The following is a 72,089-nucleotide window of genomic DNA, read 5'->3' on the forward strand; positions in this document are numbered from 1 at the left end:
TGATTTCCTTGTGCAGACCCTGAGAGTGGCAAGTATTAAAATAACATACTGGTCAAAATAATGGCTGTTGGGCGCTTCATTTTCCTCCCTGAAGAAACGGGGAGAACGGAAAAAAAGAGTCTTTCTTTTCTGTCCTTCCCATGTGACCTCCACAGAAAGCAACACAGGTGTGTCCCACTGGCCTCCTGAAAGGTTTTCCAGAAAACCATATTGTTTTCCATTTTGATAAGCTAGGCTAGGAAGACCCTGAGGTCAATTAATTGAAATCTACTCAAGTCCCTCTGAAGGAGGAAATGTGTGCCCACTGTCGCCTCCAAAGTTAATGTCTTTCTAATGAGGTCTGCTGCAACTTTCCACCACATGCAACAGTCAAACAAAGGTAAAGACCAAACCGTGAAAAGTTAGCAAATCGTCTGAATTCTCTCCATTTAAACAGAGAGAGACTCGAGATTCTACTAATCTACATACATTTATATGTATGGCATATAAACACACAGACACACATGGACACACGCACATGGACATGAACACTCAGAATGCATGGTCTAATACCCAGGCCATTCAGGGGAAGTATTTGATTGCTTCGGTCAGAACATCAACTCAGAGTCCCAGACTTCTAATTCTGAAAGCAAACCTGGACAACAGAGCTACCAGACTTGTGAGATGTAAGTCCACACGTTAAGCAAGAGGGACAATTCCAGTCACCACCACACCCAGGAAAAAGTGAAATGGCTACTTGGAGTTCCTGGTACTTGAGAGGGATCCATAGGCCCACCCTTCGGGTTATTTGTGCTCCCTGGATCTTTCTGTGGAGCTTCTTGCCCCTGGCTCTGCCTTATAGGTAGAGCTTGTGAGATTCCCCAGTCTTGCCCAACACCACAGGGTGTTATTATTATTGCCTGCATCGCACAAGGTTCACTTCCTTCGTCTCAGCATCGCGCAATTACAGGGATTCCTTGGATGCAACACAAATGCTCTTCCCTAGCAAGTGCCACAGTCAGAGGCTCCTCACCACCATCAGTGTGTGGTGTGTCTTTATGATTTGACATTTGGTGAGCAGAATCGCTGTGCCTCGGGGTCCACATAAGGACACGAGAAATAACTGTGGTGTTGGGATTCGGTTAGGACACAGAAATGTTAACGTCACTATCGGACTACTTGTTAGTTAATTAAATACAGAAGCTGTCTGTGACTGTTGCTGTGATGCTAATACAAGGAACACAGGAGAAGGATGTTTCCAAAATGCTGGGTTTGGTGATGCACATCTAAAAATCCCAGCACCTGGATATGTTAGGCCAGAAGATAGTGGCTTTGAGACTAGTCCGGGCCACACAAATGGAAACTCTGCAAGTAACAAAATTCCCTCCCCAAACTCAAGCACCAACCGTTTCAGTTTCCTTTAACTGGTATTTCTTTTGGGAAACAAAATGATAACAAAACGTATGGGCTGGAGATGTGGGTCAGCAGTTAGTAACATGCACTCCTATTGCAGAGGAAAGGTCTACAGTTGCCAATGTGCATGTCAGGTGGCTCCAGTGTCAGGAAATTCTGTGTCTTCTTCTGATCTCTATTGGCACTTGCACTCATGTCTACACACACATATGTACACATCATTCATATATATATATATATATATATATATATATATATATATATATATCTCACTTCCTGTTTGTCAATTGAATTAGTTTTGCCTTCTGTTCATTCCAAAATGCCATTACGTTACTTTGTTGCTGTTCATTTGTTGACATGGTTGGCATTGGTTAGCATATTAAAAACCTCTAAATAATTTGGCTGGAATCTCAGAAAATAAAAGTCTAGATCCTCAGGGGTTTGGAGGATCAATTCTCCCATCTGTAAAATAGTTGGTGACCTCTTGGCGATTCTACGTCGGTCACTGATCCTGAAGTTACATTGAGTAGTACACCAGTTCAATTTCGCTAGATTAGAGATGTATTATTAAACAAATAGCAGTCATTTTGGTTTTTTAGTTGTGTGTGTGTGTGTGTGTGTTCTATGTTGTGTGTGCACGCAGCCACACACATGGTCTGGCGTGTTCTTTTGATAGCCATCCTTACCTTCCATCTTGTTCTGAGACCTCTCCCTCCTCTCCCTCCACAGGAATGCTGGGATCACAGACAGGAGCTACTGCACCCAGCTTTTAAGTGGATTCCGAGAATCCAAACCCAAGCTGTCAGGTTTGTTCTGTAAGCAGTTTTACCCACGGATCCATCTCCCCACGCCCCACTGGTAGTTTTAACAAGACACAAATTGATTTTTCTCTCTCACATATAAATGTGTTGGGATGTGAGCTGACCAAAACTAATATATGGCTTTCAATCTCCTATCTAACTACTCTGCCATGTCTTTAAAATGTTGTCAGATGCTCTAAAATGGCTGCCAATCACCAGCCTTTAACTCTGCATTCCAGCCCAAAAGAACGAGAAGGGGAAAGAGGAGCTAAGACTCCCTGCTGTCAGCTCGATCTTAGACACAGCCACACCAAGATAGAAGGGAGGGCACAACCCAGGCCTGTGCCTGGGCGGCCATAGACATGGCTGAAATTAAGCATTCTGATTTGAGGGATTCAGAGAAGAAGGTTGAAAATCATCAATTTCAATCTCTGCCATTGGCACTAAGTAGATGGAAAATGAATAGATAAGTGTCCTGTGTTTTCTTAAAATAGTGAATGTATGTGTATTTTAATGGTAAGATCAAGGGGCAAATAATTGTCAAAAATATAAATGTAAAGACGATGTATGCCTTGGTAAAGTTATGCAAGCTAATAGCATGTAATGCAGTGATAGTTGGCTTGTTTTTATTTATCTAATTATTATAGTTAGTGTTCTAAACTCACACTATTTATTTATTTATTTTGTTTTTGTTGTTATCCATGTTATTGTTTTTGAAACAGGGTCTCATGTAACCCCTGGCTGGCAGAGGAAGGAACCCAGGGCCCAGAACTTGGAAAGCAAAAGACCAAGGACAGAAGCAGCCAAACAAGGCTGAATAGAAGGCAAACATGGGGCAGGGACAGGGGTTTATGGCAAATTGCCAGAAGAGCTGTTGCCAGAGACCTTGTTGAAATTAGTTTCTCCCTTCCTTCTTCCTCCCTTTAACCCTTCCTTTCCTGACTGATTGACTGATTGATTGATTGATTGATTGATTGATTGATTGATCATGCATAAGGTCTCCAAAATACATAAACTATGTATGGGGACTCACTACTGTAATCTCAAAACTCAGGAGGTAGAGGTAGGAAGACTGAAGGAGATCTACCTCTGGTTGACCTCCAAATAGTTATGTTGCTAAGGCTAGCCTTGATCTTACATTCCTCCTGCCTCAGCTTTCCTAGTGAGGAGATGGTATGACCCCACCACACCTGCATAGGTTCTTTGTTATTTGTTTGTTATTTGCATTGGTCTTGCTTCACATCAAAAGCCAAGACTTTGGCCCAAGGATGTAGTTCAATGGGTAGAGGGTGGCTTTACCTAGCATGGAGGAAGTCCTGGGTTTGGTCTCTAGCATACATTAACTGGATATGGGGCTCCCTAGTGTAATCCTAAAGCTAAGGAGGTAAAAGCAGAAAGATGGATAGCAAGCAATTTATAAAATAAGGCATTTCTCTTGGTCACATTTATTATTGTCATTTGTCCTAACTAGCATTCATTGTCAACTTCACACAGACTAAAAATCATCCAAAATAAGACAGTCACCGTGGAATATTTGTGTTTATCAAGTTGGTCTGCAGGCATGTCTATGAAGGCTTGTCTTTATTATTAATTGATTTAGGAGAGTTCAGCCCACTGTGGGCAGCACCATCCCTACCAAAAGGGTCATAGGCTGTGTAAGAAAGCTAGCTAGGCATGAGGCCATGAGCAAACCAGAGAGCAAGTGAGGAAGCAGTGTGTTACTCCATGGTTCCTAGATCCAGATTCCTGCTGTGACTTCTCTCACTGATACACTCAAACCGGTAAGCCGAAATGAACTCTTTCCTCCTCAGAGCTGATTTGGCTAGAGTGTTTAACACAGCAACAGAAAAAAATAAGAACATCCACTGAGACTATCTTTATCAATACCATTGTAAGAAAGGTTCAGAAGGAAACATCTAAAACAGCAGTGTGCTCAATTGAAATGTGTAGTCTTGCTGGGGGCATAAGGAACATTTCTTTGGCAGCCTGACTGTCGTGTACTTTGATGAGTAATTCCCCTCCTAAATGACAGCAGAGGAACTGCAGAGAGGAAGCCCCCTTCTTCATCAGAAAGAAAATGAGTCTGATGTTAAAATCATTCTGAGGCAGAAATCTCTAAGTTTTTGCAATTTGGCCAGCAGAAGGAAGGGGTTTATATGGTCTTTTGTTCTGTTTCCATTTATACTGAACCCCTAGACCAACTGACCACTGAAGCTCTAGTTTTTACCTTAATTTCAGGGAAACTATAGTCTCCCATTTCAATAGGGATAAGATCGTTCTGTTTCTGTATCAAATCCATTAACACTTCCTTCTCATACACCCTATCTGTAAGCATCATAGAAGCCACTTACTGCTCCCACAGCTGCTCCAGTAGAATGGTGTGTGTGTGTGTGTGTGTGTGTGTGTGTGTGTGTGTGTGTGTCTGTGTGTGTGGTATGTGTATGTGTGTGTGGTGTGTGTGTGTGTGGTATGTGTGTGTGGTGTGTGTGTGTCTATGTGGTGTGTGTGTCTGTGGTGTGGTGTGGTGTGTGTGGGTGTATGTGTGCTGTGTGTGTGTGTGTGTGTGTGTGTGTGTGTGTGTGATTATTTTACCACCATGGTCATACATACATCAAAAGTAGCAAGTTGATTCTGTGAAGCAGCTACATATAAGGTAGTCCACTGACCAGACTTTCAGGACAACCACAGGAGGCAGCATGTGGCATATTACCTCAGAAATTTGAACATGTAATTACATATTCAAGCATATACCAAGCTTCTATGGATGTGTTTGCTACCAGGTCTCCATGTCACCTCTGTCCCACATCTTCACCCACCCTGAACTCCCATATCCGTGTTTCTACTTGTGAACCTTTGAAGAAAACTGATTTGGACAGAAAAGCTCGAGAGGGTAGCACACTAATTCATCACCTGATAATAGAAATGCTGGAGCCTGGAGCTCAAGTGTGCAGATGTGTGTGTATCCATGAGCATGCACTGGCATGAGTGTGCACAATCCCAGAGACATTTGTAGTGGCCAGAGATTCAGAGAGGCAAAGAAAAAGAATGGTGGCATGCTAGTCCGTTCTAAAAACATAAGTATTTCCCCTGTCCAAGAAGTCCACAAACCACCACTATTATCAATCACTTAAGACATCTTTGCCAAGGAAGAGAACTATTGATGAAATCAAACACCACCAATGTGTATGATTCAAGCACAATGGTGACAAGAAATAGCAGAGAGGATTATTGCTATGGAAACCCAGACAGAACATTTTAGATAAGGAAGGTGGACAGTCGTTCTGTGGAGATGCAGCGGCCATCAGGGGAATGAGTAAAAATTCAATGAGGGAGGGAGAGGGATGGTTTTAGGGTTAGAGGAGATCAGGTCAAAGATCCCAATCTGCAGTACAGTGTGAGACAGCATTGAAGAAAGAGGGGCCATGATAGAAGATGAACCTGGAGAGGTAAACTCAGGCTCCCTGGGGTGGGAGGGACGAAACTAGAGAGGGCTATAAAACTCAGAAGAGCAAATAGGAGGCTGCGTCCCTTCCCCACAACAGATGAAATCTCTCTGGTGCCAGCCACATCAACTGTTGCGGTCCTTCTGCTGTTCCGAGCAGTATTTACCTTTCTGTGAGCAATCAACTTGTAGTTGCTCCTTCATGAGTAATCAGTGAGTGGTCGCTCCTTCCCTTTCCTCCTCCAGTCACCTGTCCTGTCTTCCTGCTCTGAAAAGTCTTTCTCTCATGACCATTCCATCTCCCAGCCTCCATCCTCCCAATGAAGTCACATTATAATTTTGGTCAAATTTGAATTTGCTTTTGATTCTCTTTTTTTTTTTTTTTTTTTTTTTTTTTTTTTTTTTTCCGGAGCTGGGGACCGAACCCAGGGCCTTGCGCGCGCTAGGCAAGCGCTCTACCGCTGAGCTAAATCCCCAACCCCTGCTTTTGATTCTTAAGCAAAACTTTTTCAAGGTCCAGACACATGATTTACTGCCTTTTTATTTCCCTTTTTTACTTTATTTCCTTTAACTTGTTTGTTGTTGTTGTTGTTGTTGTTGTTGTTGTTGTTGTTGTTTTTCTAGAGCTGCTAATGTCTGATGACCATTGTATGAAGTCATCATCACTTCGGCTCTAGAGAGTCCCAGAGAATCCCCAAATTTCTCTCATAATCTTCCAATTAGTCTGACAACTTACAGACTAATTTCATGTCTCTGGATATTTCCCTCAAGCATTCAGTCTTCCTGTTTAGTTCTGATGGTTCCTTTCTCATCCATTCCCCAGCTGATAGGAGGTGTTCTCTCAGTGCCAGTATGCACAAGGACTGCAGCACTTCTGCGGAGAATCTTATCTTCTCGTTCCCTAGACTCTATCTATCTATCTATCTATCTATCTATCTATCCAACTATCTATCAATCTATCTATTATCTATCTACCACCTATCTATCTACCACCTATCTATCCATCACCTATCTACTATCTATCTAGCTACCATCTATCATATATATATATATATGTTTTTCTTTGTCAAGACACCTCTTCAAGTAAGGGGGAGAGCAATTTTGAGAACTTACCTGTTTGAAAAAGAGCTATGCTCTATTTGTACATTATAGTTTAAACTATGGAAAGTCTCCTACATGTGATCTCATTTCCCTTTCACTGTAGCTTTGACACCCAATTTTACCTACTCGGGCAAGTGAAGAGACTGGTCCCAGGCCCGCACTCCTCAAAGGACCTGTGGGCATGATGTCTCTGCTGATAGCTCTGAAAACCACACAGAAAAACTCGTGGTAGCAGGAGGAAGACACACAAGGATTGATGGAGTAGCTGACCTTGGACGCTTTGAGCAGATGTCTTCTCATACCCACATGATGCATTTCCTTAGGAGTCCTTGAGGATGTTATTGGGTGCCTAAAATATTTGAGATATACAACATTATTGGGGAAAATTTGTTTTGGGAAAGGCTATTTCTGCTGGACATGCTTGCATGCCTGTGATTCCAACACTGGGAAGCTGAGAGTTAGTGTGGGTTTGAGGCCAGCCTGGGCTATACAGTGAATTTCAGGTAAGCACAGACCTCTATCTTCTTCCCCCCTCCCATACCCACTGGCCTCTCAGCTCTGCAGAGCCCCCCAGTTTCTTTCCACACTCTTTTCCATTTCACAAAGGCTTTAGAATGCCTTTGAGGCAGGTGTCCTGAGCCAAGGTATCAAAGAGACAAAATGTCAGGGTCCCAAAAGGATGAGCAGATGGCAGGAGCCACCCTCAATACCATGGTGAAGACTTGGCAGGGAAAGGTACACCAACAAAACTGGAGCCAATGTCTTGCTCCCTTGAATGACAGCCACAATGACAACATCTCCATTGTACACTTCAGTAGGCCTTGGTTACAGGAATTTCAACAACCGCTTCCTTTGAAAAGTGGAAAATACCTTCCCTAACTTAGACTAATTGTCCATCAGCATCCAGGGAACCAGTATTGTTAGTAATCTAACTTCTGCAGCAGAGGCAGCCGACAGCAGTGCCAAGTTTCCTTCCCTTGAAACAACAATCATAGAAGACTTTGAAGACCTCAGTGGCCATCCCATCCCCCTGCTCAAACCCACCTTTTGAGCACAGAAAGCCAGCAACCCGAGAGAAATTTATGACTGGCCTTGGACCACACACCTGGTTGAGGATGTCAGGGTCAGGGCTCAGCTTGGATTTGTTAACGTTGTTAATTGTTTGGGTGACTCCTTCATATTCAAAAGGAAGGAAGGGAGAACAGAGCACAGCAAGTAAATCAACATTGGGGTAAAAAAATAATGAATGCAACTTAGTTCTTCCAACGAAGGCTCAAAGCCCTCGTCCAGCAGTCAGGTGAGTCGCATTTATTCTAGGCAAAGGCAGAGACACCTTGTGATTTTCTGTTTCTTAAAGCTTTGCTTGAAAGTACCCATAGGAAAATGGGGAGGACAGGAGGAGCCTGTAGAGCCAATCTGTACCCTTGATGGTTGTCCTGTATTGCAGGCATGTCCCCAAACCTCCTTCACACCGGCTTCCAGGAGAGAAATAAAATTTAAAAAAAAAATCATTCTCTATTTTAATTTTCTTTTTATTTTTGTCTATGTATATATGTATGTATATATGAATGTAGTATGTTCATTGGTATGCAGGTATGAAAATGTATGTGTATGTGTATATGTGTATGTGTATATGATGTACATGTACATGATGTATATGTGTATATGTATGTGTGTATGTGTATTATATATGTATGTGTATATGTGTGTGTATTATATATGTTGTGTATATGTATGTGTGTATGTGTATTATATGTGTGTGTGTGTGTGTGTGTGTGTGTGTGTGTGTGTATGATGTCTATGTCTATGTCTATGGTGTGTGTTACCAGAGGATAATTTCAGGTGTTGCTCCTCAGATGCCATTGCCTGCCCCACGTGCTTTTGCTTGTTTGTTTAAGAGACAATGTCTTTCATTGCTTGGAGTTTACCAAATAACAGACTGGAGTGGCCATGGAGACCAGGAGACTTGGGACCTGCCGGTCTCTGCCTCCCCTGCGTTGAGATTACAAATGTGCCTCCACATCTGGCGTTTGAATTCATGTCCCGTTACATGCAGGGCAAGAACTTTACCACTGAGCTAGCTCTCCCTCTCCATTTTCTCTTTCTACAGCTCTCAGAATTTCCCAAATCATTCCTTTCTGACCTCTGCTGGCCCTGCCCTTCTATGTTACTGTTACCCTGGGCTAGCCCACTGCCCTGCCCCTCTATGTTACTGTTACACTGGGCTAGCCCACTGCCCTGCCCCTCTGTGTTACTGTTACACGGGGCTAGCCCACTGCCCTGCCCCTCTATGTTACTGTTACACTGGGCTAGCCCACTGCCCTGCCCCTCTACTGCCCTGCCCCTCTGTGTTACTGTTACACTGGGCTAGCCCACTGCCGCAGAGGCTGTTTTGCTTTACACAAAAGTAAGTGCCAGGTTCCTGGAGAATGGGATGTCGGGAGCATGCTACAAGCACACACAAAAGCAGCTTCAGAAACACGAGGGACTGAGCTGTGACACAATCTCCAGAGTCTGATATAAATTCTTCAGGCACCCTCAGTCACAGGTCAAGACCTCTTACGGCATGCTTCCAGGGTCACGAGCTCTCCAAATGCCAAATGTGTGATGTCTGAGCTGTATGCCATGCCATGCTGCGACGGCAAGGCAGAATGCTCGCACAGCCCAGCCTCCTCAGCCCACTTTAGACCCTGCGCAAACCATGGAGTATGTGTTTTGTGATGACTTTTCTCAAACATGATTTATTGAACTTTGGCCATGAAAAGAAACTATAACTCAAGAGAAGATGCCTGCCAGACTGACTCTCCTTAACCTGGTTTATTTCTTTTCTTTCTTTCCTTTTTTTTTTTTTTTTTTTTTTTTTTTTGGTACAAAAGGATCCGGAGTCTCTGATAATGAACATAATATATGATTGTCATAAAAAGTTCACTCTCCTTTCAATTTCAATTTACCTCACTATAAATCAGAGATCCACTTAATCAAATATTCTCCCACTTTAATTGTTTTATCTTGCTTTTATGTTAAATCTCACTGAGTTATGGCTGGCACCAGTCTTCACATTATAGAGAAAATGTCAGTGGTGGGCCCATAATTAGTCTAAAACTCAAACATTGGTTCTGAACATTAACCAGATCACAGGGGGCCCTCAAGATCTCACTGGACCAGGGAGACAAACCCAGGTCGGAAAGTAAAGCAGGATTAGCCCACTGACCATTGATCTGCTGTCCTGATACATAGTGTGGAGTTCAGCTTTCAAACAGACTGGATTCTTTTTTCTTTTTCATAAATGTCTTTCATTATTATCTTATAGGCATTAAAACTCTGTTTGGTTGTCTCTTAAATTCCTCAGTCTGAAACTGTCCATTTAAGAACTGCAAATGCTTGCCCGAACTAGCCCAGCAGTTCCCACGAGGCAACACCAGCACAAGGCACAAAGTCATGTCCACAGTCAGACTTTGGGAATCAGGAGGAATGGCCCTTTTGGGGAATGATAAGGGACAAGAAACTGTCTCTCCTGTGTAATCCAGTTCTGTAAACAAGACAGGAATTAAAATGAAATCCATATTATTCGTTGATAAATACCACTTGGATAATGTCTACAGGGCATGGAGTAGAAGCCTTGTAAATCGAACACTTCAGAGCTACAACCCAGGCCAATGTTGTGCGGACACAGTGTACTTAACTAGATCCTTCGACCTTCAAGCAGATAACTGGTATCATTTTGAATGGTGCTGGAGATTGGAAAAAGGGCCTTGTATGTACATTCAAAGCAAACAGACCACCGTTGAGTTGTATGCACGGCTTCCAGTATCATATTTTAAGTTAAAATTCTAACTTAAAATGTTAAGTACATTGTTTAAGTACACTGAGTGAAGAAGGACGGATTCAAAACCAGACCATCCTTTTAAAAAAAAAATCTAGGAGTATTTTTCCCCCCAAAGCAAATCCTTGCCTCTGGAAGTTTATATATTTGTTTTGAATTTCATAGGCAAGCAGGAAAAAGGCATCTTGGATATTTGAGACTAAAACTGTGTGCTTTTCATAAGACTTCCTTAAAGATATCTATATAGCAGTATCTGTTGAAGCCCTTTGACCCACTTCCCAAAGCGCATATCCAATTACAAAATCAAAGCTTCAAGGAAGCCATCTAACACAGAACAAAAAAAATATATCTCGTGTTAGCTAAAAGCTTAACTGTTTTTCTTAAAGTCTGAAAAGTAAAAATAACTTAAATATATTCGGTAAGTGTGAACGTCATTTCATGCATAGATATAAATATTGATTAGCATTAAAAGAATTGCTTAAAGTTGCAAAAGCCTACTATTGAGGCTCTGGATGTAGGCTGGTGGTAGTCTGCCGTGTGGTCATGTATAAGGCCTGGGTCTGAAGAATAAATAAATAAATAAATAAATAAATAAATAAATAACATGAAAACACACATATTGCTTAAGTGGTCTTGAGCCCCAAGATATCAGAATTATTCAGAATCATAAAAAAAAAAGTATTGATAGATCTCATTATGCAACTGTTTAAAAAGTATTGGTATATGTTCTTGTGTTGATTGTTTTAATTTTTATATTTATTAATAACATCAGACAAGTTTGGTGAAATGTGTTTTAAGAATATAGATACAAAATCACCATAGAATTAATCTAGAATAGAAAAGACATGAGAAAGATCCCATTACAGAAAAAGCCTTTATATGAGACATTGTTCACATTTCTGCAAATGGAATTTTCTGATTAACTGCCATATATTATATTATTTGAATAACTTTAGGAAAGATTAATTCCAGAGCTCTGTCCCCAGCAATATTTTTTCCTGGCTGAAATTGGGCTTTAAAACAAAAACGTCAGCAAGGCAAACCAACCATTCAAGTTACAGGCTCCGAAACTTCGAGTGCAGGCAGTTAAAAGTGATTTAAGAAAGGCAGAGGGGGAAAAAAAATCATTCTTTCACAAATGCGTATGTTAAACTTGTAAATTGATTTATCAAAACCACAAGCGGAATATAGTAATTTGTCTCTTTGCCTGCTGTGGCGTCTCCGCAGCTGCCTACCAGATAATATACCGATTGTAACTTCGCTAATTTACAGAGCCTTTAAGGCTAATCTCCCGGGCCAGCCTAAAGGGCTTCTTCATCCATTGAAATGCCAGAATAATTGAAATTGTCTTCAGCAGACAGTCAGGCAATAATGAATATTTTCTCTGTTGATTGCATGCCAGGGTTACACATAGGGTTGCAAACAGAAATGATTCCAGCGCTAAGCCTCCCTGGGGAGGGACAGCCGCTAACCTTTGGCACTAGTCACAATACCCAGGGCTTCCCCTGTTCATGGAGTCCCAAAGCCAATGACGCCCACAAGCTTCCGCACCCCGGAAAGGCAGCACATTTGCCAAACGAACAATGGTCCCGGTGGCTTCCCTGGGTCTCCAGAGGCAGATTCGAGGCTGGGAAAGGTAGTAACTGTGGATTTTCCGATGGGGACAACAGGAGAACTGGGCAAGAGGGTACCGTGGGAGCCTGAGGAGAGGCATTGAGGAGGCACGAGCAGATGCTTGCCTGTCAGCTGAGAGCAGCCTTTCCCATCACTCTGAATGGCCTTTGTCAAGGCTGGGGTAGTTTCTTGCTTCAGAATCGGCGCTGCTTCACTGGAGGCTGAATGATGTGTTGAGTGAAATCAAAGCGTTCAGTAGCCCAGGCAAATCACTAACAGCTTTGAAAAGGCTGAAGACTAGTTTAACCTTCGGCTGCGGAGAGGTTAAAAGGTAAAAATCCCGAGAAGTTTCATCAGATCTTTAAGACGCTCGGAGTATTGCTGCGCTCTTGATGTGCTTTCTGGGAAATGAATTTGAATACAGAAAAGGACCCCCTTCTAAGACACAGGGCGATTGAAACCGGGACAAAATAAGCACACCAGGTTACTAAACCCAGAAAGGGATGCAGAACCTACTGTTTGTGTGGGACAGAAAAGGTAGTAGCTGGGCTACTAAGCAAGAGCACTAAGTGCTTGGAGCCCTTGCTTAGTCATCCCCAGACGCTTAATCGGATGCTCCTAAAGTTAACTAGTCAAAACAGCCATAGTTATTGGAAATGTTTATTAGCCTTCCCACAATGTCCCAACTGGGAATCCCGGCACAGCTGAACTGAGCTGCACAATTCTGGCTCTAACTCCCTCACAAAGCTGCCTTAAGCTGTCGCAGATACCCAAGGTTCGGGAGCACCCATTCTCACGGTGGCTTCCCCAGCACATGTCTCACTGATGCTGGTTGTATGCTAGTAGGATGTGTGTAATCACCATACCGATAGCTGCAGAGAGAAGACTGAAAGCTCTATGATGCCTTTACCCAGAGCACGCAGTCTGAGATGGAAGCCACCCAGCCTTTGGCACCTCACTTGGGAATCCCATGTTGGCATCTCCTATTTATCTCTTAAATGATGACTGAGTCCTGTGTTATGAGAGACTATGTGTAAGGCTACCTGAATTGTGCTCCTCTCAGAGGCTGGCATGGTGGTCTATAGCCTCAGGGTTATGTGGGATAGAGAGATAGGAAGTTCTCTGGGGATTACTGGCCACCAGGTTAGCTCGGGGTCCAGTGAGAGAGCTTGTCTCAAAGGAATACGGTGGAAAGAGAGAGAGAGAGAGAGAGAGAGAGGAGAGGAGGAGAGAGAGGGAAGAGGAGGAGGAGGAGAGGAAGGGAGGGAGAGGAGGAGGAGGGGGGAGGAGAAGGAGGGAGGAGGAGGAGGGAGGAGGAAGAGGGAGGGGGAGGAGAGGAAGTGGACAAGGAGGAGAGGAGGAGGAAGGGAGGAGGCAGAGAGATTCTCTGACCCCATTGCTAGCCTACAGCCCTTTCAAGTGGCAATATAAAGAAAAAGTTAAAGATGAAGTCTCACAGGACTTGGGTCTGCATTTCTAAGAACGAGAGGCATTTAGCCTGTTTAGAAAAATCTATATTTTAGTAGTGCAACAACAGCAATAGTAAAATCTTTCCAGAGAGCTGTGAGGCCCTGGAGGAAGGCTGTGATTAACTTTGCAAAGGATGGCTGATTTCTCTCGGATATGACTAGAATAATTTTTACTCTCCTGTTTGTCTACAGGAAAATGGAAGCTCATCTCCGTGTCTTAAAAACAACAAAGAGCTGGGAGCAGATTTGAGGTGAGGAGAGTCTTACAGCAAACTATGTCCTGTTCCTGGACTGTGAGACTTCATAGGTACCGCAGGGTTCTCAGGTCTAGGGAAAAGCATCTGATTGTCTTTCAAGACAATGGCCAAAGGACCACGTGCTTGGATTAAAGAGGATCTCTCAAATTCGTGAATTCTTTGTCACAAGTGGGCACCAAGGCAAGCCATTCATCAGGACCAAATGGTTAGAAAAACTTTGCAGCAATTTGATATTACAGCAACCTTTTTAAAAAAAAAAAAAAAGAACCTTCTATAATGCATACTAGTCCCAAACTCATGATATAACAGAGGATAATAGAGGATAGCCTTGAACAATCCTTTGTCTGCTATTTCCCAGACTGCTGGGATTGCATATATTTATATATATATATATATATATATATATATATATATAAAAATATTTTCAGCATATAGAAGTGACTAACATCTCTATTGAACCCTACCAGTTGTTATATAATGGATTAAGCACCAAATCAGTTCCTTCTTTGTCAAACCATACAAATACTGGTCATCAAGGAAGACTGAAGTAATCAGAGATGAGCAAAACAGTTTCACACAGAAAAACTGTCCAGAGAGGCCATACTTAGAGCTTTATAACTATAGTGACTTGTTTGGATAGAGATGGATAGATAGATAGATAGATAGATAGATAGATAGATAGATAGATAGATAGATAGATAGATAGATAGATAGACGGATGGATGGATGGATGGATGGATGGATGGATGGATGGATGGATGGGTGGGTGGATGGATAGATAGATAATAGAAAAGGTAAGAGAACAAAGGAAGGAAGAAAGGAAGAAAGGAAGGAAGGAAGGAAGGAAGGAAGGAAGGAAGGAAGGAAGGAAGGAAGGAAAGGCCAAACTTAGGACATGCCACAAGTGAACAGTGAATAGCTGGCAACCAGTCACCCTTAACTGTTCCCTGATCTTTATATGATTGTTACCCTTGGGCCAACCCTGGATATGGAAATAGCATTGGCCAGGCCTATCTGTGGGATATGAAATGTGTTCAGATCATATGTAAAAACTGTCCCCACAGCTGGTTTATACCAGGGTGGCTTACATCTTACATGTGACGTGAAGCAGGTGGTTAAAAGCCTTAGCTAGATTTCAACCCCAAATGCAGCCTTGGCTAACCGGGTGGCCTTAGGCCTTTTCTATGCCTCAGATTCCTCGGCTCCAGCATGGGATGGACAATACTTATCATTCTAATTGTAAGGTTAGTAAATGGATGTAGTACATCGCACAGACAAGAGTGGGTGATCCGTAATTCTTAAACCCCTTTGATATTTAGTCATCCCTGCCTTAGTTTCGCGCTCACTGTAGCTCTCATCAGTAAAAGATGACTAATCCCTTACCAGGACGTTTCCATTCTGTGCCAGGGAGCTGAGTGGGGTGGTGGCCAACGCGTGTAATCCTGGCCCTTGTGAGGTTGAGGTCAAGTGCCTGCCTTTCAAGCTTGAGGACCTGATTTGATCCCCAGTATATGCATTTTTAAAGCTCTGGGCATAGAGGCATGCACTTGTAATTCCAGCACTAATGGGGTGCAGGATAAGTAGATCCCTAGGACTCACTAGCCACCCACCCTAGCCTACTTAGGGAGCTCCAGGCCAGTAAGAGACCCTGTCTCAAAAGTAGAATAAAAATGGACAATATGTGATGTGAATAAAAGTCAAGGTTGACTTCTGGCTGCCACAAGACTGTAGCTACTTGAGTATGCTCCATATCCATACCCACACATAAACACAGACACACATGCGAACACACAAAGGAAGAATCAAGCCAAAATGATATTTGGTGATTATTAGGAAATACTGACCTAATCCCACTTTTAAGGTATTTATAATCAGGATGAGATAGAACTAGAAAGCATAGTACATTGATGTTGCTGAGAGAGCGAAGGAACTATTGGTACAACTAGAAGATGGGAACAAATTGAAAACACACTCTAAAGAGTTACAACTTCATAGAGGAGAAATGTAAACGAAGGCAAAAGCCAGCGAGGCTTCCATTACACAACCCAGAAATCAACTGAGCCAAGTAAAACATGGGGGCACTGCTCCAGGGGCACCATCATCCCCTGATAACCAGGGCATTGACATGACTATGGCCTTTGAGGGAACTTTACTGGGACAGCTGCACAAGAGACATGAGGCGGTCAGACATCGCCGGCACCCATACACCCCTGCAGAATACATCGTGCTGAAGGAACAAGACGAAAATAAACCAGGTGAAGAGCACGTGGTGCACAGAGGAAAGGGGGGAAAGGAGACAGCACTGGGTTCGTTATTGATTCACAGTCGCTAACAAAGAAGGTACAAGCACGCTCAGTCCCGTAACGGATCTATCCCAGTGGAGACCACCAGAAACAATTGGCTCAGTGGAAACCACTGTGTGTAACAAAAATCTTTCTGTATCCCAGTTGGCTGGAGTTGGCTTTCTTTCCTAATGCAGTTAGAACCTCTACAATACAGGGGCTGGGGATAAGACTTTGCCAACAGAGTGCTTTCCTAGCATTCATGAAGCCCTGGGTTAGAGTCCCACTGCCACATAAAACCGAGTGGTAACATTGGGAGGTAGGAGCTGGAAGATCACAGTCTTCTTCAGCCTAGAGAGCAAGTTTGGGGCAAGCCTGGCCTATATAAGATCCAGGCAAAAAGGAAAACAAGATACAAAATACCGAAACTAAAATTCAGATTATACTCTGCATTTGCACTTACCATGATTTTATTTTATTTTATTTTATTTATCTCCTGTCTTTTTATTTTTTGCTAATGGGGTCTTATTATACTGCCTAGGCTGGCCTGGATCTTCCAATCCTTCTTACCCTGTCTCCAAAGTGCACCACAACCAGACCTGGTCAAAAATTAAGTGATGATAGAAACAAGGTTTTGATGTGTTTACACATGTGCCAGTGTGTGCGCATATGTGTAGTGTGTGTGTGTGTGTGTGTGTGTGTGTGTGTGTGTGACCAATTAGAGGTCAACATCAAATGTCTTCCACAATTATTCTTTATCTTATCTTTGGAAATAGGGGCTCTTAGCTGAACTCAGAGTTCACCAATTTTCTAAGCTAGTTGACCAGAGAGCTGCAGGGATCCACCTGTCTCCATACCCCCAGTGCTAAAATTATTCATACTCACATATTCATAAAGTTATACTCATATACTCACACCCAGCTTTTGTGTGTGTTTGGCGAGTCTCATTTCAGGCCCCCACGCTTGTACGGAACACACTTTACCAATTGAACTATCTCCCACCCCCTCTGTAGGTAGGTGGAATGTCATTGTAGTTGACTAGTAAAATCTCCAATCTCTGCCCTCTAGCAAACCTTCTGCCCAACGTCTCATGTAGCTGGGACTATGGAAACGTGTTCCACCCAGCGGGCATCGAGTTTCAACTTCATAAGCTCAGACAATGGCCATGGTTACACATTTTGAAAAATTTAATATCACTAAATATTAGATATGATCAAGATGGTCAATCTCATGCGAGGAAAACATCTGTCATGCCAATTAGGTCACAATTCAAAGCACCTAATTCCTTTTTAAAACCAAACTACCTGGGAATCAACTTTTACTCACCAAGGGAATGCTATCCTCATTGCTTCCCGAACCTCCCACATTCCTTGGGGGCTACTCTTACTCTCTCAGTTAATTCTAGACATGGTAACATAGACATGCAAAATCCCAAACACTGCAAAGACCTATATAGAGTTGGAGTGAAGTTAGGCTGACTTTTTCTGTCCTGATCCCTTGACCTTTCTCCCCTTCTAGCTACTTGCCAAACTGAACTACCCACAACCACCAACACACACACACACACACACACACACACACACACACACACACACACACACGCATGAGCTCTAGCTCCAATGAACTTAGAAGGCATTCTGTTGGGGTGTAGATGGCATAAGCTGGGCTTGGTGAGCCTGTCTGTCATCCCAGAACTCAGGAGGTAGAAGTAGGAGAATCAGAAATTCAAGGTCATCTCTAGTCACCTGCCCCAACTCTGTAAGACAAGACTGGGTGCTCCTCCTAGATGCACAGAGCGTCCTTCATCTGCTTCTCCCTCACCCTACAAAACTATTGCATCCCACTCCCTGTCATTTCTCAGAACCTGGGACCATGACATTTAGTTGGCATTGGCATTTGTTCATTTATTAAATGGCTGGATTGGTGAACGTACTGTCAAGGTAATTGAACTGGTCCCAGTGACAGGTTAACACAGGCAAGTCCTAGCAAGAGAAAAGATTATGGGCACTCGGTCGGATGAGGATGGTAGATGGGAAGTTTACCAAAGTTTAAGAATAATAAATAAATAAAACCAAGCAATTAAAATTTCACTCCATTGTTCGTTGTGAAAGGTTCACATTAGCACCCTGAAAATGTTGTTACTAACGTTTTTCGCACTGAACATTTGATTTGAATTTTTTTTTTTTTTTTTTTTGTCACTAGACCTCTGACAAGTAGATCTCCCTGACAGGGCAAACCGTGAAGAGGCTTGGAAGGGTCCTTGCACTTTGTTCTAATTGTTGGGTGCAGGCATCCTCATTTAGCGTTTCCAGATTAAAAGTTAATTTGCTTTCAACCTGCCTGACTCAGGCCACGCCTCTTGCGTGGGCTTTGTTGCTTATGAGGCTAAAGTGTAATTTTCTGCCTTTTCCCAACCCCTTTGCTGGAGACAATAATCCACTCTGTCTCCTCTTAATTAAAGCAAATAGCCCAGCTCACAATAGTTGTCTAAGAGACCTCTCATTCCCCTCCATGCAAGGAGCTAATTGATTCCCAAATGATAATGGTGTTTACATTAGAAAGCCAAACCTCTTGTCCTTAGCACATCTTAAACCTTCCAGTCCCTCATGAAAATCAAATGGCCAAAATACTTCCATTGTAACCAGCGCCCCTCACAGGGCCCAGGTCTCAGTCCCAAAATATTTGACAATCTCACCGGGTGATTACTGGTTTCCACAGTAGGTTGTGGTTCCATTTCATGCAACCAAGGAGGAATCATAGGAATTTTTCACGGGATCACCTATGCTGTTTACAACTGTTACCTTACAATAAAGCCCTCAGAGGCAACTCTGGGGCCACAGGTAGAACTGGATTTTTTTTTTTTTTTAAGGGTAATGTTTAAGTCATATGGAAGAGAGCTGTGCTGAAGTGTAAAACTGATAAGGCACAAGACACATGAAGAACCCTTGGAGGCTGTAAAGGGGAGTGTCCACTTCCGGGTGTTTGAGATAACTTGCTTGAATGGTTCATACAATCATGTCTATGAGGCTGATTTGCCCGTCCTTGTTTGAGAAGTCACAAGAGCAAAGCTTTGTAGACGACACTGTGTTTCCAGGATGGCTAACGAGATTTCCCAGCATCTGGGCTTTTAATTAAGTCAGTAGATGTCTCAAATGTCCCTGCTTAGAAGTTCAAACAATAGCGAAAACAAGCTGCAACTATTACTGGTCATCTCTCCTGGCCTTCCGCAGAGCCGTCCCCAAATATTATAATTCACTGTTAATCGCACTTAAGGCTCAGGCAGAGTTCCTCCTCGACTCAAATGGCTGTTTGTCATGCAAGAGAGGAGCAGGAATTCCACTTTCCTGAAACCCGGTTTTTTTTTAAAGAAGCCATTCTCTCTCTGTTCTTGAACATACTAAATTACTAAATTGCTCGAGCAACCTAAGGGGGGTTTGGGGGACGGGGGGGTGGGGTTGCGGGATATGCTCCAATATAATCGCTTTCTAAGTAATTAAAACAGTAGCTAATTTCGCTCCATAATTAAAAAAGTTTCCTCATTGACACACACATCCATCCTAATATCACCATACGTAGCAAATATTTTCACTTAAAAAAAAAAAAAAAAACACCACGTCCAGTGCACCAGGCTCTCTTCCTGCCGGAGAGGCACAGTCTACTGAGCATGTTTCTCTCCTTTCACTCTGGGTACAGATTACCAGCCCTTCTTTCTATTTTTTATTTATTCACTTTGCACGTGCAATTGAACCTAGGGCCTGTACGATGCTCGCTAAGCTAGCGCTCTAACCCCTGGGCTACACACCAAGCCCTCCTCGTTCTAGCCTTGCCCTCCTCGTTCTAGCCTTCCAGCCTTCCAGCACATCCTAAAGCAGAGGTCCCCTCACTAATTACCCCGAGGCCAGCATTTGCACCAGTTTGTACCAGTGCCCCAAACACGCGCCACCTTGATAAACTCTAAAAACACAGATCATAGAGACAGGCTGTAGACAGACAACAGATGCGTATGTCGATGCACAGATACAAGGGTAGGTAGATAGGCTAGTCTGATAGCCACATTTATAGCATGCTCTAGTCCATTCAGGATGATAGTTCACAGACTAGGGAGAATTGAATCCCATCAGGGTTACCTCGTTTCTCCGGAGTCTCCCCCACTCACCCAGAGCAGAAATACCATCATCCAACCTTAGGAAATAGCAAGTTTCTCTACTCCCCCACCATGGGTTTTCATAAGACTTCAATAAATCCTGATGCTTACCTGGAATCTTAGTTCTAGAGAGGCGGAGACAGGGAACTGCCACGAGTTGGAAGGCAGCATTGGCGACATAGTGAGTACTGCGTCAGCCAGGGATACATAGCAAGGCCTTGTTTAAATGCATATAGTATATATGTATTTATATATTATATAGTATAGTTTATATAGTATATGTTATACTATATTATAATTTATTATAATATATTCTATTTATATTATGTTATAATTTATTATATATTTATATTATATATCATGTATCATAATCATACAGCATGTATCATATATCATCTATTATAAATTACTATATTCATATTACATATTACACATTACATATTATATATTATAGAAAGTATATTTTTCAGGAAATAGAACTCTTAACCTTTACAATCCATTTCACGTCACTGTAACCCTTAATAAAAAGGGGAAAAAAATCTAAACTTCATTTTTTTGCCATTAACTACCTATCATTAAGGACAAGTGTGTGTGTGTGTGTGTGTGTGTGTGTGTGTGTGTTCTATGATTCTACATTTAATGTTCAATACATGAAGACTGAAAAGATTTCAAATTTTCTGAATCCCAGAATTCTGCACTGTCAAACATTATTTTAATAAATGACTCATTGTCTGGGATTTGAGACATTTTGTTTTGTTTAATTAGACTGTTTTAATTACATTCTTTAACAGGATTGTTCGTGTGGGTGTTCAAATGACAGCATGCCTGCCGGTGTGTCCAGAGCTGAAAACTATGGGGTTTTTGTTATTGTTATTTCTGTGGTCATCGCCATAAGGTCGCCATACCAACAGACCTCAATTTTCTTTTTAAAGTCAGGTAACATGGCTTTGATCCCCAGGAATGTGTAAGGAAGAACAGAAGTAGGAGAGGCTTTGGAGGAACATTTGGGGAAATTCAAAAAGAAAAGTTGAATCCTCAGCTCTCACCGAGTGAAGCTGACCAAAGGGAAGTCTGCCTCTGGCCAGAGGGGTTGATACTGGGCCCTTACTAATGTGGAAAGGAAACCGTGCCTTGAGCTTGGAGTGGTAACATCCGGGGACCCTCCCCTGTGGCAAGAAGAAGGAAGGAAAGGCAAGCGAAAAGCTGAACACTCCAGCCGCCCACCCGCAGCAAGATACATTCGCAAGAAGTGAACATCAATATCGATGCTTTCAGTGTCCGGGAAACTAAAAAGCAATTTTCATAAACTCGCAAATATAGCTTGAAATAGCATAAAGCTTAAACCGTCTCTTACAAAGGAATGCCTCTTCTGAAAGGATTCCAGAAAACCATGAAATGCAGCTGATAAGGCCGTGCCAATTTGTAAAGCTCACCACAATCTGCTTCTCTCTCTTCTTTCTTTCCGCTGAGCTTTGTTACTTCGAGAGCGCGCAACAGCAACAACAACAACAATAACCAAAAAGTTTTGTCTAACGCTGAAAGCGCCTCTCCCCCCGTAACAACAGAGGGCTGGGTGGCTGACGCATTTGATTTATTCCACAGAAATAGTGTCAAAACTGTTTGCACAGCGAGATTAAAGATTTTTGATGGAGAGCTCCAGTAGGGCCGCATAAGCTAATTCTGGAAGTTTCTCTCCCTGATCAACCATTGTTTGGAGGATTAATTATAGGTTTGCTTGAATCTCGCAGTTCACCAGAATGTTTACCCACCAAGACAAAGCAAGCCGGTTGGCGTTTTCAACTAAAGTAAACTTTTACCTTAGTGGAGTACCTAATGTTCGGCTTGGCCCATTTGTTTTAAGTATTTTTCTTCCCCCAGCCCTGACCAATTATTTTCAATTAGACTGATAATTGCATTGTATAGTTGAAAGACCCAATTAATATCCTTAAAAGCAACACTGTTAAGTAGTGTTTAGTGGAATTTTTATATTTAGCTGTCAAGGAATAATCACGGTTTACATTTGCGAAGCACCTTTCATCCCAAAGGATTCCAAAGAGCTATTATAAATGTCGTGTACTCCATTACTAATTATAGGTCAGGCTCCTGTCACTCCAGTGGTGTGACCTCTTCGTGAAGGTGAAGAATGAGACGAACTTGGGAGCATGTAAGAAAAATAATTAAAGTCTCACGCCATTGGAGGTGAGGGCAACTGAGTCAACAGAAAGCAGATGGGTCTGGGGACTCGTGGATGGTGGTTCCTTAAGGCTCCTTCATGCCAGTTTTTAGCTACAGAGGGACAGGAAAAGAGCTTTATGCAGGATCAGAGAGCTCCGTTTTAGGGATGCAGAGGAGGGATCCTATTAAAATAGCCAGACTGTGCTCATTTGATTTCTAGTAACTAACGCAATTCACCACAGCCTGCACTGGGCAGCTTCCGTCTGGCCATCTCTTACCTGGGGAACTTACTCAGGGTTCTTCAGTGTCCAGCTCCAGCATGACTTGGGAAAGCAACCACGCATGCAGGAAACATGAGATGGGAAGATATAGACATTTGTGGAGAATGCAATACTGCCAATCCCCACCCCACCCCCACCCCGTGGTGACCACCCAGAAAGTGGACAAACATGTAAAAACCTGTGTGTGTCATACTAATATTCCTGATGAGAACTTGAGAGAGGTGTGCATGGGACCTTCGGGGATCTGCCCTTGGTGTCTGGTGACTAATAACAATTAGTCGCATATTCGTGCAACAACTACTAATTGAATGTCTACTGGATGATAGGTGGGGACACTGTGTGCATCGTGCTAACAGCAAACAGCAAAAACTTGAAAGGGTGAGCCATTGCTTTGAGGCGAGCCATTGCTTTCTCTGGGACAGAGAAAAAGCAAAGACCCTAAGAAGAATTAGAGTCCTTCTTCTTGGACGTCTGGAGTACAGGGTAATCAGAGACACCCCAAAGCTTCAATTTCATTCAGGTCCTCTGAAAGTCACCACCAAGGGGCAGGCACATAGCTCAGAGGTACTAAGTTAGCCCAGAATGTAAAGGGATCTGGATGTAATCACAAGGATGAAAGAAAGGGAGGAGGGGGGCTGTCAGGGTGGGAGTAGGGATGCAGCTCAGTTAATAGAATGTTTGCCTAACACACGCAAGACCCTGGATGCCATGCCTAGAATCTCCTATATGCCCATAATCCGAGCACAAGCCAGTGCCTGTCATGCAGAGTTTGGGGCAGGGGGATCGAGAACAAGAAAGAACTTTTTAAATTAATCAGAACCAATGAAGAAATACTATGAGAAGAGTCCAGTGTAATTACAGAGATAGCAGATGGCCTCACAGAAATGGTAGTGCTGTAAAAAAAAACAGCCAGAGGAATATGAAACCCAGAGATAGCAAGTCTGCTCTTCAGGAATGAACAGCACCTGAAGGGGAATGTTTTCCAATCATCAGAAAGCATTCCCTCACAGGGAAGATTCGATAAAGTGTTGGGCAAGAACCCTAAGGAAGCTGCAATCGCTAATTCTTGGTCCAGGTGACTGTCTGTATCTTGATCTTGCCTGGGAAGGTGGGGTTAAGTTTGATAAGCCAGGAATGACTTGGAATCCCAGAAGCCGGTCAAAGGAGCCAGCTATCTAAGCCAGAGTTGACATAGTATTTCACTTACTAAATGTCTGCCTCATGCGCCTGCTCTTAAAGTTCCTGTAGATGTTTCTCTCCCTGAATTCAAATGCCTTGAAGGGTCTGCCTGATCTTTCTGTTTAGAAAGCCTGGCAAAGTAAAAAGGTGGTGGTCAGAAAGGAAAGGGTCCTGGGTTGGTTGGTTTGTTTGTTTGTTTGTTTGTTTGTTTTTAGGCTTTATGGGGAAAGTAGTCCTTCCTGTTGTGTTTTATAAAAACGATAAGGGGAGAAGGAATATGTTTCATGGATGTGTAGTCAGGTGTTGAGGAAGGGGGGTGCCTCTGAGGTGAGGGCCCATGCTGAGAATGTCACAGGATGATGACAACAGTATAGAGTTTATTCAGGGCATGGGGAGAGGAGTAGGAGTAGAGACAGAGGCAGAGAGGAGAGAGAGAGAGAGAGAGAGAGAGAGAGAGAGAGAGAGAGAGAGGGGAGAGAGAGAGACACAGAGAGAGAGAGAGACAGAGAGACAGAGAGACAGAGAGACAGAGAGACAGAGACAGACAGAGACAGAGAGAAAGAGACAGAGAGACAGAGAGACAGAGAGAGACAGAGAGACAGAGAGACAGAGAGAGACAGAGAAATCAGCCATTAGCATAAAGAGAGAGGGGGAAAGAGAGTGGACAGAGGGAGAGCAAGAAGGCAAGAGAGAGCAGAGGGCGTGAGCAGCCCCCTTCATAGTGAGTCAGGCACACCTGGCTGTTGCCAGGTAACTGTGGGGTAGAACTTAGAGAAAATGCTAACACTTCCTTTCAAAGATCCAGCTTTTGAAGGCCGGATGGTAAGATGTGCACATTTTGTCTATGCCACAGAGAGAGGAAACTCTGGAGATGGACATAATGTGGACACGTGCAGTCCCAGAACTTGGAAACCTTAGGCAGGAGGACCCGAATGAGTTCAGGGCCAGTCTAGGCTACAGATTAAAACCCTGTCTCAAAAAAACAAAAACAAAACCAAAAGCAAAAATAAGGGGAGAAAGGGGGAGAAAAGGGGAAACAGGCAGCCAGGAAAAACCCTGGACAGCAAACGGAAAAGGAGTTCCAGACAGAAAAACCAGCAGAATCCCTTGAGTATCCCCCTAACTCTGACAAAGCACATCACTAGCATCCCATGGTCTCTGTGGGTACAATTTTGGTCCCCAATTACGAGAGTGGCTGTCTGGCCATAGAACGCAGACAGTATCTTAAGGTAAATTGATTGGCTCTCTGTTTGTTCCTGAAACAGGGTCTTACTAGATTATCCTAGCTAGCCTCAAAGTCACAGAGGCCTGCCTGCCTCTGTCTTCTGAGGGCTGAGATTATAGATGTGTGCCACCATACCTGGCCAACTGGGAATTTAAGTGGGACTCTGAAGCAAAGAAATTCTATTTGCACATTCATAGTTGGTGATAACTCCGTTGTTCCAATTAAGAAGGTATAATAGCATCGCCTGTCCCTAAATCCATTTTTCTTTCTATCCTTCACCCAAATAAACCACTCACAGTTGTGATATTAATGAGTTTTTTTTTTAATTTCTTTTAAATGCCTCTTTCTTACCACCCCATAATTGTGTCCTTAAATCCTTTCCCTCCTAACTCACCTGGACAAGCAGCAAACCTAAGCGTGAAATAACTATCTAGAGGCCTTCGCCTGGGTTCAGGTCTAGCACAATCCCTTCAGACATGTGATATCAAGAGTGACATTTTTGTCCTTTTCCAACTATGATGCAAATGAAAGGCGCTCTCTCCTTCACAGAAAGGTTCTTTGAATGATAAAAGATCAAGGTTGTTAGAAGCCAGAAATTAACTGGAGCCTTGCAAAGAAACGCCAACCAAGTAACGTAGATTCTTACTACCTCCCTGCAAAATGCCAAAGAAGAGTAGTCTCCTTACTGCTTTGGAGGAGGGGAAAAAATTTAGATAGGCCTGAACTGAAACAGCCTTGCCTTAACATAATATTGATAATAATACAGATATTAAATACTACATAGATAATTTCTCTTTTGACTCACAAAACTCTCATAGCCAGGGCTGGGAATGTAGGTCAGCTGGCAGTGTTCACCCTGAATGCAGGAGACCCTAGATTCTGTCTCCAGCACCATTTTAAACTGGGTGCAATGCTGTAAACCTGTAAGTCCAGAACTCTGTAGAGTGGAGGCAGAAGGACCAGAAGGTTAAGGTTATCCTCGACTGGGCCAGGAGTCCAGTGTGATGCCGACCTACATGAGAGCCTGCGTGAACAAGGGCAACAAAAACTAGCACGGGGGTAAACAGGATTATTAGTTCCCCTGATCCAAAGTGGATCCGATCGACAAGTAGAGGAGGAGGCAGGATCCAAGCCCACACTGCCAAATTTTAGCCTCTGAGCTCTTCACTCACGTGTTAACAAGCATCTCTGGGGAGAAATTCATCTTTTTAAAAATGGAAGAAAAGAACACATTGATACATTTAGACTGCAATAGTTTTAGGGGGGGGGAATTGCTCCTGTTTGCCTTCTGTGGAGAATAATGACCCCGGGGAATGGGGTACCTCCTGCAGACAGGCTTACAGAGGGACAGCGGTGAGGGTGGGCCCACTAGATGCCACACATACCGTGAGGACCACATCTTGTTGCTTTGGCTGGAGGCTGCCCCAGAGAGTGGGTGCCTCCACCCCACTGCGTTCTATCTCCATTGGGAGCAACTGACCCATCCCCTCACTCATCCTTCCCTGGATCAGATGCTACCAGAACGGCTAAAAAATATGTCCACTCTGCCACAATTTCAGTCTCTGGGTCTGTGATTGGTTTCTTGTGAGTTTAAGTTTACACCGCCTTTATTATGAATTCTAAATAATCTTATCTCTCCACCATAATCCCTAACCCCTTTAATTGCTCTCTTGACCTCTATCCTCCTTATTCTCTCTCTCTCTCTCTCTCTCTCTCTCTCTCTCTCTCTCTCTCTCTCTCTCTCTCTCTCTCTCAACTCCTCGAAACTCCTGTCCTGTCTCCAAATTCCTATCTTCTTGGTAGGTCACAATGTGAAATAGCCCCATAATTCCAGTTTCTAAAGAGACCAGCTGACCAGCATTGTATACCTCATTGCGCGTAGCCCTGGGGGTTGCGCTAAAGGGAATAAACAAAAAGCCCTTGGGCCCTTGAGGAATTTAGTAGCAGAAATAAAACAGGAATGCAACTGAGGACTTTTAGGAGAAGGCATATCTGAGTTTCCTGGCTTGTTGACAGCCACAATTCAAGGCTCTCATGGCCTGTGTTTAGTCTTTCTAAATTAACCTTACCAAACAAAATTGGACATCTAAGGGGTGCTCCATAACCTAACATCCATCACTAGTACTGACTTCAAGTCCCCAACCCCCTCACCCCCACCTCCGCATACCCCTCCTCAGTCAATCGCAGAAGACTCTGGTTTCCCCGGATTCACCTCCTGCTGGTGAATCTGAAATCTCAAATAATCCAAATTTCACCACACAACTGTGATGGGTTGGAAACCTACTCACAGAGGTTTCCAAATTTTCAGACTAATTAGGGAATGCTGTTAAAGTCGTCTCAAATCCTTAAATTGTGTAATCCCTTGGTTTTCTTTTTTTAATCTCCTTAAATTGCTCTAATTTTACGTTCATCTCACTGCATTCTGTTTCCCAGAATTTGTCAAGGTAAGTAAGTCTCCCACATCCCCTCAAACAGAAATGCTTGTTTTCCTGGAAAATATTACAATTGGTTTCCATTTAAGTCAAGGGCAGACCATAGTTTTGTTTTTTTTTTTTTTCTCCTAAAGACAATTTATTCCTGTCCTTTTGAACTCTCGGAGACAGAGTTAATACGAGGTGCCACATCAGCTCCCTGGAAAGTTTGTTTGTGCTGTTTCTCAGGACTAAACTGAAGACTGCTAAGAGCAATTGCCAACTCTCTGCAGAACGAGTTTAGAAAAACATTTTTCCACCCTATCAAGAAATCTCTACTCTCCTTTCTGGCCCTGGGCTTATCAGAGCTCAGCTAAGCCAGAAAAGACAGGACAGAGGGACGAGAACGTCAACGATGTGGGACTAGGACTGATCAGAAGACTTCTGGGAGGCTCCATAGAGTAATTATTACACAATCCTAAGGTAGGCCTGCAAAACTAGGATTCAAAGATTCTCCAAAGAAGCTGGTCAAATGCTAGCGGGGGTGGGGATGAGGTGGGGCAGTGTCTGGAGCCACCATCAAAGATCTGGACCACCTGAGGCAGGTCACCTGATCTCTCTGGCTTTTTTTCTCCTTACAGGCTAAAGCATTGAAGAAGGTGAACATTGGGGTGGTTTTTTGTTTTGTTTTGTTTTGTTTTTCAGCTGTAAGATAGCCAGTCCAAATTATAAACCAAGTTTATAAAGAACAAGAGCTATGAATAGGTCTCAGGTCATGCATCTCTAATCAACTTAAACTCTCAATAGACTATGCAGTGGAAACATCTGTACTGTGATATCAAATAATTTAAAAATAAATTCCTTCCTTCCTTCCTTCCTTTCTTCCTTTCTCTTTTTCTTTTTAAGGAACACAGTCTCACTGAAGGCCTGGCTGGTCTAGAACTTGTTATATAGACCAGAATGATGTTGGACCTTCCATGATCCTCCTGTCTCTGACTCCTTGAATGCCAGAATTTTAGGCTTACTTTACCATACCTGATCTCAATCTTTTTCTCTTTCTTTCTTTCTTTCTTTCTTTCTTTCTTTCTTTCTTTCTTTCTTTCCTTCTTCCTTCCTTTCTTCCTTCTTTTTTTCCTTATTTTTTTTTCCCAAAATCATCATAAACTTGGGTAGTATTTTTTTTAATTGTCTAGTTTGGGGAATTTTTTTGGTTTGAGTTTTGGCTTTGGTGTTTGAGAAAAGTTCCCACACTACAGCCCAGACTATCCTGGAACACACACAACTCAGCTATCCTCCTGTCTCTGCCTCTGGACTACCGAGATTAGAGATCGTAGCTAACTAGCACAGCAGGCATGATGGTCTGAATACATTCAAGCTAGACTGGGTTTGGTTGAATGTTTACATGAATCAAAACACATATAAATGATGCCAATCAGTACAACTGTAGGTGAAATTTTGAAGTGGTCCAAACCCAGCAGAACATAATCAGAACATCAGGGCTAGGTACCCTGGTCTTGAAACTTGGAGTTCTTCAGTGGAAATGAAGATTTCTCTCCTTTCCTCCAGTTCAGCTTCATTCCTTCCTCACTTCTTGCCCTTTTCTTCTATGTATTTTTCTTTTCTTTTGTGTATTTTTTTCTTTCACTTCAGAACCTAGGAGCTCACTAGCTCATGACAGTAATCAATCAAAAATGTAAATCACTCACCACCAGCATGAGCGTCTCCTATCTGCAGCACTGCCTAAATATGAAATTATGGGACCTAGTGGACACAGGTAGGTTTTAATATTTAAATTTAAATGAATTAAAATTTAAAAACATTTTAATTTCTCTGCCTCCAAGTCAGGTGTAGTGACTTGCCTAGAATCCCAACACAACGTGGGGGGTGGGAGGGGTATAAGGGGCAAGAGATTCAGAAGTTGAAGGACATTGTCTACAACCTGGGCTACAAACAACTGTCTTAACAAAACAAAATGATCCAGTACCTCGTTGCTTACCCCAAATGCTTGTCTTAAAGAGCTGTAAGTGCCGTTGACACTGGCTGACAGGAGATGGAACATTGCCTTATTTTCTTCCACTTAAAATGAGGTTAAAGCAACCGAGCTCTCAGGCCTCTGAGAATCCATTGTGTTCATGGAGAGATTTGGTTCGGGTAGAATTCTGAGTCAGTGCCCTCTCCCTTTATTTTGGTAGGTAACTTTTGGCAAATAGAACCTCTAAAATCACTCAAACATTAACAAGTACTGGAATATAAGGGGAACGTTCTAGATCTCTTCTACATGATTCTAGGAATCACTCAGGGTAGAAATTCTCTCCTCCCTTGATAACCTACCTCCATGTTCACATATTGGAATCCCCAATTTAACTTTCTCTTATGTATCAAATAGCAAAATGTTAAGACATAAATAGTTTGCTTTTATTTTCAAATGGTTTGTTTCGTTGGCTACCTTTTGAAATAAGAAACATTTAAGCTGTGAGGAACTTGACTGCTGTCCTCACTGGGAAGACAGTTAGGGAAGAAAGTGTCTTTCCCCCAAATCTCATCTACCTAGCAGGCATTCCACTCTACCCCAAACTCTTCTTTCATTTTTTACCTTCAGACACTAGAAACCTGAGATATCTTTTTTCATTTCAATGCTTCCCTTTGAATAAAAATATTCTTCATTTTTATCACCCAAGACTTTAAGAATCAACTTCTTCTTCAACGTTCCTTTGAGTTCAGAGTCTATGTCAAAATAAGTTTGCTTCTGAGAAACCATACTTGGGCATAGGAGAGAATAGATGGTTGATTTCAGACTAATTGACACCTATGATGTCTTTGATGACAGTCATAATTTTCAGGTTCCTTTACCACCTGCCTACTTAACAGCATAAAAACAAGATAAGAAAAGAATAAAAGAAACCTCTTAGAACTCAAAAAATGGCAAAATGATAGGCTGTGACTTGGGGGAGCAGGTTGCCATCCCTCCAGCTCATCTGCCAGAAGCCAGAGTTCTCTCAGAAAGAGAAGCAACAACCAGAAACTACAAGTCCCAGCATGCACTAGTCCACAAAGATCAAAGAAGCATAATTGAAGATGATATTATCTTCATTTTAATTAAAAGAATTTTCTTATCTTCAAAGACCGTTTCAAACACAGTACCTCATGAGTCCCATGCTATTATAACTCCAATCTAAAGATGAATAAGAAGAAGGTGTCAACTGGATTGTCCTTGACCATGGAAGTTGCCCATGACAGGAACCTCTGAATCTCACAGTGATCTACTGAGTTAATATTTTCTTGAGATTTTAGTTGACAAATAAAACCCAAGAGCATTTTCAAATGACTGAGTTGTTACTTTCTGAGATAAGCAATCTTGCTGGAAACTCTGATGTCCCAGAGCACAGTGTTTTCTTCTAGAATGGTACCTTTGCTGCTATAAATATGCATAAACAAGCTTTTCCACTACAGCCGTGGTGAAAGAAGCCTACGGTCAAGCTATGACTTCAATGTGAAATGTCCCTTCAGGATTACAGGATTTTACAGGAAGTGATGCAACAGTGGCAGGCCTTTGAAGGTTCAGCTGACAGTCAGCATTTGTTTCTCTGCTTCCTAGCAAGCAAGGTACTGACCATCTCTTTTCTAATTCATGTGCCCTCATGAGATGCTCTAGTGAAAGGCATGAGGTACCAAGAGCTGATGGACCACTCCCTCTGAACCTGTGAACACAAATAAGTCTTCCTTACCTTACGTTCTCTTTTCTCAGATATTTCATTAGAGCAGAAAGAAGAGTAACACAACATGGAAATCAGACCAAGGATGCTATGGACTAGAGAGGGAAATTGCTATTCCTCAGAAAATACATTTGGGGGCTTACTTGAGCAGGCCATCCAAACTTATTCTCCAGTTACCATAGAAACTATTTAGCCCTCTCTAAAATAAACTGTTTCCTTTGAGACTGTGAAGAGGGGATGTGAGATTTGTTCTTCAATAGGGAAAAGGTCCTTGGTAACAGCTCATAGCAAATGTCAATCCAAAAGAGGTCCTCGGAAACAAACTAGCCATCAACATCGGGGTGAGGGGAGAAGAAAAGGGAGAGGGAGAGGGAGGGGGGGCAGGAGAGAAAAGAGGCCAGAGGCAAATGTCAATATAAGGTGCCTCCTTCAATGCTTTCCACAATGTACTTTATAGGCAAGGTCTCTCATTGAACTTGGAGCTCATCAATACATCTAGCCTGGCTGGCCAATGAGGTCCAAAGACCTCCCAGTATCCCTGCAGACCCCCACTGTAGCACTAGGGTTATAGACGTGCCCTGTTGCACTTTGATTTTATGTTCATACTGAGAATTTGAACTCAAATTCTCTTGCTTGCGAAGCAGATACTTTTACTGACGTCTCCCAAGCCTCCATATCCTAGTTTTTAACCAATAAATCCAGCCGCACTAAGCACACAGTCCTTACTCTCCAGCATCCTTTCTCGGATTTCCTTTGTATTTGTTTCTGAGTCAGTTATCACTAAAACACACATTGTAATTGGATTATTCAAGATTCAAACTTCTGCTGCCTTGAACATTTCAGTAAACATTTCTGGGCACTCACCTACAGCAATTCCACAAACACTTTAAGAAAAAAAAAATTGAGGACAGCTCTGACAGCTTCTCCATCCATAAGAAGAATTTTTTTTTAAATCCCACAAGAAAAATTTGCTGCAAGCTATTTATCAAAAGTTCCGTATTTATCTTGTTTCTGTTTTTTTGTTGTTGTTGCTGTTTGTTTATACATCCTAAAGTGTGTTCTATACCCTTCTGTGTACTTCTAGGGATGGTACGCAGTCCAGGAGCAAGCTGTATATTCTTGATCGTGCTAGTAGATCACCTTCTTCAGAAGCAGAAACATCAAAATGAACCCTGGCTAGTCCCTCCTCCCAGCAAATACAGCAAGTATTTGTCCACTTGGCTTCCCTCTCTTGTTCCCTGTAGATGGTTCATGTGTCAGCACTGAACCACAAGTCCTTGGCTTCTCTTGCAATCCCAATCTGTTCTTCACTATTTCTTTTTTAAGAGACACTATCTTCTCTTTGCTATGATGTGTTTAATTGTTTCATTGCTAGCAAGTTCCCAAGTGAATCATAAGTTCACATGTGTCATCACCTGGACATCAACATGATCCCTGAGACATCAGTGTTTACTCCTCAGTCCCCATAAACCACCAGCTAGGTATGACAGGCTAAGCCTGTAACTCCTGAACTAGAGAGGCTGAGGCAAGAGCATCTAGAATTTGAAGCCAGTCTGGACAACACAGCAATACCCTGTAATAAAAGCATAACAACAAGCAAGTGGGAGCTGAAGAAATATTCAGTCAAGTAAAGTGTTTGCTAGGTAAGCATGAGGATCTGAGTTTGACCCCTGAACTGAAACCTTAGAAGTTCAGGCTTGGTGGCACATTCCTGTCATCCAAACACTGGGAAGATGACACCAATGGCCGAGAGGAGCCCAGGTTGTAGACGGCCATCTAAGATTTCTTTAGTGTATTTAGTATGCCAATGTGTAATATTTTTAAATTCAATGTAGACGTATTCTTACAGGATCAAAGTTGATTTATGTCCAACAAAGGTTTAGACTGAATCGGGAGCCTCTGCTGTGGTAGAAGAGAACTAAGAGGCTATCTTTTCCTACAGAAATGTTTTCTTTTTCACCCACAGAATTCGTAATTTGGCCTAGCAGTATGAAGCCACATGTTGTTGGGTTTCAGAGAGAGGATGTACTCACTGACTTGAGAGTTAATGTCTGCCGTCATCTGCTCTAATGATAAAACACAGACAGTCCAAGGAGAAGAAGAACTGAGGTGTAACCATGATTCCCATTATGAACCACTGTCTTTGTGCTGGGCAGATGGGAATCATTTAACCCTAACTGTAAAACTAGTGCCTTACAAGGTTGATAAGTTAATAGGATGAAACGAATTGATTTCCATACAGCAATATAGCGAACATCCTTCCATACAGATCCTAAAGACTCTGGGACCATTCATTTGCTTAGGGTTCCTGAGAGACAAAAAGGGTATTACGACTTGACCTGGTATACTTAAAAGGAAGTAGAGATGCCTGGCCTGACTCCAGAGAGTTTGAACATGTTTTAAAATGTCTCTCCAACTAGCCTCCAGAGAAAGGATCATATTTGTTTCTGTATGGTCCTAAGTGGAAAGGGACACTTTAGCCGAGCGTGTAGATACGTTTTATGCCTTAGAGGGGAATGAGCTTGCTCATAAAGAAAGGAGAGTTTGTCACAGAAGGACTGAATGTTAAATTGAATTAATGAATATATTATTCATCTGTGATAGATGACGTGGTGAATACTTTATGGAGCACTAGCAATAAACTAGGTGTATGTGCACATGCACTAAATAACCTGGTGTGTACAACATGTAGTAGATAATGCCTATACTCCCAGTACAGGGAACCGAGGTAAGAGGCCAGCCATGAGTTCAAGGCCAGCCTAGACTAGAGAGTGAAATCCTCTCACAAAACAAAATAAAACCACTAAAGCAAAGAGAATAGTGCGTTGAGTTGAAATCGTAGTAACATAGAGAAAGCACTAAAGGGACATGGAAGACAGCCACTAACTTTCAAATGTCACCAAAGGGTAGGGCAGAGGTGGGAGAAGAGGTTCAGAAGAGCAAGAGAGAAGAGAGAAAGGGCGGGAGTGTCTGGGCATTCCAGGCCTGCATGCTAGGACACTCAAGCCTGGTGTGATGAGGTTTCTCAGAGCCCACACAAAAGCAGATGAGTGGTTAAGTAGGCCCCAGCCCCGCACCAGCATTTAGGAACGAATCCCATTCTTAAATTTGTTAAGAAGACAGTGTGCACCAGTCAAAGAATTGACTGACAAGGAAGCAATCCTCCGTTCCTCTCAACAAAGTAGGGAGTCCCTTAGGGAAGCTGGGAAATTGCCCAAAACTAACATCGAACTTCCTTTCCAGGAAGAACAGAAGACAAGGAAATGGGGTATTGTGAGGAAGGTGGGGGCTGGGGGAAGAATATAGCAATGCCTGTAGAAGCCTACACTCCAGGCAGAGGGACAGGCAGAGGGACTGAGAGGAATCTCTGTACCATACAGGAGGCTTGTCATTTAGGGGTCAAGTACAAAAATTAAATAAAAATTCAAGTTAATGCTATGTAAGGTGATAACGGTGTCTGGGAGTAGGCTGCTGAGAAGGGCCCATGAAGACTTAAGTTCAATTCACACTGTGGAGTGTCACTGTAACCCTGACCATGTAGGTCAGGAAGGTCCCAGTGGCCCACTGTCCAGCCAACCTAGCCTAATCAGCAAGTTCACAGTTCAGGCTCAAAACGTTAGGGCGAAGAGCAGTTGAGGAAGACACAGGACATTAGCCTCCATATGCCAGACACAGTTGGCCTGTGGACACACACACACACACACACACACACACACACACACTCTCTCTCTCTCTCTCTCTCTCTCTCTCTCTCTCTCTCTCTCTCTCTCTCTCTCTCTCTCTCTCTCTCTCTCCTCTTAGAAGAAGCCCAGACAGTGTAGCCACTGGTATCTCCTGGTCTTGTGGAAGGAAAATGCTTAATTCTCTACTTAGGACGTTCTCACTGTGTCTGTGGCTTAAGCTGGGATGTTTGCTCCTCTGTAACAATTGCCACTTGTGCTCACTTGGGCCTTCTTCCCTGGAGACCTGGATGGTAATTATTTGTTTTGCTTTACAGATCCCTTCCTTTCACAGTTCCTGCTGGTCTTGGATGCTTCACACAGGGAAAAAGTCAAAGGAGACTGTGGAAAGTAGATCACAGCAGGCGATAACATCAACAGAACTTGCAAGATAGTTTCCCAAGTGGCAGATCTGAGCTGAAAAGAACCTGAATTTGACCAGGTTAACACAAGTATTGGAACCTAGACCAAGTCATGACAGAAATCACAGAACAAGCAAGCATTGTGGCTTGAGGAAAATTTAATTGAAGATGAGTAGAGAATTTTCATTTTCTTAAAGCCACTCAGCAAAAAGTTGAATATCAACAATGGACATTATTATTATTATTATTATTATTATTATTATTATTAATTATCTATTGATTCTGCCTCAAACAACATATTTGTTTGCTTTGCAAAAGCTTACCCTTAAGAAGAAGCTAAGGTAACTTTGAAGAAGACAATGTAAGTTTCATAGTTATGAAAGCTAATAGGTATACCTGAATAAATAAGGAAGTCAATGGACTTTCTCATAAAATCTTCTTAGACAACTCAACAGGAAAGAAAGACTGCCAGGTGGACAGACTGACTAGCATGATTTAAGTTTCCAAATCTATCCCAGGAAGGGATAACAATAAAGAACTCGAAGTGCATTTTAGCACACACATTCTTGAAGAGCCAGATGTCAACTGTTGTCTTTCTCCATTGCTCTCCACCTTCTGTTCTGAGACAGGATCTCTCGCCGAACCTGGAGTTCAGGATTTGGCTAAACTGCCTAGCCAGTTAGTGAGTTCCAGGAATCCACCTGTCTCTGTCTTGCAAAGACAATAGAACTCACCCAGATTCTTACACAGATGCTAGGGAATCAGACTCAGGTCCTCATGCGAGCCCTTGCCCAGCTGAGACATCTCCCCAGCCCCTGTTTAGCATCTTAAGTCACACTAAGACTTACCATGTAAACTCATTATTCACACCCAGTAGCTATATGTACTACGACCTAAGGTGCCCCAAAGCCAATAATTCATTGATAATAAATCATTGGAGCTACTTTTAGAATAAGTTATGATATATACATGTGTAATGAAATATATGCAATAAGCATAACAAATTAATAAATGCACAAAATTATACTATTATAATAACCTTTAGATTATACTTGATGTTAATATTAAAATTCAACATTATGTAAATATCAAGTAAATTAGTATTTGACAAACTCACATAATGTTCTTTTTTTCTAGTAAAGAATTTCCCATTCTTAAGTTCTCAGCATCCTCTAAAGAACAACTTCACTTAGAACTACTTTTATCTCCTTCAGGTTGGTACCCACTTGTGACCTCAGCACTCAGAAGGCTAATGCAGTAGGACCCTGAGTTTAAGACAAGTCTAGACCGTATAACTGTGTATAGTAGGACGTTGTATCAAAAATAACTTCTAGTAAAGGCTGATTATTTCTATCCAAACACTAAAAATAAAAACCCATGTTCTCATATTCCTTGAGCACAGTATTTCCAAAATTGAAAGCAAAAAGTTAATGAGGCAATGGGAACCTCGTGGAACAGGCAGTCTACATATATACAGCCAAGAAGCAGAGAAAAGATACTGGTTTCAGCTGGTTTCTTTTTTCTCTTTTTCATTTTTAGTCTATGTTCCCCAGGGCAGAAGACGACACCACTACATTCAGGATAGGTCTTCCCTCCTCAGTTGAATCTTTTCTGGAACACCCTCACGACATATACGGAGTTGTATCCCTAGGTGATTCTGGACCTCGTTGAATACTCACCAACACAATTAGAAAGCAAATCATGAGATTATGTTTTTGAGCCCGTTTACATATCAAGTATGAATGAAACATCCACCATCCACCAAGGGCTGCGCTGGACTCTGGGAACAAGAGGAGAAAGGAACCAACACAATGCTCGCTTGAGGAAGTTAGTATTCACACTTCAGTTCTAAGGACTAAACATCCACCATGTTTCTCCGATCTATACAAAACTCATCCGGGGCCACCATACAGTGATCTCATGCTGGCTAGCTGCCGCACGGCTTCAGAACTCAGGCATTAGAGGTTCACTAATAGTTAAATAGAGGCTCGCAGATAGCTGGTGAGGACTCAGAAGCCAAGGGAATCCCACACATTCACAGCACGTTCTAGGAAGGCCATTCTGTGTGCAGTTACTGAAATTTGGTCACGGACAAAATCTTAGACTTTCATACAAATAAAAATAAAATACATTTTAAACTACAGTATTGATTTGGACTTTGCGTGCTGAGGGGAGTTCAGGAAGACTCTTCAAAGCTAAGTCCTCTTCCCTGGTAGTGTTGCCAGAACATAATTTTGTCCAAATCATGGGTGGTAGATTAGTTTTCGTTTAGTTTAGCTTTTCAGTCACTAAGTTTAATGCTTTGACATACTATGAAAAGCTTTTCACAATATATCAAAGCCTTTTAAAAAGAAACAAGCTCACTAGCCCCTAAATACATTGCTGACTGCAAGTTTCCATTGCTTTTCACCTTTAAAATCTTTCTGCTTCGAGACTTGATGTGCCAGGGTAGGGGAATACCTGGGGGAGGGCTCCACCCTCCCAGAGGAGAAGGGGAGGGGAGACAAGGGAAGGATTGTGGGAGGGGTGACCCGAAGGGAGAGACTGAGCTGAGCAGGATGTAAAGTGAATTAAAAACAAAAGTCCTTGGGGATTCTTCAGGCAAATTTAAAAATAGGAAATCTTTCAGTTTCAATGTATTATCTGTGTGGTGAACATAAAAATGTTTGAGCCATTATTAAAGAGCAAAAGTGAGGGGTTTTCTCTATTAGAATGATCATGAGTTACAGACAACGGGGGTTACTGTATTGACACCTAAATATGTTAGAGAGTGTGAGGGCATTCAAGTCAAAATATATACTTTTTATTTTTTATTAATTTATTAATTTATTTTTACACTCCAAATTTTATTCCCTTCCCAGTACACCCCCGAAGGGTTCCACATCCCATACCTCTTCCCCGTCCCCCACATCACCCCTCCACAAGGATGTCCCCACCCCACCCACCCCACCCAACCTCTAAACTTCCCCGGGGCCTCCAGTCTCTTGAGGGTTAGGTGCATCTTCTCTGATTGAACCCAGACCCTGGAGTCCTCTGCTGTATATGTGTTGGGGGGCCTCATCTCAGCTGGTGTATGCTGCCTGGTCAGTGATTCAGTGTCTGACAGATCTTGGGGGTCCAGATTAATTGAGACTGCTGGTCCTCCTACAGGGTTGCCCTCCTCCTCAGCTTCCTCCAGCTTTCCCCTAATTCTACTACAGGGGTCAACAGCTTCTGTTCGTTGCTTGGGTGCACATATCTGCATCTGACTCTTTCAGCTGCTTGTTGGGTCTTTTGAAGAGCAGTCACGGTAGGTCCCCTTTCGTGTGCGAGCCATAGCTTCAGTAATGGTGTCAGGTCTGTGTAAGAAGAGAAATTAGTTGACGTTCCAGGGGATCCCTCTGCCCTTTCTCTTAAAAAAAGAAAAATGGAAAGGGCACCTCTAAGGGAAAGGTCTCTGTAGTTGACGTAGATGAAGAAGTAACAACCACTTTTCTTTGAGGTTTCAGCCATTGGTAGATCTCTCATGCTGCAGGGACAGTCCCCCACACACCCATATGCTGATAGACAGCACTTACTCATATATATATGGACAAAGCAAGGTTGGCAGAGAGATGTATTAGGACAATGGTTCTCAACCTGTGGATCACAACCTCTTTAAGGGGTCAAGTGACCCTATCCCAGGGGTTTTATATCAAATATCTGGCATATCAGATACTTACATTATAATTCAGAGCACTGACAAAATGAAGTAGCAATAAAATCACTCTATGGTTGGGGCGTGAGAATTTGTATTAAAGGTTCACAGCATTAGGAAGGTTGAGAACCACTGTACTAGGAGGATGGGGGTTGGTGGAGTCTGCAAAGAAATGGGGGTGCATTTGAACAAAACGCACCGTATATGTGTGGAAATTCACAAAGAATAAAAATAGAAGTATTTTCCAACTAAAAAGGTAAACACAAGAAAGAGGAGCTTCCGTCTGAAGATGAGAGATATTTGTGTCTTTCCCAAATTATGAATCAATATCTTAGACTCTAGAGCGAAAGCAAGATGACTAAAGCAGATTCAATTTTTGTAATTCCTAATGTCCCCCAGGGTAGACTCTTTAAAGAGAAGACAGAAAAAAATAGGAAATAATAACTGAAAGAAAAATTTTATTTTAATTAATTTGTTATAAAGCATTCTTTACTCGGTGTGATTTGAGGTAGGTTTTTACAGTCAATTATACTGAGTGAGACATTTAATAAGCACACTGAACTCCGAAACACAACAACCCAGCTTCACACACTCTCTTAATACCTGGTTGGTAAAACCTAAACAAATAGATTTATAATGACTTGTAGACAATTCCCATGCAATAGCCATATTATTAAATCTAAAGCATCATTAAAGGTTAATTATATTTGAAATTATTGAGATTTAACAATGATGTAATATACAGAGAAGATATTTATCTTCTCCTGTGTGTGCTGTAATTACAAAACCTCAGTGAATTTCTCTCTTTAATACCCCCATTCTCCGGGCTAAATAACCCTTCTGACTGAATCCTACGCCCACAACCCAGTGTGACTCTCTCTACTTCAGACCTTTAAAGTCTCTTCCTTATCCACCTTCCTTCTTCTCCATCTTTACCCAAGATCTTGTCAATATCTTCAAAGAGAAAATCGTCACTGTGTGGGGAGAATTCCCACCCTCCTCACCTCTTGCCTTAGACGTGTCCTTCCTTCATGGCCCCATATTCTCCTTAGAGTAGAAACATTTAAGGTATTAAATATAATCTTATCTGTATCAAGTTCACGCAGTAAGTAATAACCTCCTTAATATATCCTTTCCTGGCCTGCACTTTTGCTATTTTCCTTTTAGTATAATGTGTCTACTGCTAGCTTTCAAAGGTGTGGTGTTTGTTTTGTTTTCTTCCAGTTCTGTCCTAAATTAAATTTGCCAAGTTCTAATCTATGTCTCCACTATCTCCCCCCTCCATCCTCATCCTCCCCCTCCTCCTCCTCCTCCTTCTTCTCTCTCTCCTCTCTGTCTCTCTCTCTCTCTCTCTCTCTCTCTCTCTCTCTCTCTCTCTCTCTCTCTCTCTCTCTGTCTCTGTGTGTGTGTGTGTGTGTGTTTCCTTACTCACTCTTTCAACCCAAGCTGCAAAATCACAATATTGTTGTGAGTGTTATGCTCATGAGACTTTCTATAACTCTGAAAAGTACTTGAGCAAAGTAATGCATGGAGGAAAACTTCATTGTGACTCACAGTAGGAGAGGCTTCTGTCTGTCTGTCATGGCAGAAGCCTGTGGCACAGCAATGAAGCTCACTTTATGGCAGCCAGGAAGCGGCGTGGGGGTGGGGTGGAGTTGTTTCAAGACTTTCTGCTTTTTCCTTCTATATTCTATCCAGGCCCCTAGACTATGAGATGGTGCTTCCTCCAGTCATCACGTCTTCCTCTCTTATTTAATTGTCTCTGGAAATGGTGAGGCAGGAGAATTGAACAGGTACAGATGAAGACAGAGGATACTCTATTGGCATGAGATGTGAGCACACTGTCACACTTCTGTCGTAGTTTGAAGGTCTATGGTGCCTTTAATTCAGCCTTGGTGTCTCACCACTAACTGTTTCTGATTAACTTATTTCCTCTCCTTTAGTCCAATTTCAAAAGATTTGGGGTTTCCCAGAAAGAGTTCATGCTTGCTGAAGGCCTATGACATCTTGACACTGCTCCTCCTTCTAAACACACAGACACACAGACACACAGACACACACACACACACACACACACACACACACATCTAGTCCTCTTACTCAATTTCTCCTTTCTTCTTTTTAATCTGCAAAGTTGATAAGCTTCTTAATACACACAAATGGTTTTCTATCGCTGCCAAAATGGCTGTTTACTCTAACAGTCGCCAAGTCATCTTGGATACCCAGTCAAAGGATAGCCATCTGACTGGAATGTTAAACATTTTCTACTGTTAATTTTTTTTCAGTGCTAGGAATTGAACCTGGGGCTTTGAGTATGCTAGGCTTGGGTTCTACTCAGTCAAATTTTGAGCCACTTTGGCTCCATCTTTAATGACTCCGTAAGGCTTCTGTCTATCAGCCTGGATTCGCTACCTGTGATCATTCAAATGGCTTAGTCTTAGAGCTCGTCTTGGGTCACACCCTTCAGATGTCTTCATCCTCCTGGGAAGCACTAGATGGCCTTGCAGACTTCTAAGGAAACAGAAATGTTGCATGGACTTTGTGGTCAAAGTCAGCCTGAGTTTGACTTGAGAGTCTATAATTTAACAGATATGTGATCACAGAACTGTCACTTCGCGCCTCTGAATTTTGACTCTTGTCATTCTACTGAGATGAGTCAGAACCGAACCTCAGCAAAACTGTCACGAGGATTCACGGTAACAGGGGCCAGTGAGGTGGCCTGGTTCCTTTGCAGTCCTCCTTCATTATCTTACAAAATACAAGAATGTATACCGAGCCTTCATTTTAGAATATACATTTGAACATTAGCACCTAAAGTATCAAAGTCAACATACTCCAAAGTGCCAACTCTTAGTACAGGTGGCATTCTTCTGTTTTAGACCAAGAAAATGTGATAGGATGACGCGTACTTTAAAAGTATGTGGTGTATACGACATCGTTACTAAGCATTGTTCCATCCAGCTGTTAGCAGATCAACCCAGTTTGCAGTTAAATGCTCTAGTCAGTGCCCCTTTCCCTCCAAGTCCCCTGTTCAACTTGTGATTACTTTGGAACTCTGAGGTGACCTGTTTTCCCAAGAAGAGGGCACCCAGCCTTTGGCCCGAGTACAGAAGGAGTCTTGCACCAATGACACGAGAACATCTCGAAGGCTTGTAGCCACATGTAGAGGATGCTACCAATGGAGGACATGGCTCTAATTTAAATGGTATCGGAGTAAACAGGATGCTACTTGCAGAATGAAACTTCCCAAGCCCTTACCTGAAGAGATAAGGTTGAAACCATGAACATAATGCATGGCTTCAAAATGACAGCTATAAACTTCTTCAGAAATCAGCTCCATTGCCACTGCAGCCATGGATCTTTTCAATAGGCAAAGAGAAAGCAAAAGGGACCAGCCCTCACTAAAAATCACTTCCCATCCTCGCCTCGCAGGGACCCCAGGCATCAAAAATAGTCATATTTATTCAGATATCAAGAAAAGGGGGGAGATGTGAAGTCTTGCCAAAAGTATAGGGGCTCCCTTTAAAAACAACAACATCCCCATAGCATGCCGGGTCAGCCACAGCTCATCTGGGAATTGTTTGAAGGATAACGACAGCAATAATTACGATTACTTATATTTAATTCTCCCTCATAGGGGCGTTGTGAAGATTAATGAGTTAATGCTCATAATGTGTTTTTGGTTCCTCGATGAAAGCTGCTATGAAAGCCAGATGATTACGATGATTATTATTGTTTATGTTAGACCATTCTTGTGGCGGACTCCTTTCACTGCCTGCCCCCTACATTCTCATCAAGACGCTCAGCCCTTTTGCTAACAACTAGACCACTGGCCTCAGAAGCAACCTCATCAGCCAGCAGTGTTGAACCGATAGGATGGGGAGAGACAGGCAGGCAGGCAGGCAGACAGACAGACAGACTGACTGACTGGACAGACAGAGACGAAGACACAGAAATACAGAGCGAGGGGGGAGGGAGGGAAAGAGGGAGGGAGGGAAAGAGAGGGAGAGAGAGAGAGATCACAGAAGCCCAAGTCCTTTATACCCATGATGCTTTGCCCCCAGCTGGACAGGAAGAGGTAGCTGCAAGGTATCTACTGAGAACTGAATTAGCACTGTATATATCTTCCCAGAGAAACTTCTAGCAGAGCCACTGATACTGCCAAACCAGAAATGTAAAGACAGCATTGAGGTAACTTTTAAAACAAGTCTTAGAGATTAGCTTTTAATCACTTAAAATCAAAGACCCAGGAAAGTCATATATTGGTGCATTCTATGTTCTCTCTCTCTCCCTCCCTCCCTCTCTCCCTCCCTCCCTCCCTCCCTCCCTGTCTCCCTCTACCTCTCAGTGGAGCTCCACTATGTACTACTGTGTAGCCCAAGCTGGTCTCCAACTGTTGATACTTCTCAATACTAGGGTTAGAGGTGTATACCACATCAAGACAAGAAGACAGGATCTTTTGAAATAGCCTTCTTATCTTTCCTTTCTTTCTTTGACCTTCCAAGTAGCTGGGACTCTGGGTGTTCACACTCTCTCCAACATTCAAGGGTGGTGTTTAAAGATTTGTTCGTGAATCATTTTTGTTGTTTTAGGTGGGTTGGTTCATTGGATTTTGTTTTATTCTGAGTCAAGGCCCTGCTATGTAACCCAGACTTGTACTATGCAGTGCAAGCTGACTTCAAACTAACAATCCTAAGTGCTGGGATCACAAGCATGGACCCCCACCACACCCAACATGAAGCATGGCATTTTAATGCCCTAAATGAAGTCTGAGTGGAAGAGTAGGGCCCTGTTCTAACTCCGACTATGGCTCTGGAATTCGGACATGATGCCTTCTCTGTGATGGAGTCCAGCTCCAGTCTTTGATTACATATAGAAATGGCAATCGGTTTGCTCAATAATGAAACCATTTCCTGTAGATCTCAAAAAGCAGTAAGCCACCCAGATGGCCACGTTCATGCAGTCCATATGTGATGATAAATGTACTTGATGAAGGTCTGGCTCCTTAAGACAATCAGTAATACATACATGAACCCAAATGCCCCCCAAAGATAACAGATGGCAAAGACACCCTTCCTCTACACGAACATCTAGCTTTCCATTTGAAAATCACCATAGAGTTCTTCGACTCAACTCCAAAAGACTATACAATTGTGCAAAGACATTAAGCCCTTTTCTCTTTCTACCACACAGCAGAGGCTGCTGACTAGCCAGTGCTCGGCCTACATTCTTCCATCCAAATGGAACCTTAACTCGAGCCAAGCACTTTACAACCAGGAAGAAAGACCACATTTCCCAAGCTCCCCCGCACCTAGGTGTGCACTGGTGACTCAGACCTGGCCAAGGAGAATTTGGCAGAACTGTATTGGCTTCACCTTAGCTGGCAAGCTTCCCTTTCATTCCTTCCCTACTTCCTCGTTCCTGTTTCCCGGCAATCTGGCATGACAGCAGAGATCGTAGTGGCTATGGGTGTCATTTGGGGCCGCAAGTCACCCTGCAGACCTCTTCAAAGATGTCCACATCCAAATCTAGGAATAACTTAGATCATATAGTAATGGGAAACTAAGGCTGTCTACAGAACGAACAACAAAATGGGGGCTTTTTTACGGGTTCCCCGTGTGGGTCACAGCAGTTGTAAGTCCTTAAAAGTGACAGAGGGAGATGAAGAGAGTCCTTGAACGAGAGGAGGGCCCAGACTGATCAGCATGAAGACCAAGGAAGGAGCCGTGAGCCGCGCAACCTTTGGAAGCTTCTAGAAGCTACAAAAGGCTTCCTGCAGCAAGAAGGCAGGTAAGTCTACCAACGCCTTCATTGAAGTCCAATGAATTCCACGACAGTGATTGACTTCCTTCACTGCTATGGCAAAATACCTGACAGAAGCATCTTAAGGCGTGGAAGGTATCTCTTGGTTCGCAGTTTTTCAATCCATCCCATCAGGGATGGCACGGAAGATTTACAGTGCTAAGAGTAAGAGGACCAGCTTTTTCTCATCACCGTGGCTGGAAGTGGAAGAAACTACTCTGGAATGGGAAGTAGGTTCTGCCTTCCAAGGCTGGCCCCTCATAACCTAACCTGCTTTTGCTGGCTAGAGGTTCGCCAGAGTTCCCAAACAACGCCACTCACCGGGACCAGGACCGCATGAGCCTGTGAGGTGAATCACATTCAAAGCACAACTCCTGTTTTGACTTGGTAACCCTCCCTTACTGGGTAACAACTGCTGTTGTTTTTGATCCCTGGGTAAGCGGTGATCTGTTCTAGCGGCAAGAGGGGATCCCCACAGCAGTGCGGAAGATGGCAGAGGCAGGTGCTGAAAGGACCCTGGGTTCTGACAACTTTCCGGACAGCGACAGGTTCGGGTTAAGGAGCTAGGAGTAAGTTCATGGAAATTTGAGAGGAGGCAAGGAAAAGATGGCAGGCAGGAGAGCCTGGCACTGCCTGTGTCCTGGTATTCTGAGTTTTGAACAAGAAGGTAAACTTAGAGGAAACTGGCAGTCGCTTCATCCACCTCCAGCCAAAATGGCTCTCTGTTCCTCCTTGAATTGGCCTGGCAAGGTTGCAAGACTGCCTAGAAGCAGTGAGCACTCACTTCCTTGTACAACGGAGGACTGGAGAGGTGGAGACAGGGGAGGATGGGGAGGGGAGCACTCAATTCCCAGGATGTAGTGCCATTCAGTTCAGAGTCCTGGAGAGCCAGGTGAGCCACCACTGCTAGGCTAGGCGGGGCTTAGGGCTTCTGTTGCTAGGCTAGGCGGGGCTTAGGGCTTCTATTGCTAGGCTAGGCGGGGCTTAGGGCTTCTATTGCTAGGCTAGGCGGGGCTTAGGGTTTCTGTTGGTTCCTCTCATCAAATCAGTCTGTAAATAAAAATACTATGAGCTGGGTCCTTACTGGGGATTTTAGTAAGTGCACACTGAGAGTTGTCCTTAAGAAGGAAAGTGTTTCCTCAAGTTATGGTGCGGTTTTTCTTCTGCATCATTCAAACAACGAACCCACACAAACAAAACGAGGGCTCACTTGCATGGTTACGCGTTCGTCGTGTGCCTACCTGTTGCCCGTGGAGAACATCAGGTTCCCTGGAACGAGGTTACAAATGGTTGTAGCCGCCAGGTGAATGCTGGCAACCACGCACAGGACCTCTGCGAAAGCAGCAAGTGTTCTTAACCACTGAGCTACCTTTCCAGCCCCAGTGTTTTAAAGCAGCCACAAAGAAGAATGAAATGTATCACTTGAGAAAAAAAAAAAAGAGATGAAACTGGAGATCGTTGTGCTAAGTGAAATAAGCCAGACAAATGTCACTTATTTCTCTCATATATGATATATATACACACATATATGTATATATTCACATACATTAATATGTATATGTATATTCAAAACATCCATACATGTAAAATAAATATAAATAAGTCCAAAAGACATTTAAATTTTCAGAAGAAGATGAAGAAAAGGAGGAGGAAGAGCAGTAGTTGACGTTCATGTCTTCTCATGAGGACACAAGAGACTCGCTTTAAAGCTCTGGTTACCGGTTTGAAAACCAGGCTCTCATCCCAAAAGGCAGCAAATGATCTCCAGCTCTCCATCATTTGCTGACTAAACTCCTAATCTCCTGCAGAGCTTGCAGGGGCTCCACATGTGCCTTCCTTTCTCCCCACCCACGGAAGCCACTACGTCCTGGCTGAGCCTTTGCGGGGGTTCAGAAACTGAAGATTTCCGATGCATGCGGACTTCTTGCCAAGTCTTTATTGGCCTCATCCACATGCCCTTTAGATAGAAGCACAGCTGAGCAGCTCAGGCTGGAAGCAGGAATACGCCATGATGCTGGCTTGCCTGAGATGGCCGTGCCTTCTGCTCACCAAAGCCTCTCACCCCCAAACCTTCTCTCTCTCTCTCTCTCTCTCTCTCTCTCTCTCTCTCTCTCTCTCTCTCTCTCTCTCTCTCCTTTCAGCATCCCAACACCTACTCACTTTTATCTTGTCAGAATCAGAGTGACAGAATAGCAGAGTGGGAGGAAGGAACAACCCTTGCCTTGACTACTTTTAGTAAAGTTTATACCTAACAAAACCCTACCTGGATTTAACTGTGGGAAGATAATCAAGAAATCTAAGGTCAACTTATACAATATGTGTCTATGTGTGTGTGTGTGTGTGTGTGTGTGTGTGTGTGTACATGCATGCGTGCTCATACACACACAGAGAAAGAGAGAGAGAGACCCCCCCCCCAAATGCACAAACAAACAGAAAGAGAGAAAGAAAGAGAGAGAGAGAGAGAGAGAGAGAGAGAGAGAGAGAGAGCAACCCTCTTATAGAACTGACTGGCAAGTGTACTTATGAGTGCCTGATATTCCCAGAGACACTCCAGGGTCTGTAGGCTTCAGGACAACACAGCCTGAGAGTGGCAGGAATTACCTCAGCTTCGTTGAGGGGTTTTTTTTTTTTTTTTCCTGTGTATGGCGTTGGATGGAAGATGGGAGAGGGGAGCGCCCTTGTAAAGGCAAAGGGGATGGAAATTCCAGGTGAGTTGAAAGCGCCTGGCACGCAGGCAGCAGGTGGCTCTTCTCAGAATGTCCTGGTTGGGCCCCAGATGGAGACGCCATCCCTTCCTGGTTCTCTCATGGAATATCTGTGTGGTCCTGGACTGACTCAATTAGCCTCTCCCTCCTGAATTTCATCATGTGTACATGGGGATAGGACCGACTTCAAAGAGGTCTGGAGCCTAATTAATGTTTTTAAGGTACCTTGAAATTCTTGGATGGAAAAAAGATGAAACCACCACCTGTATGCATCAAGGGAGACCACGTGACAGCAGGTGGAAAGTTTTAGTAGTAGACGGGACTCCATCTCTGAGTGCTTAGTAAGAACCTCCTCTCAGCTAAAAACATATCAAGTATCAAGTTAGTGAGAGGAAGCACGCACACACCACACACACACACACACACACACACACACACACACACACAGAGAGAGAGAGAGAGAGAGAGAGAGAGAAACACACCCTACATAAAAAAAAAAAAAAGTAATAGAACCAGCAACTAAAATTGATAAGTGAAGTAATAAAAAGAAGTATAATGTGGTTAGTGGTCCACTGTGAATACACCCAGCAGTTTGCTAACCCTGCTCTTCATGAGTGTCACAGCTTCTGTTGCCCCTTCCCCGCCCGCTTCCCTTCTATCTTTCTGTCTTTCTACCCCTACTGTCTTCCCAAAGCCAACAGTGTTCTGGAACTCTGACGGAACATAGGTCCAACAAAAGCTTCTGAGGCAGGCAGATAAGTCACTGGTGTACTCTTCAAAGAAAGAAAACAACTTATACTCTACACCACCTTCCCCATAGCTAGTTCCTAAAGAGTCAACCGCATATCAGGAGCGATTTACTTTCAACTTTCTAACCTTAGGTTTCAACCCCTCCTCACCTTAGGTCAAGAAACTTGTAAAAGTCTTTTGGTGTGATCATAAATTTATCGTAGGATTTTTTTTTCTGTGTAATGTCCTCCAGTCGAATGATGGTTTGCTGAGGCCAAAGTTGATAACCATTTATTCATTTATTTAGCGCATTTACAGTGTCTACAAGGAGCAGACACTGTTCTTGACCAGGGCTTGAAGGAATGTAGGCACAGAGCAAACAGAAGATATTCATCACACAAGAGAGACTCTGCCTCAGAAAACAAAGTTGGACAGCATACTGAGCAATGACACCTAAGACTGATCCCTAGTCTACACACACGTATACACACACACACACACACACACGCATGCACGCATGCATGCATGGAACAAAAAGGGGGATGAGACTATCTCCTGTTACGGAGATATATTTCCATCAACGGGGGCTAAAATGATGAAGTTGGGCTTAACTGATGCTATCCAATCTCTGCTTGATGTTTCAGGAGCTCTCCTTCCCCGAGCCTCCAACCCCCTTACAGCAGCTAACTTTAACCTCTCTGCTATGTCTAATTAGCCTGCTGCCTTCCTCTTTACCACATAAGGGATATTGGAACCCATGGAAACAATTCCTTGAGTGTTGAAGGCAAACAAGATTAGGTAATGTATTAGTCACGATTCTCCAGAAACTAAAAGTCAATCATACTCATAGGAAAAAGAAAACCTTTGATCTATGCAAATACGTTGAAGAGTCATTCAAAGGAACTGACTAAGAAACTTCTGGGAGCTCTCAAGTCTGACATCTGAGAGCAACCCTGGAAAGCCAAAGTTTAAGTCCAGAAGCTACCTTTTGTAGAACCAGGAAGGGCCATAGGACAGCAGTCATTGGCCAACTGTCCCTTACCTGTTGCCCAGCCACATTGACTCATAAAGGTAGTCATCAGAGATTAAAAGCTCCTCAACTACAACCATTATTTTTATTTCTAATAGTATTTCCCCACAGTGTCCTTTTCCATTTCATCTTTCTTCGCAGAGAGCTACGGAGAAAATAATGTATATATGACCAGTGTATACCTTTAATTGCCATGTACCATGTTTGATACGTTGTCACATGTGTTGTCACAACACATGCATTGTTTATATGCATGTATGTATTTAACATAGGGTGTCATGTTTTCCGAGCCAGATGGAAACATACTTGCTACATGGTAGTTAATGACTTTGAATTTCTGATCCTCCTGCCTCTACTTCCCAAGGGCTGGGATTGCAGACATGCACCACTCTGTCTACGTTATGTGGTGCTCCTCAGCAAACCTGGAGCTTTGAGTATGCAAGGCAAGCACGCAGCCGTCTGGACAGCATTGCCAGCTCCGTAGGGTTGGTTTTGAATGTCAAAGATGTTACTTCTAAGACTACTCCAAAATCTAATTTATAACACTACTTTAGCACTACATTAAGTGTGTGTGTGTGTGTGTGTGTGTGTGTGTGTGAGAGAGAGAGAGAGAGAGAGAGAGAGAGAGTTCTAAAGTTACAGATTCCCCCAAAGTCCCATGTAACTTACTTCTCTGAACTCAAGCATATGCTCCAGTGTAAAACCTAGAGGTTCTCTTCTTCACCTCCAAGTAGGCTGGGAAAGGAAGAAAATATAAATCATGGTCGTTCTCTGCTCTCCGAATTCAAGCTAGTTTGGGGGTAAAACGACACACCAAAAGAGGGTTATACAGCACCTGCTTAATTGGTAAGGGCATTGACCCGCCCCTATATGAAGGAGTAAGTGGTTCTCAACCTGTGGGTCATAACCCCTTTCCGGTGGAACAGAGACCATCTGAAAACAATGCTATTTACATTACAATTCCTAACAGGAGTAAATTACAGTCAGGAAGTAGCAACACAAATAATTTTATGATTGGGGGGGTCAGTCCGACATGAGGATCTGGATTAAAGGGTCGCCGTGTTAGGAAGGTTGAGGACCCCTGGAGTAAGGGGTAATGACTTCTCACTTACTCTCCAGTTGTGGATGATATGGCATTGACTTCAAATGACAGTGTGAGCTGAGATCACTTACCAAAAATTACAGACTGTTACTAATGCCATCAGTACAGTTCATATCCAATAGACATTTGATAAATAAACCACACTTCATTTTACAACAGCAAACAAATAGTTATAATAGAATTGTTTCTTGACTCATTTACCATCCATATGGGTGCCTTTCTACAGGACTATTTTACTGTGTAGCAAACTCCAGAGAGAACACAAATATGCCTATGAAATCATTCTGGACGAAGAAACACAGAGCCCAGAACATGACAAAGAGGCAAAGCTAATAGCAAACTGAATGAAGTGACAGATGAATGAGTGGGCTCATGTTTCGGACCAGGAGTAATGAACGGGAAGGGGGGTACCTTTTCCCAACTGGACATTTGTTCCCAACCATGCCAAACCTAAAGTATTCCCACAAAGGCTAGGCAGAGGAGGTATCCTAAAGTGATTACCAAGCCAAGTGTGGTGGTGCACTGATTCCAGAACTCAGGAGACAGAGGCAGACAAAACTCAGTGAGCTTGAGACCAGCCTGGTCTACAAAGTGATTTCCAGGCCACTCAAGAATACATAGCAAAGCCTTGTCTCAAACACGCACAGCAAACAAGCAAAGTTGTTAGGATTCAGTGAGGGATGAGGACGCATGCGCAAACTGGGAAAGACGCAGAGGAAAGTTCTGATAACCGAGTTTCGATGGTGCTTGCCATGCACTAAGGTTGATTATTCATAAATTATGTCTTCAACGATTTCCATCAGCATTGGCAATCACACTCCTGTGCCAGCACAGCGCAGCCGACTGAAGAGGCACACGCCACCCCTCCCCAATGAATAACTTCATTCTTGGCTTCCAAAAGAAATCTCTCCTTAGACTCAAAGGATGCCAACTTTCGTATGACTTAGAGCACCATAGATAAATGTTAAATAAGACCCCACAGAAAACCACTCTCGTGAGGAACAAAGGTGACATCCATAGTGACCAGAGACCATTCCAAGTGGCAAGTTGACCTGCATGAGAGTCATCACGCACACACACACACACACACACACACACACACACACACACACACACACACACACACACCTATTCAGATGAGTCCAATGTTATGGAAAATGTCGGAATAGGATCAGTGGAGTTTTGAATTAGAAATGTTATTTATAACAGGCTAATTATACAAATGAGAAATCAGAGGCAAGATGGTGCAGTAAGGAAGCAGAGAGATAGGGACGATATTCTAGATCTCCTCCTTTTAAGTCTGCCATACTTTTCCCCACCCACATACATATGCACATGCATCTGGGAGCCAGAGACCAACGCTGTATGACTTCTACTCTCTAGCTCATTCTTTGAGACACGATCTTCACCTGAATCTAGAGCTCACCAGCTCAGTCAGCCTGGCTGGTCACCAAGTTTGGAGGACACTCCTATCTCCACCTTCTCGGTTCAGAAACTTTAAGAGCTCGCCCCTGTAGCCAGCATTTTATATAGGGATCCAAACCCACCCAGGGCCTCACAGTGGGATGGACTCATCTCTCCAGAGCCTCCAAGTATCCTTAAATGAAATGTTAACAACAAATGCTAAGATGTTGGAGGTAACCATTAATGAATGCCACGTGACTTACCAAAGACTCAGTACTAATCTATAAACAAATCGGGCTTACTTCAGCGAATACAGCACAGGTGAAAACCATCATCCTCTCGAAGGAGTCAGGTCTGCAGTGGCTTGACAATTGGAAATAGCAAAGAACCCTAAGAGGAACCTAATCCCCTAAAAAGCTCCAACTCCTTGAGACGGGAATTAGGTGTGATTACTTTTTATCCCCAGTGCTTAGCAATTCCTGACAACAGATGCTCCATAAAGCTTCGTGTGTGGAATGCACAGCTCTACATAGACCTGTGGAACAACCGACTAAGAGTATCAGCCACAGGAATGTGTCACGGATGTCTAATAAGGCACCTCCTGCAGGTTTCTGTGTTTACAAAAAAAAAAAAAAACCTGATGAATTATTGGCCCCTGTTCATTGAATGATAAGACTTAACCACACCTCATTGATTTGAAAGTCAATGGCCTTATTAAAGAGGAGATAGCGATGTTTTGGAACCAGGCAAAGTAATTTCTCTCTTTCTTTTGGATCTGCTTTAAAATTCTCACCTGCCTGCTGATGGTGTGGCCATTTATTTCTCTTTGTCAAGTCCAGAATTTCATAAGCAGATATCACTTGCTTGTTCAAACCTTGTCTTTTTCTTAAATGGTGAGAGAGAAGCAGAGAGGTGGGGGGAGAAGGAACAATCCAGCCAAGTTTAAGTTAAGAATCATTTCTAGTCACTAAGAATTGCTGCTTAGAGAACTTCAGGTATTTGTTCAAACATGAACACAGAAGTCAGCTAGCTCACAGAGCAGACCTGCACACACACACACACACACACACACACACACACACACACACACACACCTGTCCAAGGCTACAGGGCAGTCCTTGATGCAAACTAGGACAAAAACATGTTGCTGTTATCAATTTCATTAAGACCCTGGACGATCCCTGATTACCTCATAAGCACCTATTAGATATTTGGCAGCACGAACACATGAGAGTGAGAAAAAAAATGACATCATATTTTTAACATTTAAATTAAAAAAAAGAAATCCATCACCTCCTGGGTTCGTCATCACTGTGAGAAAACACATGACAGAAAGTACTTACGGAAGAAAAGGTTGACTTTTAGCCTACGGTGGTAGAGAAAGTATGAACTCAGAGCCACGATGTGGTAGCTCTTCCTGTGGGACTGAACACACAAGCAAAGAAACCATGGGGGCAGAACCGAAGGACGCATAACCTTCAGTACCCCATTCTACTGACTCCCTTTCAGCAGCCAAGCTCCACCTTCTGTAGGGCCCACAGCCTTCGAAGACTGCCCCTGGTCATGAATGAATGTTTATAACAAGAGACTGTCGGGGGTGGGGGGGGGCTTCCAATTTAAATCATGAATGGGAAACTTTTTATGCCTTCTGTTGTACAAAAGCTTCCAAGCGGGGCTGAAGAAGTAGCTCTGTGGTTAAAGGTGGGCACTGCTCTTCCAGAGGACCCAATTATGGCTCCAAGTACACAGATTTCCTTCCAACACTCACTGTGGATGCTCTAACTGGCCGGAACTCCAGCCCCAGGGAATCTAACTTCCTCTCTGGCCTCCCAGGGCACCTCATGCATGTGGCAGATACTATGTCCCACACGGCTTGGTCCTAGAAGCATGACTGGGATGACAAGGAAATGAAGGAAGGACAGACACACATATAGCACATCTGGGGACAGATGGGCTGTACACACTATAAGGGAGCATCACCAACTACCAGCCAACAGGAAGCTCAGGGTGTTTATTATGGACACACAGTGAGGAGGTCGTAGCTAGTTTCCCCAGAGGGTGTTTGTACAGGGGCAGTCTGAGCCTGGAAAGATTCAGGAAGAAGAATCTGCTATGGCTAAAATGTGTACACTCTGTCAACATTCACACTCAAAGAAAGACTTTGCTATCCCTCTTAAGGAAAAAGCTTTGCTTATTTCTCACAAGTCTGAGGCATTGGTCCTTGGCATGGCCCTGTCCATCCATATCAACAGTTCACACTCACTAAGGGCTTCCTCTGCTCCCCGACAGCAGCAGATATACACAGGTGTGTGTGTGTGTGTGTGTGTGTGTGTGTGTGTGTGTGTGTGTGTGTGTGGTGTCGGAATGAGAGATGTCTCTCTTATAGGCTTACGTAATTGAACATTTGGCCCCCAGGTAGAAGTGATGTTTGGGGAGTTTATGAGGAGGAACAACTTGCTGGGAGAAGTACATCATCGGGGTAGACTTTAAGAGTTCACAGCCTTGACCCACTTACGGTTCCCTCTCTCTGCTTCATGTCAACTTTCTGCCTCCACACCTGCTGCTGGCTGCCATGCCAGCCATCTGCCATAAGGGACTCATCCCTCTGAAGCCATAAGCCATAACAAACTCTTTGTTCTGTAAGTCACTTTGGTCACAACGTTTTGTCATAGCAGCAGAAAACGCCAGGGTTATTTTTCTTACAAATGATGGGACTAGCTCTTCTCTACCTAGTATGCACTTAGATACCTCAAGGGCTGGGGCTGAAACTGTCCAAAGTTTTGCTCAATCACAATCACTCATCTGGATCTGGCTATTGATACAGCCTTTAGTCTAGGAGTATTTGTTCCTCTCTATGGGAAGCACTCGCTGCATCCTTTAAAAAAAATTAATATGGGGTGTGTGTGTGTGTGTGTGTGTGCGTGTGTGTGTGTGTGCGTGTGTGTGTGTGTGTGTGTGTGTGTGAGACAGTGTCACAGTACATTCATGGAAGTCAGAGAACAACTTTGGGAATCTGTTATTTCAGTTTTCCTCCATGTGTCCTGGGACTTGAACTCAGTACAATTAAATGCTCCTCACAGCAATAGTCCACAGACTAAGACAGAAATAAGCATTGGTGTGGCCATCTTTGGACTGGACTCTCACACACGGTTTCTTCAAATTTGTGTTCAAAGTGGTCAAGGCCAGGGCATCATAATTCCCAAACCTTCAAAACCAAATAGGGCTCAGGATATGGATAACAGGTAAAGACACTGTCTCAAGCCTGACACACTGAGTTCCATCCCCGGGACCCACATGATAGAAGACAAGAACTATCAAAAAATTATGCTCTGACCTTCACAGGAGGACGGTGGAAGTAACAAGAAGAATCAACCAGTCAATATAATACAACTTTTAACATTTTTTTGAAAAAGAATAAAAACCACTATCAAATATAATTCCTACTCTTCACAAACCCATGAGATACAGTGTACTGTGGAAATAATTAGCTTCTGTGCATGTTTATTTCTTTCTTTGTTTTGAGGCAAGATCTTGCCAAGTCTCTCTGTCTGACTTTGCCCTTACTATACATCCCAGGCTGTCCCCAAACTTGAGAGGATGCTTTGGGAAGCAGAGGCAGAAAGAGTGCAAGTTCAAGATGAGCACGGTGTACTCGGCTACTTCGAAGCCAGCCTTGGCTACAGAACAAGACCTTGCAGCAAACAAAGAAAAGGAAGAGGAAAAGGAAGAGAAAGATGTAAACACACAAGGGAAGAAGGCAACTGAAGGCACAATAAGAAGAAAGCTGTCATAGACTGGAGACAGGGCTCAGTGGTTAAGAGCACTTGCTGCTCTTACAGAGGAACTGGATTCAGGTACCATTACCCACATGGGGACTCGACTTTCCATAACTCCAGTTCCGTGAGATCCAATGGCCTCTTCTGACCTCTCTAGACACCAAACACATAAGTGGAGCAACATATATTCAGTCAAAACACTCATACACATAAAATAAAGTAGATTATATATAAGACATATATTTTATATATTATATATGTATATATTATGTAAAGAAAACAGTTGTCTGTATACTAAATTCAGAAGTTTTGAGAAAAATCAACCTACTGACACCTTGATCTACAACTCCCAGGCTTCGAAACTGGGGAAAAAATACATTTCCATTGTTAAGGGCCCCCCAGGTATAGAATTCGCTTTTAGTAGCATGAGAAATAACTCTGAGAGCAAACACGCATTCTTACGTTATACATGGGTTGGTTAAGTCCACCTGAGGAGTAGTAAAGGAAAATATTTAAAAACCTACGTGACCATCAACTAACATTTCTGCCTGGCAATCTCTTCATCTTTAAAATAAAGTTTAGGCTAACAAACCTCTCTTCATCTGTAAAATAGAGTTTAGGCTAACAAACCATTTGGACCATTGTTTTGCTGCCCATTTATGCAAATAAAGTTTTATTAGAACATTATCATGCTCTGACTGTCCTCTGAAAGGCTCCACCCAGCACCTGACTCAGGTAGATGCAGCTATCCACAGCCAAACAGATGGATGACTCTTACGGAAGAATAGAAGGAAGGATTGCAGCCCCTAAGGAGATAGCAACTCCACAGGAAGACCAACAGAGTCAACTAACCTGGACCCTGGGGCTCCCAGAGACTGAACCACCTACCAAAAAGCATACATGGGCTGGACCTACCTCCCCATCCCCATCCCACCCCCCCGACCCTGCACATATGTAGCAGATGTGCAGCTTGGTCTTCATGTGGGTCCCGAACATGGGACATGGATTATTAAATATAATTATTACTATTTTAATAAAAAAAAAGAACACTGTCATGCTCATTTGTTTTCAAATGTGTCTGACATACTCTTGAACTACAATAGTGGAATTAAATTGGAGTTCAGTAATTGTATCCAAAACCACGTGACCAGCACAGCTTATAACACATACTATTTCGGTATTTACATAAGTTCTCCTACTAACCTCTGACTCGGCATTTGAAGAATTATTAAGTATTCAGTTTCCACTGAACTTGGAATCTTGACCCTAGGACCCCACGTCTTTACATTAAATCAACACTTCTCCAAGAGTGGACCTAAAGTTAGCAGCATCTACAGTGGCAGGAAATGTGTTTGAAACACTATCAGATCCTACTCCAGATCTGCTGACTCAGAGACCATTGAGGTGGATGGACCTCAGCTGTGGCAAGGAGATTTGTCTGTTTGCTTTGTTTGTTCTGCGGTGTTAGGGACCACAGACCTCATCTATGGTAGGCAAGGCAAATTACTATTGCGCTACATTCCTACCCTTTGCAGACTGATAGAAATCATGGCATTACATTACTCTCCAAACTCACAAGTGTTAGAATCAGAATTCAACGAGATCCTAGATGTGATGGCACCGGCCTGTAGTCCTGGCACTTAGGAAGTGAAAACAGGAAGACCAGGAGTCTAAAATCACCCTCTATCTCACAGTGAGCTGGAAAGCACTCTGGGCTCTATAACGCTCTGTTTCAAAAAGTCATAGTAGCCCCAGGAAGATTGCTCAGCACATAAGGTGCTTGTTTGGCAAGCGTGAAGATGTGAGTCCATATTCCCAGAACCCATAGAGAAAGCCGGGTATCATAGTGCACACCTACAACCCCAGAAACGGCGAGAAGAAAGGCAGAAACAAGAGGATCTCTGGAACTTTCCATACCAGTAAGCCTAACGTATGCAGTGAAGTTCGAGGCCAATGAAAGCCCTGCCCAAACAAAAGTTCAAAGATGCTTAAGGTCCCATATTCAAGACTGTCCTCTGACGACCAGGCATTCTGTGCATGCACGAACCACACTGTATACACACGTATACATACGAATAGTAAGATAAATTACTAATGGTAATAATTAGGTGGAATCATTTTGCCCTTTACAAAACAGAGAAAGCAAAGCCATGCCCCCATCAAAGGAAAACACACACACACACACACACACACACACACACACAAGAGATTTTTATAGAATTAAAACAAATAGATAGATAGATAGATAGATAGATAGATAGATAGATAGATAGAGATAGAGAGATAGATAGATAGATAGATAGATAGATAGATAGATAGAGAGATAGATAGATAGATAGATAATGCTACTGACAAAGTATGGTGGTTTGGTCTCTTCCACTTTTCTCTTTCTTTATGGGGATATTACTTTAAAAAAAATGCCACAGCTGTCAAACTGTGATGTTTATTTTAGCAACCAGTGAGAACTGACCTCTAAATTGAGCAGCCTGACAGTGTTAATCTCCTGCGAAAAAGCATTCTACATCACGTAAACAGAAAAAGTGGAGTTGGGGTTATGCTTCCCAAAACCCCACAAACCAAGTCTAATTTTGATTTCTATATTGGAATTTACCCAAAACAAATGGTTTCCAGGGCATTAGATCTGTTTTCAAAATGTAAAAGCTTGAGAGAGAGAGAGAGAGAGAGAGAGAGAGAGAGAGAGAGAGAGAGAGAGAGAGGAAGTCATGACACCCACATGCTCAAAGAGGAATCCCAGGACCAAAAACCCATTTCCTGCCTGCAAGGTAGGAGAAACGTTTCTTCTTTATCTAAAATACGCTTCCTGTGCCCCCTCAGAATCAAGAACTCAGTCAAAACGCTGCTTCCGGGTTGGCAGGAGAGCTCAACTCCTTTCTTCCTTTCCTTGAAATGCACAGGGCATCAGCTGACTTCCCCTTCTGTGCTTTCTGTACAGGAGGGAGGAGTGGTAGTCTTTTGTGAACACCTAGAGAGCCTTTGCCAAGTCCAGACTGGATTCCCAAGATGACCTGGTGTGTCTCCTGCAACTCCACCACCGTGGGGAAGGGGAGGGGAGAGTTCTCATTGGGCACTGAAAGTCAGTCCTGCTGTAGTGCCCCAGCAAGGTTGTCTGAGCAGAGCTCAGAGAGACACAAGGAATAGAAAAAATACCGTTGCTTCTTAAGGCCTGATTTATACAACCCCGGGGAGAAGCAAAGTGTTACAATTATCTGCTCACCTGGGAATATGAAGAACTCCATAATCTGTCACCCAGGGAAAATGTATTTTCAGTTGAATCACAATCTGCCTTTTCTACTTTTTCTCTGCTGTCAAAATTCTAATGTTCTTTGTGGAATTAGGGATGTTAAACAATTGGCCTGGGCCTGAAAAATCCAACCATGTCAAACTCCTGGTCCTGAATGAGGCAGCGACTGTCTCCTTTTCCAATAAAATCTCCTCCCGGAGAGTGATGGTTGGCTCCAGAGAAGTTTCAGGGGCATTCACTGATTACCATGACTATTCCTTCTGGCAGAAATAACTACCATAAATACCTCCTAAATGAGAAGCCATCGGGAAAGCTGAGGAGTGACTGAGTTGCTAGAAACAGATATCACAGATCCTGAGAGTGGGTTTGCATTCCATCCAGCCCATAATTTCATTGCTTTGTGGACAGTGGGCAAGTTAGATTCTCGGATGCTTCCCCCTCTTTGCCCCCCTCCAAACAAAAAAAAAAAAAAAAAAAAAAAAAACAAAAAACTAAGAAACCCTTCCTAAATGCAAAGTAGTACAAAATAAAAGGAACATTTGCTCAGATGAGAGCGTGTGACTCTGTAGTAATGTGGATGTAGACGTTCACATTGAGTCTATTTATAAGAGCTAATGTCTGGAATGAACTCAGACATCCAGGCAAAAATGGACAGATTAAAAGTTGTGGTATGCCCGTGTGATGGGACATTACTCAGCAGCGAAGGATTGGTCGCACCACCCAGATAGAGTTCAAAAAGCATTAGACTTGGGGTTGGGGATTTAGCTCAGTGGTAGAGCGCTTGCCTAGCAAGTGCAAGGCCCTGGGTTCGGTCCCCAGCTCCGAAAAAAAAGAAAAGGAAAAAATTAAATTTGAGCAAAGCCAGACAAAAGAATACAGTAATAGTTCACAAAACTCCAAAAAGTAAACTGTAGTAACAAAAAAAGAAAAAGAAAGAAAGAAGGAAAGAGAGAGAGAGAGAGAGAGAGAGAGAGAGAGAGAGAGAGAGAGAGAGGGGAAAGCAACAAGTCCTTGGTTGTGAGGCATTTGGTAAGACAAGAAGTAGAAGGGATAACAGGAGATATGAGGAAACTTGGGAGAGGAATATTGGAAAACTTGATACTGGTGATGGGTTACCCATCTGCCAGATATTTGGGGAAATCAGGTCTGATCTCACTTCTAGTACTCTGAATTGCTTCCTGCTGAGAAATCTGCTCTCTTGAACTCACTGTCTCTCATCTCATCTGAGGCAAAGAACATGGGACATTCACTTCCCAAGACCAGAATCCTTTTATCCCCAGAAGGAACACAGGCATTGACAAGGTAAGTTACCCTTGAACAAAGGGCACACAGTGACTCTCATTGTGTAGTCATTAGAAACTACGGCAGAAAATATCAGACGTCTACTCTAAATACTGAAAGAATCTTAGCACCAGGAACTAAAAACATATGAGATTTCTCGGTTTTCTGGGCCAGAATAAGGGATAGAGAACAAAAGAGACTAGACTGCTCAGGGTGAAGCAATTCAGAATACTTAAAATGGCATAACCCTACTCCCCAGAGATCAAGCTACAGAAATGCCCATGGCCCACCATGTACACCACAGAAACCAGCCCTGGGCAGGAATTTACCTTCAACTGAGCAATAAAGCCCTCTGAGTGGGCTGAGTCTAGACTGTGAATTTGCTGGAGGAAACTGTGGAGAAAGCAAAGGGAGAGACAGCATAGGGAGATGTGCTCCTTGGGGCCCATCCTGGGGACACACTTGCCTCTGACCTCATAGGAAAGCCCCCTGATTCACCAACCTGTATTTTACCCACTGAGGATCTCCCCAGGAAAAAATATCAGTCTGAAGCTATCGAGACAGCCCAGTCAGAAGACCTGCGTTCAATCCCTGAAACCCACATTAAAAAATGAGTAGTAGGAATGAGATCTGGGGTGGTGGCACATGTACAGTTCCGGTACTTGGGAGACAGGATGATTCCCTGTGGCTTGCTGGACAGCCAGCTTCCTACTTGGCAATTTGCAGCCTAGGACACGATACCAGAGGATAACCTCTCTGATCTACACACACACACACACACACACACACACACACACACACACACACACACACAAGAGAAAGGGGGAACCACTCCATTTGGGGCAGCAAAGTCATTTTGTGCTATTCAATTTGGACTTAACCTCAGGGTTTACTGGTAACAACATACCCCATATATTTTCACCGGTGTCTGCTTCAACTCTCCTATCTGAAAACAAAATAGTCCTCCCCGCCTATTGTGGTTTCACTGATAACCTCTATCACCTCTTGATGGCCTATGGCTTCCACCCCAGGCTAGCCCCAGATAGGCCTAGATTAGTTGTGTCTGGATCTCAGCTATCAGAAGTGATAAGATTTTTAATACAGGTCCCAATCATCTAGAAAGTTCAGCCTCCCAGGGTTACAAGGTTCCAAAACAAACCTACTTGTGTACAGAGTATATCTGTGCCCAAAGGACAAAGATTCACAGCAACATCTCTTACAGATGTTGAAGCCTCTGGACCCATAGAGCTGCCCTCTGTGGAAAGGGAGGTAGTACACAGCCTTCATTACCGAATCTAAGAGTAGCCCCGGAGGAAGCTCTACAGACTTTCCTATTTGAAACTGTCCCCTACTTGTGTTGCACGTGTTTGAGCATCTCAGTAAGGAAGTCAGACTTCCCCAAAATGATATGATTATTTGCTTAGTACATAGCCATTCTCAGGAAAGAATAGCGACCACATGCAGTTTGTCATCAGAGCATTAAGAACACATATTTAATATTAAACAAAATCCAAAGCTGAAGCCTCTTACGCTCCTCCTTCACTCCCTGGGAAACACTTGACAATCTCTGAGGCTGTTGCTACAAGTCACGACTGGGGTTAGAGAACTACTTATATTTGACAGGTCAAGATGGCCAAACATCCTGCAGAGCACACACAAGTATCCCAGAGAATTGCCTGACCCAAAGTGTATGTAATTTTAGAGACTAGAGAGGTAAGTCAGTTGGTAGCGTGCTTGCCATATGACCGTGAGGAACGGAGTTGTAAGCCTCAGCATCCACAGGAAATGTCAGCCGTGGGAACAAACACCCATGAGTGCCACACCGGACAGGCAAAGACAGAACACCGCTGGAGTTCACAAACCAGCCGGCCCAGCCAACCTGTGAGCTTATGCTGAGAGACCCTGTCTCAAAACCTAAGAGGAAGGGGACACATATGAATGATGTAATATAAATATCTGTGCAGTTATGAAGGAATACTTTTAAATGTTTTATAAACACGGGGGAGAGAGATGTAAAGGACAACAGCTCACTCCTATACCCCACTCCCACAGATGTGTGTGTATATACAACACACACAACCACTGGCTTTTCTTAAAGTATGGATTAGGCAAGACATCATTGTTTGTGCCTTGATGTTCAGTATCTACAAAATGGGGGTGATTGTGTGTTATTTGTTTGCCTTTTCTCTCTTCTCTTCTCTGGGAGCGGCTAATGAATGCTTGCCAAGTACTTTGAAGATCCTAATTACTGTTATCCCTGGGATATCACTTCAAGATTGCTTGGCACCAGGGAACCCTACAGACTGTGAGATACTGGGCAACAGGAGCCAGCCCTGTCACCGTGTCTGCTAGTTATCCCTCCCAAAGGGCAGTATCAAGCCCCTGGGCCTCAATTACCCCAAGCCAAATTACTTAAATCAACTCTAGAATCTGCCGAAGGAAACCCGGGGTTCTCACAATTAAATCCTAAGCCTTTCCAAAAGCCAAGGACACAGGACTTCAACAGAGGGCTTGCCCAGCCAAAGATGAAGATTTGGAAGAATCTTAGGATAGGGAGAACATTCCATGATTCTCTGCTCATGCTAATTCAGATAGAGTGTCTAACAAGACCAGGAAGAGCTCAGCCATAGAGTTACCAAGAAGACTCAGCACAGGAAGACAGTTTCCGAGTGACCTCCGTTCAGTGGTCTCTGTAAGTCTGCCTCTGCCTGTGTGTGAGGGAGTTCACGTGGCTTCAGACGGGGACTAGAGGTTAACCTGTAGTGTTGTTCTGCAGGAGCCGTGTGACGTACTTTTTGAGACAGGGTCTCTGATTTTTATGGGGAGGTCACCGTTTCGGCTGGATGAGCTGCTAAGTGAGACTCGGGCATCCTCCTGCCTCAGACTCCCAGCAGATTACAAGGGAATATCAACATCTCCAACTTCTTATGTGGGTGCTGTTGGCGGAACTAGGATTCTCACACTTGCATGGTAAGTTCCTTACCAACTGAGCTGTCTCTCCAGCCCCAAGCATGGCCCTTTCAAAAGATAATGTCCACAGGACTAGAGAGATGGCTCAGCGGAGTCTGGGCTCCTTCAGACGGGATCTGAGTTCAGTTCCCAGCACCAATATCAAATGGCGAACTATAATTTCAGCTTCAAGAGACCTGACTCCCTCTTTTGAGTTTTGACTGCACATGCCCTCACATGTCCATATACCAATGCACAGACACACAGGTATAGCCACTGTTAAAAATAAAATAAATCGGGGTTGGGGATTTAGCTCAGTGGTAGAGCGCTTGCCTAGGAAGCGCAAGGCCCTGGGTTTGGTCCCCAGCTCCGAAAAAAAGAACCAAAAATAAATAAATAAATAAAATAAAATAAAATAAATCTTAATTTAAAAAGTGGATCTGCTGGCTCTCTACAAAGTTACATTCTTACAAAGTTCTTACTTTACCTTCAACAACCGAACAGAAGAGATTTTCAAATCCCTCCACCTCCCATTGTCACATACTGATCCTGAATCGCACACGGGCTAGGCCCTGTGGTGATCTGCCTGGGAGAGGTCCCTGAGCACACGGTGCCATGAGAGCTTTAGTGAACAGTGCCAGAAACACAGAGATGTGGTTTCGTTCCCCGAGTGGAGCTTGCAACTGGCTTGAGATGTGAGGAGAAAATCAAAAGGAAAGGCCTGGGAAGGGTTAGCCAGGTGCCCTGTGATCGGGAGACAGAAATAAGTTCCGGGGACAGAATGTAAAGGAAGTAGCCTACCCACCCTCTCAGGCCCTTACCAGCTGCAAGACCACTCAGATGTCCCAGGCAGAGCTCGGACATTGGCTTTGTTGTTTGACTGCTCACCTGGGTAGCTACCAACTACAAGACGCCTCACTGATCAAGAGCGGCCTGAACCTGAACTTATGCTTCTCGAGCCTGAGCCTGAGATTCTGTGCTTCTAACCAGTTATCTGCACGATTCTGAGGGAACCAGGAGGAGGTCTTCACTGGCAGCCACAGAATAGGTGGACGACTAGATAATAGTACTTACAGCACCCCTTGTGGAAAAATCATTCCAGTATGTTAGAAATCCTTCAGCTGTGCCGCTCAACAGCTTGCCTTTCTGTGTGAAGAGGTGGCAGGACCTTTAAGAGGAGGGTCCCATGGGAAGTCATTGACTCCCTGAGGATATGGGCCTAAGAAGTCGTTTAATGGAGTTCTCATGGGATCCTGAGTCAGTTCTAGCAAGCGGCTTGTTTATAAAAAAGAAGCTGGGCCTCTGCTCTCTCTTGTCTTTCCTGCAGTGTTTCCATCATGAAACCTTCCCCAGAGCTGGATGGATGTTGGACCCCACCCTTGAACACATTGAACTCTCAAAGAAATAAACCTCCTTTCTTTAGAAACTACCAAGCCTCTAGTATCTTGATATAGTAACAGAAATAAGGCTGGTATGATTACTTAGCGTTCATAGCCCACCAAAGGTTCACAGGAAGGCTAATTCCCATCCCGTGCAGTTGCCATACTCTTTCTAGGTTCTCAACATCGGGCACTCAGGAAGTCTCCAAGATCCAGCTCTAACTGGATAGATACCTCCTGAACTTCCGTTAGGTACCAAGGGCTGTGTTGTGCTACCCACCCTCTGGAATATACACGTCATGAGGATGGGTCGGACGGTCAGAGTTTTCTGACATGACTTAGCGGGAAGCGGGTGAGCCTGGATCTCACAGGAGACTTAAAAGTCACGTACAGCACACAGCCCAAAGTGACCTAGCACAGAAAGGGGTGGAGGCCGGAAAAAGGGACCTACGGGTGAAAAACAACCCAAGACAGAGGACAGATAAAGCGCTCTGTGGTTAGGTCCAGACCGTAGGAATTGAATCAATTCTGGAAAGTGGTTTCCTCCCAGATCTGCCAGCGTCTCTCTTGTACGTGCTCGACTGGCATCTCTGACAGGTCTGAGCTGCTGAGGTGTCCCGCTGTGCCTCCTGTTCCATTTTGACATTTGACGTCCCTCTTGAATGCCCCCCTAGAAAAGATAGCCTTTTACTCGGGGGCAGGAATGAGTTCATCTTTGCGCCGAAGGCCAGAGCTACTGTCTGCCAGCAGCGTTCTTTTTTATTTCATTTTAATGAGCGAAGCTGAAAAGTCAGTCCCCAGATGAAACTGCTAGGGAACTCCAAGACAGCCGATACAAGTATTAACTCAGTTGAAATGTATTATTAATACTAATGCCTAGCTCTGTTGTAGCATTTTCTGGCTTCAAAGCCATTTACAAGCATCAACTAATTAATCCTTACCTCAGCATGGTGAGGTCATTAAGTCTCATTATCCCCATTTTGCAGAGCGGGAAACTGAGGCACCCAAAGGTTAAGCACCTCGCCCAAGGCCACAGAAACGGTATACCTTCCGTATCCCAAGCACTTCCAGACTGCTATGCTCCAAGGCTCTCAAACCTAGAGAAGACTCAAACTTTTTAGGCAGTATGCATCATTTCTCCGAAGCTGACTTGGTAGGATCCACGGAGAAGGTCCCCTGGCCCATGCATTTAGAGCACCTTGTTACACATAATCGAAATTGTATTTTTCTTTAGTGTTTTCCTTCCTCATTATTTTGTTTTAAGTGCGCTGACTTAGGGAAAGGGCCAAAGGATTTTAATGATGTATGAAATAAAAATAAAAAATAATGGTAATAAAACCTCCTGCCCACACAGAGAGAAGGCAAGCTTGGTATTTAGAGTGGAGTTTTCCTTTCCCCCTCTCACTCTGTGTCATATGGCTGTGCTGAAGCCAAAAACATACTTCTTTTTATTCTTTTTACGTTTTCATCGAAACTTAGCAGGCTCAGCCAAAAGGGTGAACTGTGTCACAAATGCTAGCCTCCTTAGCAGTGCCCCCAGACTTCTCAGAGATGCCCAGTCCCACCAGAGAGCATCCTTCCCGGGCTTTATTTGCTTTGTTTTTCCCACAGTTGACTGAACCATCTCTTGTTCTCTTCTATTTGCAAACTTTTTTCTTCTCGACTCTTTACTTCAACAGGAAAGGTGAGGGCTGGCCCTTTCTGGGTGTCCCCACCCTCAGCCTAAAGGTCCTGTGGTTTGTAGTTCCAGTGTTGAGACAGACTGAAAACCCCAAAGTATCACGTCACGTCACCTTGTCAGAAAGATCCGAAGGTGTTTTTTGTTGTTGTTTCTCTGTTTTGTTTTGTTCTGTTTTTTGAGGTGGCAAAGGTCTTCTTGGCCTCCCTAGGGGTCCTCCTCACAGCTGTCTCTGGAGCGTCTAACAGACATCTGCCCAAATCTCTCCTAGTCTTTTAGTTGCTTACTGATGCCAGATGGAGGAAGCCATGGGCAGCTGCCCACACCTGCTCCCGGCCTGGTGGGAGGTCCAAGATTCCCCTCTTCATCCTAGGTCCTCAGCCCAATCCAGTCTCACCTCATGAACCTCCCCAGCCCTGTGCCAGAGTTCTTTCATCAGGGTTGCTCTGTCCCCGGGAGAGTTGTGAAAGTTCTCTCGGGGAGCTTTTAAACTCCTCGCGTGTTAAAAAGACTGCATAATTTTACAAAAGCAAAACTTCAACTTGGGCAATTAGGGAGGCACGTTTTGGTGATAAAACTCTATAGAAAAGCACAGAAATGATTGCCATGCAAGACGGAATGACGGATTTGATGTGGGGTAGGGAAAGCTCAGAATGGACCCACAACCTTCTTCTCCAGGCTCACCCTGTAGTTCACTTATCACTGGGTTACACGTGTTATATGGGTTTTGTGTCTCTCATAACTTCAATTTTTAATTTAGTGTATTACTAGTGGAGGGTGCATTTGCACACCAAGGTGTGTGTGTAGAGGTCAAAGGACAACTTTGTGGGCACTATTCTCTTCTTCCCTTAACACCAGCGGTCTAAGGATACAACCCATCTCTCCAGGCCTGTTCACCACGTGCCCGTTACTCTCTGAGTCATCTCTCTGGCCCATGCTTTAGTTTTTTGCTTTGAAAATGACTTTTAAAATGTATATAAATACATGGACCTCATTAGTGATGTGTGGGGTCATTTATGTCCGTGTCCTATGAAGGTTGTTTTTATTTCACTTTGCTTTTAGTTAAGTCTTCTCCATAACCTCCCATTCCATCTCTGCTTGTCAGGGTTCTCAAAGGGAGGTCAATGAGTGTTGAGAGTAATCAGTACTGTAGGACAAGGTGATCTTGGATCAATAGTGAGGTTTTCACCCTCACTGTCGCTTCCCATCCTGACATCCTATGAGTCTATGAAACGAAAACATTGTAGGGCAGATGGCGATTCCCCCCTTCTCCTTCTCACCCCTCACGTTGTCCACCCAACCTACACCAAGGATTCTTCATCAGTTGTCTCACTTCACCACACAGTGCCCTGTGAGATGTCAACATTTGTGCCCCTTACACAGATGGCTAAACTGAGGCACAGACTATGGAGGGAGGGCACATTCTACCTGTGGAGTAAGAGTTTGGATTTGTTAAAGGAATTTGTGAAAACCAAATTCTCTGCGCTGAGGTCCTTTCTGTTAATTTGAGACAGGGTCTCTGATAGCCCAGATTGGCCGTGAACGGGCTGAGACTGAAGATGGCTTTGAACTCTTGGTCCACTTACTTCTACCTTTGCCATGCTGCAGTTGCAGTCATGTGCATCACCCGGGTTTATAAGGTGCTAGAGGTTGAATTGAGGGCCTCTTGTATGTTAGGACAGTACTCTCCCAACTGAGCTGTACTTCAGACAATCTACTTCAGACCTTTTCTGTTCAATGCATCCTGCTTGCTCTGTTCGCTGTATTAAATCCTGGTTGGTTTAACCATCTAGAAAAAGGGCCTTCCTTTAGATTATTTTATCAGATATTTAGCAGCCATAGAGAACTTACTCTGTGTTCATCACTGTGGGTTAAAGGAACGCGCTGTAGACTGCGCTCCAAGAACAGGACTGAGCGTCTCATACGTTATATGTTTTTATAGAGCCCTAGCCACACCCAGGAAACAATAGTCACCTCTGTTTTGTACTACCTAGGAGAAGCTAGTTCAGCACAAAGCAAACGTTACCCGTCTACTCTAACTAAAACTCACACTTTGGTTTCTTCTCCTGCGCTGATGTCTGATGCTCCAAGTCTCTGGGAAAGGGGAAGATAAAGGAGAGACCATTATCGAAAGTGTTGCACCAACTCATCCCTGACTGAGGATTCAGAGGCCCCTTGGGAACTATTCCCACTGTCCTCACATCTTTCTCAGATGTCCGTCAGGACCCCACCCCACCCCCGACTTTTCTATCAATGAGTCCCCAATGTCTTTCAGGCAGATAGAAAGTCCGTATTCAGGAAGCCTTCTCCAAACCCTGAACTTGGCTTGGGCTCTCCTCAACCCTGTCTCAGAACAACCACATGAAATGGAAAATATCTGTTTACACGTCTGCCTGTCTCACTAGAGGGCGAGGACATCACAGGCAGAGCTGAATCTTAGGTATTTCAGCGTCTGACTGCCTGGCCTCATGCCAGCAGCACATAGTGGGTACTCGATGAATGTCCGTCTAATCTCCATGGAAGTGAGCTACTGGGCGATTGGGCCAAAGCTGCTCCCTCCATGCCTACAACATATCAGGTTTTCACACTCACTTTGCAGCAGGGCCAGCATGGAGGATGGTGTTAAAGCATATATCCTTAGGCCCCTGCCTAGCAATCAGAAACTGCACCTTCCTCCGACATTCAAATAAGTAACCAGGTTTTGAAGTTATTACTCGCACTATATGGCCGTGTGTGTGTGTGTATGTGTGTGTGAGAGAGAGAGAGAGAGAGAGAGAGAGAGAGAGAGAGAGAGAGAGAGAGAGAGAGCACAGCAATCACTTTAAGGTCTAGATGTGCTATAGCCAGAGGGGAGGGGAAAGAAATAGAAAGAAATGTCTTGTCAGAAGTGCTGGAATTTTAGCTTTTTCAGTGCAAACAACCTCAAGCAAGATAAACGTAGCCAAAGACTTTGGTGCAAAACTCCAGAGCGCCTGTCAGCCTCCTCACTCCATCTCTTTCAAGAAAACAAATTTGAAAAAAGAGAAAAAGGGTGGGTGGGGAGCCGATCTCCTTCACTAAAGCCTACAAACTTGACTCTCTGGTAAATGCCAAAATATCTTCGATAACGCGTTTACACACCTATGAAAACAAAAAGTTCAGTGAGAAATGCCAATAAGTGATTCCGAGGCTGTCTTAAAAAACATACAGCTGAGAAAACATAAAACATCTCTCAGCTTTTCAGAGAAGCTCATGCCCGACATGAAAACGCTGGCAGACAGTAGAAACGCAGCATTTAGAGTAGTAACCGTAAAAACAAAATTGCCCCCCATCCTTTGCAAAACTGACACTGGGAGACAAGGAAGTGCTGTAAAGTTATCCCAGGTCAGGGGCAGGGAGAAGTCGGTGATGGGGTGCAGGGAGGAAGAAGGGTCCAAGCTTTTGATGACTTTGCATCCTGTGTGTCTCGTTGAAGAACGCGCAACACGGAGGCAGACGATTCCGGGAACGTGGGGGTGGGGAGGGTCGGGGCGGGGGAGCAGGGAGGAGAGGGAGAGAGAGGGGCACAGAGGAAGGGACTGAGGGAGAGAGACAGAGGGAGAGGGAGAGAGGGAGGGAGGGGGAGGGAGACACAGAGACACAGAGATACAGAGACACAGAGACACAGAGAAAGAGATAAACTGTAGCAGGGCTCATGCGAAGTCAGGTGCAATGAGACTATTCCATGCTTTCCTGAACCAATCTAGTGGTGGGGAAAGAGGAAATAGATGAGGCAGTTAAGAAAATACCCCCAATTGCCGTGGGATCCCTGGGCACCTTCAGTGTGGATCTCCCCACTTGCCATGGGATCCCTGGGCACCTTTAGCGTGGGTTTCTGTGCAGACCTCGTGCTCTCTCGGGTACCCTCCCTGCCCATTCCTGATCCTGCTGGAAGCTCATGTTTGCTCAGCTTTTCCCCCTGGGCACAGCGAGCAGTTGCTCTGTTGTAATTCCAGTTCCAGTGAGCTTGGTACATCTTTAACAGTTCTTGTGTTGTTATTAACTTAGTGAGTAAGTGAGAGGTGTTTGGCTTTTGAAACGGTGCCACAAAATTTTCTCTCTCATCTCTGAATGATGTCAGCCCCATAAACAGGAGAGCTGGAAGAAAGAATAGAGTTTTTTTCTTTTTTTTTTTCTTTTCTTTTCTTTTTTTTTTTTTTAAGTGGTAACTCTTCCTGAGGTGGACTCTTCTGGTAGCCCCACCACTAACCAAATCTAAAATAACTTCCATTTTCTTTCTCAGTGAGAAGCTCTCTGAGAAAATTTAGGACGTGAATTCAGACTTAAGTGAATTTGGGTGCAAACTCCCAAAGACAGATTTAAAAAGATAAATAACTAAACTACTGTGTGATTAGAAACAATTCATATGGACTTTGAGCAAATAAACTCAAGGTTCCCTGAGTCTCTGAACCAGATGATGCAAACAGGGCTTATAGCAAACGTCAATGGTGAGTACCTTGAGTCTTGAGGAACTCAGTAAAACATCCAGCACATTCACAGGTCAGCAAGACCTGCTAGGGTCTGTGATTGGCACCAAGGAAAAGACATTCAGTCACCACTTTCATTAGGAGCACGACTTCGAATCCACACTTGAACTTGACCAAGAAATGATGAAATTTAGCACCCCTGTTTACCTGCTGACAGCCAAGCCATGATATTAATTAATGGTTCACAGGACCCTGGCCAAGACCTGCATTAAAGCAGACAATGCTGACGCTCGCACAGCAATGAGCACAATTAACTTTGCGCTTCTTTTATGGTCTCCACCAACCAGTGTGGTACAGAGGCAGGCGTTTCCATTTGCAACCTCCAACGGCCTCCCTGGTAGCTCTCAGGCCATTTCGCAGAGCAGAAAAACAAGATACCCTGTGCTAAGTGTTGCAATGTTTGGCTCAAAATAAAGAATCCAGAAACTCAGCCAAAATCGTGGAGCCCGTATTTCTAAATCCTTAGTTTCTGTTAAATGTTTTTTTTTTTTTTAATTCTCCTACCTGGGCTACAGTCACTTTCTCCCAAGGGTTATTAAGCTCTTAAGAATTTGATTTGAACACCAGTTCTGAATACTCAGAAGTCAATGGTGAGTAACTGAAGCAAGATTTCGTTGCAATACCTATGCTGCTTCAGGCCACAGGTGCTCACGACAGACCGGAGCACCATCGAAGATGAACTGTTGCCCAGAGAAGGAATGGTTTATTTGCTCAAAAGCATAGCAAAAGGTGATGAGGAGATAGTTCAATTGGCTTGCCTCACACCCATGGATAAAGCCGGGTGTGGGAGGAGAAGCTTGTAATTCCAGCAATGGAGAGGGCTCAGAGATGGAAGGGTCATGGAGCTCAGTGATCGGTCAGCAGTAGTTGGGGAGCTCCACATCCTAGTGAAAGACCTCATCTCAAACATAGAAACGTGTGTTTGAGGAATGTACCCAAATTATACTCTGGCCTATATTCTGCACACACACACACACAAACACACACACACACACACACAAAACACACACACACACACACACACACACACACACACACACACACCACACACACACACACAACACACACAACACACACACCACACATACACACACACACACACACACACACACATACACCACACACACACACACACACACACACACACCACACACACACACACAACACACAACACACACACAAACACACACACACAAACACACACACACACACACACACACACACACACACCCACCACACCCACACAACACACACACAACATACACACAACACACACAACATACACAACACACCCACACAACACACACACAACATACACACAACACACACAACATACACAACACACCCACACAACACACACACAACATACACACAACACACACACAACATACACAAAACACACACACACACACACACACACAC

Source organism: Rattus rattus, chromosome 14 (genome assembly GCF_011064425.1).
Source record: "Rattus rattus isolate New Zealand chromosome 14, Rrattus_CSIRO_v1, whole genome shotgun sequence".
Taxonomy (NCBI): domain Eukaryota; kingdom Metazoa; phylum Chordata; class Mammalia; order Rodentia; family Muridae; genus Rattus; species Rattus rattus.